This window comes from Alosa pseudoharengus, unplaced genomic scaffold, assembly GCF_046254945.1.
Source record: "Alosa pseudoharengus isolate Yale_2024_CS ecotype anadromous, Long Island Sound unplaced genomic scaffold, YU_APseudo_1.1 YU_APseudo_1.1_scf_8, whole genome shotgun sequence".
In the NCBI taxonomy this organism is placed as follows: Eukaryota; Metazoa; Chordata; class Actinopteri; order Clupeiformes; family Clupeidae; genus Alosa; species Alosa pseudoharengus.
In genome coordinates, this window is record NW_027468870.1 from 23,309,007 (window position 1) to 23,379,960 (window position 70,954).

General features: G+C 39.9%; 4 protein-coding genes across 7 annotated transcripts; 1 reads left to right on the plus strand and 3 right to left on the minus strand.

Moving 5' to 3' along the window:
• Positions 1-10,626: 10,626 nt before the first annotated feature.
• Positions 10,627-29,579, plus strand: erg (ETS transcription factor ERG). Of its 2 annotated transcripts, XM_076274476.1 has the most exons (10): positions 10,627-10,759; positions 13,416-13,633; positions 17,427-17,578; positions 22,384-22,587; positions 24,766-24,846; positions 25,110-25,184; positions 25,392-25,454; positions 26,816-26,872; positions 27,040-27,087; positions 27,608-29,579. In XM_076274476.1, exons 1-10 carry the CDS (start codon positions 10,742-10,744, stop codon positions 28,126-28,128), a joined length of 1,437 nt encoding a protein of 478 aa, XP_076130591.1. In that variant the 5' UTR covers positions 10,627-10,741; the 3' UTR covers positions 28,129-29,579. The 2 variants fall into 2 exon arrangements, with proteins under 2 accessions (XP_076130591.1, XP_076130592.1); XM_076274477.1 differs by lacking the exon at positions 24,766-24,846.
• Positions 29,580-30,213: 634 nt separating this feature from the next.
• On the minus strand, positions 30,214-31,533 carry LOC143112232 (ATP-sensitive inward rectifier potassium channel 15-like). The gene has a single exon (XM_076274480.1). The coding sequence runs from the start codon at positions 31,531-31,533 to the stop codon at positions 30,514-30,516; it is 1,020 nt and encodes a 339-aa protein (XP_076130595.1). The 3' UTR covers positions 30,214-30,513.
• Positions 31,534-33,870: 2,337 nt separating this feature from the next.
• Positions 33,871-36,262, minus strand: LOC143112230 (ATP-sensitive inward rectifier potassium channel 15-like). Of its 2 annotated transcripts, none has more exons than XM_076274478.1 (2): positions 35,247-36,262; positions 33,871-33,955 (listed from the first exon to the last, which is right to left on the minus strand). In XM_076274478.1, the coding sequence occupies exons 1-2, from the start codon at positions 36,260-36,262 to the stop codon at positions 33,871-33,873; spliced, it is 1,101 nt and encodes a 366-aa protein (XP_076130593.1). The 2 variants fall into 2 exon arrangements, 1 of the variants encoding a protein (XP_076130593.1); XR_012984695.1 differs by having other exon boundaries at positions 33,887-33,955; positions 34,095-36,262.
• Positions 36,263-38,625: 2,363 nt separating this feature from the next.
• On the minus strand, positions 38,626-42,456 carry LOC143112231 (ATP-sensitive inward rectifier potassium channel 15-like). Of its 2 annotated transcripts, none has more exons than XM_076274479.1 (3): positions 42,193-42,456; positions 40,002-41,018; positions 38,626-38,710 (listed from the first exon to the last, which is right to left on the minus strand). In XM_076274479.1, the coding sequence occupies exons 2-3, from the start codon at positions 41,015-41,017 to the stop codon at positions 38,626-38,628; spliced, it is 1,101 nt and encodes a 366-aa protein (XP_076130594.1). In that variant the 5' UTR covers position 41,018; positions 42,193-42,456. The 2 variants fall into 2 exon arrangements, 1 of the variants encoding a protein (XP_076130594.1); XR_012984696.1 differs by having other exon boundaries at positions 38,633-38,710; positions 38,850-41,018.
• Between the last annotated feature and the right edge of the window lie 28,498 nt (positions 42,457-70,954).

The following is a 70,954-nucleotide window of genomic DNA, read 5'->3' on the forward strand; positions in this document are numbered from 1 at the left end:
GACAGTCCTATAAAATGCAATGGCGTTCAAGTTGCACTATCAGTAGCAAAGTGGACATGGCAGTGCATCTGTCTGAGTACAGCCTCAGTGTAAATCTTGGAGGCTGTTGTTGTGTCATCATGTGAGAGGCCATTTGAAAATGACCATTTGTAGAGTAGAGAGGCTATGCAGACAAAAACCTTTGGCTCAGCTGTTGATGTATTTTTCTCATGAAAGGTAGTCGCTCATTCCAGGTTCTTCTGTCTTGTACATTTGTTGAGTTTTGGTGAGTTGCAGTGCAACAGTCACTGTAAACACACCCTAACACATTAGAATGCTAACAGCTACCGTATAAAACCCAAGGAATGGCGCTGTAGATGGCCATAAAAACCTGGACTGGCTGAATGAGTGGGAAGGAATGAAGTGGTAAACCCCATTCTTGGCCAGCTGAAACAGAGCAGAGGTCTGGCTGTCTAATTGAAACCGTATGTGTCTGTGCGTATATGTCTACACTTCTATGTATATGTCCTTGCCTCATGCCCCCCCATCTCTCTCTCTCTCTCTCTCTCTCTCTCTCTCTCTCTCTCTCTCTCTCTCTCTCTCTCTCTCTCTGCATGCTCATAGATGTACACATGCATGCAGGATGACATGTCCACATGTTTCCTCTATTGATAGCTTAAGCTATGTCTCAGTGCCTTGATTATTCTAGGCCAGAAGTCTTATTTTTGTTCTGTAAGCTGCAGTTTCTTAGCTCTGAGACTGCGAATTAAACCATCCCATAAATCTTCCATTATAGGTAGTAAAAACTAATTTTAGATTTCCTGCTCTCTGCAGTGTCTCGTCTGATTGGTACCACACTTTTAGAGAGGGCCTGTGCTGTTAAATGGCTTAACGCTGAGACATGCACATGAGGTTATAGGAAAGATCTGATTAACAGATTGCTATTGGCTCATTAAAGGTGTTTTATCACATGGTAAATTGGTCAGTAAATACAGATGGGACAAGGTGGTCAGCCAGTTTAGTGAAAGATTACCTTTCAGTGGTAAGGAATTGTGAGTCTGTGAAAAAAAACACTGTAGCTGATACTTCATAGTTTTTGTCTGCATAGCCTCTCAACTCTGACAAATGAAGTGCAGACTATGTTGTAATTTTGTAATTCCACCACATTATTATCCAGTGTTGTAGTTCAGTCTCATATTTTATGTGAGACTAGCGCAGGTATACGAGGAGACCACACATTTCCAAATGGCCTGTCACATGACTCAACATTCAAGTCTCCCAGATTTGCACTGAGGCTGTACTCAGACTGATGGTGGTCGCCCAGGTGCAGTTTTCCCTCACTGCTCAATACAAAAGCAAATAGCCTACATAACACAACGGCTTATCAACAGAATGCACACGTAGCCTCCAGTGCTTTGCTAAAATCTGATTTGGTGTGTGGATGCTAATAACTTACAGATGTTATTCCCACTAGCCTAGCCAGGCTATGTGCTGTATATTTTTGTGGCCGGGGATACCATCCTGTAGGAAAATGTAAAGGTTTCACGGCACAGTTTAACTAACTTTGGCAAAAAATAGCAGTAGTCTCTGAGGCTATTGTCTGCTTTATTGTTGCTGTTTGAACAATTTTTGCAGACCTTTTAGGTAGTAAGCGTTGAGTAAGTTTGACGTTTTATGCATTGGGTTCTATCCAATAACTTTAACATTCAGATGGTGAGTGATATTGTAATGAGCATTTTGAGAATTACCCAGGGTCAGTGAATGAGATAACTAGACAACTCTCTCCCTGCTGTCCTTCAGGGGGATTATCTAAATGGGTGTTTCTCATCACCTTTAGAATTTCTGGGGCAGCCGTGGCCTACTGGTTAGGGCTTCGGGCTTGTAACCGAAGGGTTGTCGGTTTGATCATCTGGTGTGTCCAGCCAGTAGAAACGGCTGAAGTGCCCTTGAGCAAGGCACCTAACCCCTCACTGCTCCCCGAGCGCCGCTGTAGCAAGGCAGCTCACTGCGCCGGGATTAGTGTGTGCTTCACCTCACTGTGTGTTCACTGTGTGCTCTGTGTGTTCACAAATTCACGGATGGGATAAATGCAGAGACCAAGTTCCTTGTATACGCCAGTGTACTTGGCCTAGAAACCTGATTTACATTTACATTCTGAAAGTAAACATCTCTGGGCATCATCATTTTGTACAGTGTCAGTTGCAACAGAACAGTGTAAAAAAAACATTATTTCTTAAAGCATAATGGTCTTTTAAAATGAATGAACAAGACACGAGCACATACTGTACATTCTTATTATGTTTTGTTATTTTATATCTACTACTGACACCATAATGTCTTCAATATACAGTACAATGCCTTGTTTATATTCCCATTTGAACCCCATTGTTGCCCCAGGGCTGCTTACATATGGGCTATGGCATATTTTTTTGTATTTGTACATGTTTGTCTCCTCCTTGTGTTGACTTTTTTGTCTAAGTGAGTGTTTTGTGATTGTGTGAAGTTTCGATAACGCCACACTGTTCCAGAGCCCCAATGCATTAGAAAGGACTGTGGAAGGGCTTAAGCCCTACTGAAATAGTTAAACTTGGCCTATTACAAATGCATTTTGGACCTTCAGTGTGCATATGCATTTACTCTTTATAGTGAATTCAAAACTTTGTGAAACTGTTGCTTATGAAAGTAGAAACAATACACAATGCATTGCTCACATCTATGTACAGTGCTGCCTATGATTACCATGATTGTACAAGTAGTTATGCTGAGCTGCTATTTGCCACAGGCCAACTGTCTCTATTGTGATGGGTCCCAGATGTGAATTGTGGGACAGGGTGCAGAGGAGATGTGCTTATCTCCAGGGAGACTGGTTAACCTTTCTAGACACACATGCAAAATAATTATTAGGCCTGGGCCATGCAAGTTTATTTATGGTGTGTACTGTGTAGCAAGCTACCAAATGCAAGACCTTTAAGGATACATAATCCAAAATCAAAAAAGAAATGATTGTGGTCGTTGTGTTAGATTAGTCTAGATTAGTTTGTCTGTATGAGTGAAAATTATGTATGCATAAAAGACACACACACACACACACACACACACACATACATACACACACACACACACACACACACACACACACACACACACACACACACACACACACACACACACACACACACACACACACACACACACACACACACATACAAATCAAATTAATTTGTTTAGAAATTGACAGTTTCTCTCTATCTGTCTATCTATCCCTGACAACTTTAGCGCAGTATATTTGACCATTTCTTCAGATGTCTGCCAGAGGATATGATTCAGTCTGGAACAGACCCAACAGGACACACCAAAGTAAGTGAAAACACAAAGGAACTTTGCCCTGTAGCCAGTCATGGACATCTGCATTGCAAATTATCCATTTCAAACATAGTTGCTACAGTTTACACAACGTCCTTACTGTGGTATTGTTTTGTACTCACCTTTTTCTAAAAACATAAATCCATGAAATATTGATTCTTCTTCAATTAACCACGGTGAATTCTGCTTAACTAGATGCATTAAAAGCACAATTTGTCTTGGTGATTTATACTTTTACTGTACCACTGAATCAATGTGATTACTGTACCAGGCTGAGTGAGTTTCTCTCAAATAGTGGCTCTCCCTCTGGGAAACTAAAGCATATTTACTGTTGCTGCCTCTGAAGTCAAATCACTGTCCAAAATGCAAAAGCCCCTGAAGACTTTGCTCTTCCTCTCTTTTGATTTGAAATGAAATGATGCATGTGCAATGAATAAAGGAAGGGAGAACAGTGAATTTGGACACTGGTCAGTCAGAAATGTGGTCTGAGGGAAGCCTTCCCATTCTTTCCTCCATATTATTGAATTTATGTTGATCTTACACTGTGCAGTATAAAGTGTTGTCTCTATATTTATTTCCAACATTTCTCTATGTTAGCAGCACATATCATTACAGTTTAGTCTCCTAAACTGTTTTGTGCCTACATAGAGAGTTGAATGATATATAATGGCTTTGATCTAAATCCTTATGTACTGGTCAGTGGCTGGTGACTCCAGGCCTTTGCACAATAAATTCCACAATTTCCTATATGCATTTCCTATATTTTTTTCTGAATATAGAACCCTATATTTTGGGGCTTTTTGCCTTTATTCAGATAGGACAGTGAATAGTGACAGGAGGCGAGTGGGAAGGAGAGATGGGGTGGGATTGGAAATGATAGTTGGTCCGATTTGAATCCAGGTCCCCGTGGGCACTGGCATGTGGTATGAATGCTGTAGTCGCTTACCCTGGAAAATCCAGAGTTCTCGCAAGAGCACAATTTGAATTGTCTCTGCGAGACACTCTGGCAATGAGTAATGATGCACCTTACTTTTGTCACTTGTATCAGGGGGAGCCAATCACATCGGTGTATCTAATATAGGCGGGCCAAAGGCGAGTTTAACAGATTGTAGTGTTATCCAATTGCGCCAAAGTCCGGAATCAGTCAGTAAACATTGGTTGTATAGTCTTATCCAATTGCGTGCAGTGAGATTTTCAAATGCACGCTTGGTGCTGCCCCTCGAGTGGGCCATTACATTATTCGTGGCCAGACCCTTAATCTCTCTAGATTACCAGGATCTGGAATCTCCAGGCTAGCAGCCGCTTGCACCCCAACTCCCCCCAAAAACTTTTTTTTGACGTATGAGTTTTTAATTGTGATCTTCCAGGCTATATGACCACATGAGCCACTACAGAGATTTATTTTTATGGTTTTACAGTTGACAGAATGCATGCCTCAGCCAGCAATCAAGAGTCAAGAGTTACCATCATAACTGTGTTGGCCTGAATCTATTGATTGTCTCTAGCCTTAGATAATCCTATAATAAAGCTTGATATTGGGAATTTGTTCTTTATTAGTGGTACACTCCCCAGACAGTATAACTTTTTGCCATTAGTTCGGATCTTACCACATTGCATTTTTTTTGTTTATGAACTGGTATTGTTTCTAAAGTTTTCCTAGATGGATTAGATTTTATGTTTTCTTTTCTCTTTCTTTTCATAATTTTTACTACTGAATAATATGTATTCCAGTTATGACACCTATTTAATGTTGTGTGGGTGTAGGATAACACCTGTTGTCAAAAGACCGTATTGGTGAACATGTTCCAGAATCCACAGTATCCAAAAGGATCATTTATATTATTATCATGGTAATCACATGTTGTTTTGTAGCTTTAATCCTCCCCATATAATTGATTTAGAAATTAAATGCATTGAAAAAAAAAACATGATTGTGCATTTGTCAGCCTTATTCATTGGCTTTAATTGCATTCAAGTGCCATTTCTGGACCCCCCCCCCCCATATCACTCACTAACAACATAGCAATGCTCCAACTCTGTGAATATATATACATGGCAAGTCACCGTTCTCAGCGTTGCTGCTTGCTTTTTGTGTTGTGGTCATCCTTTCTTTACAAGTTACAATAAGGTCCCCGTGGATACATCTGATTCTAGTCCTTTGAGGACTGTAGATCCTTCATAAATGAAAGCTTGATCCACGCCTGTGAGATGCAGCAGTTAAGCGTTATCCCTGTCCTCACGCTCCAAATTCCTACTGAAAGAACAGGCCAGACACTACACTTTGGGATCCAAGAAATCTGGCATTCAGGAATTTTATTTGCGCTGGGATCAGACTGTAGACCTTTCCTTCTCCTTTTTTCTTTCCCAGATTTTTAGTGGTGTGTTCTTTTCATTTGTCAGAGACTGGGGATAGATGGGTTGTGGGGGGACAAACTTGTGGTCTGGTCACATTCACTTGAGCTTTAAGCAGCCTCCACATGTGCAGAAAACCTGGGCAGATATTTTTGTCATTTGTAAGCCAGCAGATCCTGCTGGTAGCTGCCAAGCTGTGACAGAGGTGCTGACAGACTTGCTCATATGTGCTCAGCTCTAGCAGCACACAGGCCTGCCCAGATGTGCTCGGCGTGGCAGCAGGGGAGACATTAGGGCTTCACAGCACACCAAGGTAATCCCCCCTCGCCTCTCCTCTTCTCACCGCTCGGCCTCACACTTTCACACACACACACACACACACACACACCTCTTCATTCTCTGCCCACTTAAGTAGCTGACCCTCTGCATGTGGCACTTTTTTTTCTATCTGCGTGAAGAAAGGAATCTGTAATCACTGTGGTGTTTGTGTGTAAGAGAAGAACAGGCAAACATTTCTGCTTTAACACATTGTGAATGTAGTTGCTGTCACATGCTAATCCTCAAGTGACTCACCTTTCATTTGTCTTTTTTAACAGTCTCTCTCATCTACGTACAACAATGCATGTGTGTAATAATGCTATAGTCCTATAGTCAGTGTTGACATGTTATATTCAATATTGCCTATTGAAAAGGGACTATTATAACGTTTGATTACTTATGCTGTTGTGGTAACAGCAAAGTTGTGTACCAAGTTAGGCTCATCTGTGTCTTTGGGTAGAATGTATGACTAAGGGCTCTGACGAAGCTGAATAATCAGTGGTGACTTTTTATTTCCACTGTCATGATGACTTATGCTATCCTGCTCAGTACTCCTAGTCTGGTGCACTCTGCCTGTTTGTAATGGCTGTAGTCGCTTTCAACTAAAAACATTCAATGCTCAGTTTTTGGCTTGTTGTGGGACCACAGCTGAGGCCTGCTCTTGTAGACAGGCATAAGTTGTACTGAAAAGCACACTTGTTGCCCCCTTAGTTATTTATTTTAAAGTCACTGGGCAGACTTGAGGGGGATTTTTGTAGTGAAATACCGCTGGTGTGCCAGAGCTTGAAAAAGGTTTTGTGTTTTATCCACCAGACACTACTCAGCTTATTTTCCAGTCTGAAGTAGTTCTTCTGTATCATGCTTTCGTGGTGTAATTATTCAGAAACTGTATTTGCTCAGAAGTTATCTGAATACTACAAAGCGAATAATTATTTTTACATCTCTATGTCACTCTAGTAGAGGCTTGTGCTCGAGGAAGATCATTTGTTGTGGATGAAATTAAATGTAAAGATGAATGATTGTTTTGTCAAAAAAATATATGTCATTGTAAGGAAACAAGTAAAAGTCCATCCACGTGTGAATGAAAGAATTTGGTTTCATTGCTCCGCTGGCCACGGGCATTCTTTATGGCAGTGATTTCCTGTGGCGTGGCTGCACCACCACCCCCAGCTGTGAGGCATGACTCATTGCGCTCAGATACCAGTGGTCTGGATCTGACCTAGTGAAATGGAGATTTGGGTGATAGTGGAGTGGAAAGAGATGGCAGGTTCTCTGGTGCAGAGTAAAAAATGCACGCAGCACAGATACAGACCAAACACACACCAACTTAAGATTTATGGGATGCCACATCCCTACATGTACAGTCTCATAGAGTGCATGCCCCTCTCACTGCTGAGTAGGCAAGACCTTGTGGTCTACCACTTCCTGGTCTTGCAGTACATGTAGGGTTATATTCCCTCCCTAAGATCTGAATCTTTTTGCAGAGATGCTTAATTTGACATCATGACATTTCTCTGGTTAACTTTGTCATTGTCATGAATTTTATCATTTGTGAATTTTATAATTCACAAATATGTGGCATGAAGTCTTAGTAAATATTTTCTTCTAAATTATAGTACAACATGTATGAAAAAGCAATAGTGGCTCTCTGGCCATCACTATGATATCTGATGATGTAGCACTTCTAAGGAATCTGAAATAGAGAACATATGATTCTCCTGGGAGCCAACCAGCTACCATGCCTGAGGCAAGTGTTTTGTCAAGCAACAGATGGTCATGATGACCAAAAAGGAAAACATATTATTTTTAATATAACTGTCTGGCTATGATGATTAATTTAAGTCAGGTGAGGAGTAGGGCAGCTGAATTCTGAACCAACTGCAGGCTGCAGATCTGGGAATGGTCAATGCCAGCGTATAGAGCATTGCAATAGTCCAGTTGAGAGGTTATGAAAGCATGGATGACTCTCTCTAGATCACTCTGGGGCAGGTAGGCTTTGGTCTTAGCTATGGTTCTCAGGTGGAAAAAGCTTTTCCTGACTACTGTACTGACCTGCTGCTCAAACTTGAAGGCACTGTCAAAAATCACGCCCAGATTTCTGACAGAGGGCCTGATGTTAGAGGCGAGAGGGCCCAGGGAATCGGTGGAGAAGACTGGAGAAGTTTTGCCCAAAATAATTATTTCGGTTTTACTCTCATTGAGGTTGAGGAAGTTTGCACCCATCCATGCCTTGATGTCAGACAGACATTTATTTATTAAATAAATATTAATCATGCAATTAAATTCAGTAATCTTGCAGTAATCCCATGTATGATCTACTCTTGTCTAATACATGTCATAAATAATAACTTATTATATTAAATAATCCTCGCCATTCTTGTATTTTATTGTACTTTAGCATTCCTTAATTTTTTCTAGTTGACTCATTGAGGCCTTTATTTTATTAAGTTAACAACAGGTAGTAAACTAAACTAGTTTTTTAAGGACAGTCACTTCCTGTGTATTGGACACATTGTGTATAAACTGAATCACAGCGTTTTATGTTACATCTGTGGCATGTACGAAAACACTTTATTGTGGGTTGAGTGCCCACAAGATGGCCAATAGCTCAGTCAATCAAAATCAGATCAAGCTTTAATCCAAAAGAAGAATTAAGAAAAGAAAGGCATCCCATTTATAGCCCACCCATGAGTATTAACCTCATACTGTAGCTGATTTTCTTTTGCATATCAATGTATAAATCTTAGGTTAGGAAGTTCTTTGAGTCTTGTAGAGAACAGGCTTGGGACCGTTTTCTTAGCACTCTGACCATATACCCTGTGATGGGAAAACTATTGAGTCTATTAAACACACTGGTGCCTCAGGTTGATGTGGATAAGCACGGTGCTGTGTGGTTTACTAAGCCTAAGCCAGATGTCTTGAAGCCTGGACAGGTGCTTTCGTGGTTTCAAGTTTCCTGGTAAGCTGAATGATCAGGCTATTGTAGATCAGGCTATTGCCACCGATGGTATGTCTGCCCCTAAGATTGAGGTTAGGCCTGAAGTTCATCCAGTCTCTGCTGTGTTCAGTAGACACGTTTTGGGTTACTGTGAGGAACATAATTTTCAGCTGTGATAATCTTTTATTTTCCCTTGTTTACTGTGAAGTGTGTGAAGCACCCAGGTATTTATATCTGAGAAAGTTCTGCGTTCAGATGGTTTCTTCACCGTTTGTTTTGGGTGTAGGTGTGTGTCACAAGCTCTAGATGGAGCTATCAACAGGCAGAAACATAAGTCACCCACCCCCCATTATCCCTCGTTATGAGTAATTTCTACATTCAATGACCTGATTGCCAGGTATGGGGTGCCAGTGGCATGAATGTTGACTTAATGTATAAGCTCTTGATGTTTTTGTTTCCTCCATTAATTGTATTTGTGTTGAGGGTGTTCTCTGTAGAGGACAGCTGTGGGGAGGAAAAGTGGATGATAATTATAGCCTAGAGATTGTAAGGTGTGTTGCTGATCAGGACATTCCTGTGAGCAGGCCCAGCCCAGCTTCCCAGAACCCCATGGAGAAAGCGTTTCCACTTAGAGCCCACTGGACGCTTGTGTGCCACCAGCAGAGGCCAGCTCGAGCTCAGTGTGAGAGGGGAACAGGGGTCATTTCCTACAGACTTCCTGCAGAAGGCCATAAAAATTTCAACAGATGCAAGGGACAAAGTTGGAAAGATATAAGGAAGACAACATGTTGGGCATGAAACAAACATGATATTATCCTGAAGTAAAAAATCTATTTGATTTGTTGTGTCGACAGAGGTTATCTTGTGATCATTGGTTGTAATATGGTTTATGTGAACAACAATCAAATAATACAGACTTGTATTTACTTGTGAAACCCAAACAGAAAGTGTTTTATACAACTTAATACATAAATGACAGTTTGCCCTTAAGGCAGTAAATCCAATCCAACAGTATGGATAACATTTAAATTGTTTCAAGAACAAAATGTGAGATAGATAACTATCCATTTTGTTGAATTAACTGTTAACAGTAGTATCACAACATGGTCATTGCACTTAATTGTTAATTACTGTGTTAAATAAATGGGCTTTGTGTTGATTTCAATCTACAGTTGATAGTCAGGCCTGTTACCAAACCTGTTTGTTCCTCTGAAAACCCTTCTTTCTCAAACTGTAATAAGCATTATTCAGCTGACAATGGCCTGATGAGAGAAAGTGCTATTGAAAGCAGAGAGTGGTCTTGAAAGTGGAATTAGTTTCATAAAGAAAATTTCATTTTTTTAGATCTTGTGCAATCCTCAGGCGTCTCTGTCATTAAACATAGTGTTTAGAATCTCCATACTTGGATTTTAGGATATAGCCAACTTTTACTGATATACTTTTTCTCATTATCATTTTGCACCTTGTCACCTGGTCAGTGAGAATTGAGTATCCCTCCTGACTTGACCTTAGAGCAGAAATCTTCTAACGCTCATCATCAGGAACAACATTGTTTTACCTCCTCTTATCTCCTAGCTCCCAAATATCCTGTTTCTTAGAGTTGTGGTGGCCAGAACCAATAGAAACCTCTTCCTGCTATTGGCTGAATTCACTTCCCAACGTTAGCACAATCTCATCCGCTCCAAACAACGCTTAGTAGACCTCTAACTTGCTCACTATTCAGAAAAAAGACAAAAAAAAACAGAATAACAGTCACATATATAAAACAGGACTAAAAAGTCCTGATCAAGAATGGCAAGCACTATAAAGGTAAGTCACAAATTTTTAAAACTTTGCACACTGGTTAATTTAGATAGTTCTGTAGTTACTATCAACGATTTTTAAAAACATTATGCGGCAATCAGATTGAGAGGGAGCGGTAACACCCGTACCAGTAAAGCAAGATTTCCTTTTCGCTGTCTTGTAAATTTCCTTTTCCTTGTTCCAGCTGTTGAGATGGCTTTACAAATCTCAAATATCTCCATGATACTGGAGATTTGGTTTATTGGTTTGTGAATTGTCAAGTGGATATTGATAGGGTAGTCACATCTAATTTTTAACATTGTTCTGGATGGAGTAGTTTTATTTTGAGGGTTTATCAATGATTAACTGATCAATTAACCGTGGCAATAAAATAATTTTATACAATATACAAAACAACATCGAAGAAAAACTTACAAATATTAACCATTCATAAAATTATTATATATACCATACTCTTTGGTATCACAACTACAATACAGAAAATATTTTTTATGTGACTTTGTGGCTTAATCAATTTTGCATTTTGTCCATCAAGTTGTTCATAATGAGTACTTGAGCTTCTCATGAACAATAATTGTAAAACATGGAAGCTGTAATCATTTGTTTTGATGTTCAGTCTAAATAACACAATTGGAGATTCCGTCTGCTGTACAACATTTTTGTACAGCGGTATTATGGTTTGATCCTTGAGGGAAGAAGCTTTCTGAGCTAATGCGTATTAGTTATAGGCATTGTGTTAATAAAAAAATAGATATTTCAGCTATTTCAATATTGACTCAGGACCTCAGGCAGTCAGACATTTTAAGAAGTACTCTCTTTCCTTTTTACAGTACATGTTGAAATACATTATCTGTCATACAACATAGTAAAGCATTCATACTACTATTAATACAACAACAACAACAATACTACTACTACTACTACTACTACTAATAATAATAATAATACAGTAATAATGTGCCATTGATTTGCTGAAAGAAAAATGACAAGGCCTTCACTTATCTGGCATATTGCCATTAAATTAGACTGTTAGTAAATGCAACATAGCAAGTCATTAGTCCCAGAAGGGAGAGAGGAAAATGTCTACATTGCTGTAAGGACATTAGGGATGCAAGGATGTAGAGTTCAGATATACTTAAGATGAGTGATATATATATATATATATATATATATATATATATATATATATATATATATATATATATATAAATAAATATTTATATATATTTGTAAATTATGAGATAATAAAATGAGAGGTACTATATTGTACCTGCAGCATATCACACAATATTCAGCAAAATAAATAATTTTACAGAATGATCTGTACTTCTGTCAATGTTTTATGATAAGGAACATGGAACATAAATAGCTGTAAAACATCAAGAATCACCATATATATATATATATATACTGTATATATTGTATAACAAAGTAGGGAAGGCAATCTCTCCTGTCCAAATGGAAAAGAAACAAAGTGAAGGAATCAGGGAGTTGGCTGCAACAATAACACATACAACATTATGCTGCTGATGGTAGGGAAATGTAAGGGCAAGTGTACACTGTTGATGTTACTCAGAGGTTAATGCCCTTCATTCTTGTGATGTAAATGCCAGGGTGTGCTCCTCGTCTCTTCCACCTCCATTAGTGAGGGCCATGCTTTCGAAAGCCTTCACCATGTAGCCCACAATCAGAATGCCGATGGACAAGCACTTCCTTTTTTCCATTACCCACCTCCATCAGGAACTTTCAATGCAGGAAATGCCCTGAGAGCAGAGCTTCCTTTCTGCTGGCATACCGCTGAGCCAGTGTCAGCCATCGGCCTGTTCTCCATGAATGAACATCATGTATCATTGAATTCCATTGTCTGTCACAGCTGTATCAAAGTCAGGGGATACTGTACTTTAGGTGAAGCAGTGTAATTGTATGACATCACAAACTCATATGAATGGAAAGGTTTTCAGGGAATAAAAACTCTTTGTTATTGCTACTGCTTTGCTGAATCTGAAATTATTTGTAACATCATTCCCCAATCCCTTACCATCCAAGTTTTGAGATTCCACACAATATTGAGTCCATTATGTTGGATATGGGTGTCACTAGTTTTCAGCTTTGTGTATGGGTGTTACTAGTTTTCAGCTTTGTAGATTATTCCCTGATCAAAGCCAAGGGATTTAATCATTTTGGGGTTAGTATAGAACTTTTAGGTACACTTAAACCTTTTAGGCAGAAATGATATAATGATATCTTTTGCTGCTCTTTTAGGTGTAAGTTACTTTTATAACAGGGGCTAGATGTTTCCTATTCTTCTAATGATCCTTGTGACCTGTCATTAGTCAATGTAGTGGCAATGTTGATCCCTTTCTCATTGAAGACTGCATTGAAATGTATTACTTGTCTACCAAAGGGTAAAATGTTTCTGTGTTCTGATTAAATTACCAACACTGTTTTGAGTTGAGTTGTATGATTGATAGATATATAGATAGATAGATAGATAGATAGATAGATAGATAGATCAATATATGTAGATACATAGATAGATGACATTGTATGTAGGTTGTATATTATATTATAGATACTGTAGATAGATTACACAATAGATGTTTGTCCATTGATAATAGCATAAGGCCTTTTAAGTATATGAAAAATATATCTTTCATCTCAGGAAGCATTGTCAGTGGTGAGTGAGGATCAGTCATTGTTTGAGTGTGCCTACGGACAGTCACATCATCCCAAGACCAATATGACTGCATCTTCTGCCAGTGAGTATGGCCAGACCGCCAAGATTAGTCCCAGTGTCCACCCACAAGACTGGCTAACCCAACCACTGGCCAGAGGCAGCATCAAAATGGAATGCAACACCAGCCAAGTCAATGGCTCCAGGTAAGGTGTTCCTCACCCTGCTGTATTGATTGTGACTGTTCACCCTAAGCACAGCTTGCAGGGATACCTAACTGAACTGGAAGATTGTGTGTGTCAGTTTAACTTTGCTAGGTTGTGTGATGCAAAGGTCCAGAGCATATTTCACTTTTCTGTGCACTATTCAGTTTGTGATGAAATCATTCATTCACAGTGGTCTTGAAGTGTCACCACATTTAGAAAGGCTCTCCCTAAACACAGTGTTTTGGTGTGTCGATTCTGGACTGCAGTAAAACCATAGTTGACTCTGTGGATGAGGATCCACTCTTTTATATGAAGGGCTAATAAAAACACAATGATTTGTACTGTAGTTACAGGTAGATATACACTTATGAACACAGAGCCTAATATTAATGTTAATACATCCTCCATGCTGCACCTTTAATTACCCAAATTAGCTATCTGACTTTGAAAAGTGTTGGTGGTGGAAGTTAAAGAGAATATTGATTTTCATTCAAATAAATCGAAACAAATTCGAATTAAACAATGTATCGCCCAGCCCTATGTTTGAGGTTGTCAGAAGTGCTAGGAAAGAAGGTATTCTTGGAAGAGTTGTGTTTCAAGAGTTTGAAGATGGAGAGGGACGCCCCTGCTCTGATGGGACATGGCAGATCGTTCCACCATTGGGGGACCACAGATGAAAAAAGTCTGGATTGCCGTGGGGGCGGCAGTGCAGGCGACGTTCCTTGGAGGAGTGCAGCGGCCTTCATGAAAGCACTTAAGTGGGTGCAGACTCAGCAATCACTTTGCAAGCATTAGTGACTTGAATTTGATGCGGGTGGCCAAGTGGAGCTCACCGGACAGCGGGGTAACATGTGTCCTTTTTGGTTTACTGAAGACCAGACAGGCTGTAGCATTCTGGACAATCTGTAATGGTTTTACCGCACAAGCTGGAAGGCCCATGGGGAGTAAGTCAAGGCGTGAGATAACCATGGTCTGTACTAGGAGCTAAGTGGCGTGTTGGGTTAGGTACGGTGTGATTGGTCTATATTGAATAGTGCAAAGCGGCATAACCGGGTGACAGAGGAAACATGGACAGAGAAGGTTAGCTGGTCATCAATCATGACACTTAAGTTTCTTGCCACCTTGGTAGGTGCAAGAGAGAGGGTGTCAGTTTTGATGATAATGTGATGTATGGTTTGTTTGGTTAGGAAAACCAGTAGTTCAGTCTTAGAAAGGTTTAGCTGGAGGTGATGTTCTTTCATCCAAGTGGATATGCCAGAGAGACAGCCCAGGATCCACATCGAGACTGTGGCATCATCAGGCGGGAAGGATAGATAAAGTTGTGTATCATTTGCATAGCAGTGATATGAGAAGCCGTGTGTGGATTATTGGGTCCAATGAAGTAGTGTACACAACAAAGAGAAGGGGCCTCAGCACTGAGCCTTGGGGCACCCCTATGGCAAGGCAGTGAGATGCGGAATTGTGTCCTAGTCATGACACATTAAACGAACGCTCTGTGAGGTAGGATTCAAACCATGATTGAGAGTATGGATAGTAGGATGCGGTGGTTGACTGTGTCAAAAGCAGCTTATAGGTCAAGCAAGATGAGTTCAGCAAGGACTGGCACTAAACATTCCCTTTCATTGGGCTAAACTAGTTTTGCTCCCAACTAATTGTCTTACTAGTCATAGTGCCCTATCTTGGCGATCTGAAATGTCTGGTCAGAGATGCAAAGTTTACTTTCAATAATTTAATGGAGTGGTTTTATGAGCAAACTCTGGGTGCATTGTTCAAAAGGGTTGTTCTTATGTTTCTTAAACAGTCATGGGTGTGTTTTGGGCGTAGTATCCAATGATAATGACATCTGTAATTCTCTTTAAGAGCCAGAAGCGCAACATCAAACAGTCCGTCGGCATTTTGACAGTCAACGCATCTGAAGGAATCTGCTTACACAATTCCACTAGTAGGCTACTTGCTTTACTAAAACCTGTGTGTGAATAGCCTACATGCATTCTGCACTCGCCTATTATTTGAACTCATAGGCAAAAGGAAACTAACTTCACCATGGTCTCATAGTCAACGGCAGAACAGTTCTACACAATTATTTACTTTCACTATTGACAACAACACTAGCAACACTTAGTCTAATAATGTTCGAATGACTGAATAAAAATCCTAAGGATATTTATCCTGCAGAGGAGTTTTTTGGGACCGGTTGCTAAGGGCTGCTTATATCTTGTGACAGTGCATCTTCAGCTGTGCTTTATATGTGCCTTTCGCTATAGACCAGGTTTTTCTTGGTCAGTGACGTAATGATTTTTAGAGGGTGTAAGATAGCGATTTTTGGATTTCATGATAGGGCCCACAGTCTTTTATAGCTAGTTAGAAGTAGGCCTGGGTTGGTGTTCAAGGCAGTGTATTCATATATTTTATTTGAAGACATATTAAATGTTTCTCTGAGTTGTCAGCCACAGGCAACAAACGTATGATATTCACGTTTTGTCTGACTTGAACACACATATCTTATATCATATACTGTAGATATGAAGGGAGGTACTGCCTGCATTCAGAAAGCAAAATCTCACAAAAATAAATAAATACATATTTTGTGCCATTGGCCCAGACTCCCAAAGGTCCCTGGATCCCACTTTGAGACATGTTTAATCTCTGTTTTGTGGGCCAATGTTGTATTGTTTAATTTTGCTTGCTTCCTAGATTGATTGTCCTTGTCATCAAATTTGCATGTAGGACATTTACAACAAATGGAGAACCACCCTTTTTTAGGTCAGAATGTGACCAAACATGTAATGGGATTATAAACAAGGACTGCACTGCACCTTTATATCATGCTGAGATTTGTACTGATGTTATGGATTGAGTCATGAATGACAAACTTAGAACTGAAGCAAGCATAAACACAGTAGCAATTGTGAAGTCACTTTATTTTCCTTTCATGTAACATTTGGTCTGTACAGCAAGAGGACAGGATAAACAGCAGAGTTTGAAATATGTATTAGACATGTATAGCTGACATTTTGTTGGAAAAATGATATCTCCTAGCAAGAAGAGCACAGTAAAGCAAGAAAAGTAAGTGGCAAGTGCTGAAATAGTTAAAATAATAACTTTTTCTCTTTTAAATGTACAGAATATTACATTTTTGTAGAAATTATTTAAGGACATGGAAAGTCTTTACAACACCTATTTAGTTTCCATTAAACTTGTGACTCAAATTGGGTTACACCAAACCCAGGAAAACACTTCTTTACTAAACAGTCTACCAAGGCCATGGCAACAGTTGGTTGGCACATGACAATTCCAGAGTTCAAATTGCACATATCTTGGCTATGGCAGGTTGATATAAATTGATGTGACATTCCATCTTAAATCCACAACATCTGGTGGCTTCACCCACAGGGGACTCTCCAGCCATAATAATGGAAGCATAATAATCGGGTTTGGGGTAATTTATCGAGTGCAGAGGCCCCTGGCACTATTTTATCAAAATCTACTTGCCTCCATTTTTGTTTGCTTAAAAGGATGTATAGACATAAAGAGAATTAGTTTCATTTGTGATCAGTGGTTGAAAAAGTTTAGATCTTCTCTTTTATTTTTGCAATTTAATGTTACAGTATGTATGTATGAAATGTACTTCTTTATATATGTTTTATTTGTTGTTTTTAATCCATTTTTTCTATGTTTATTTCTTACTATGTTATCTACATAGTCTGTGTAATGTACTTAATTTACCACATATTTTAAGCGAATCTATTTTGAGTCTATTCTTTCTGAAATTATCCTTTCCTTGTGCATGCAGGAATTCTCCAAATGACTGCAGTGTGGGGAAAGGACCAAAGCACAGCAGTGGAAGTGATGGTGTGCCAGTGAACTATGGCAGCTACATAGAGGACAAGCACATCCCTCCCCCAAACATGACCACCAATGAGCGTCGTGTCATTGTGCCTGCAGGTATTGTCTGATAAGTCTGATGGCTCTGTACAGCCACATCAACTCCCACTATTGGTGGTTAGACAAGTCATTACTCCTAAAAAGTTTAGGACAAGTCATTACTCCTAAAAAGTTTAGGCCGAGTCATTACTCCTAAAAAGTTTAGGCCGAGTCATTACTCCTAAAAGGTTTAGGCCGAGTCATTAGTCCTAAAAAGTTTAGTCCAGGTCTTTACTACTCCTAAAAAGTTTAGTCCAGGTCTAAATATGGGGGAGGGTTTTGATAAGAGACCAGTAGCCTCCCTGCTCTGCCTGCATTCATCTGTCAAAAAGCTGTTTCCTGAGATCTGCTGCACAGAAGCGTGTTTGTTGCAAATATGTGCTCCTTGTCTAGACTATTTCCTATGGTTGAGTTCCAAAAGGGGTGGATAGTGTTTGGAATTGTATGTCATAGAGTCAGCCAGGGGGAGAAAGGTATTCTTATCATGAAACACCATGCACCAACCCAACACAAAAGACTGAGTATTACCTGTGATTTATTGACCAGAGACTTGTTGGCAAGGTTCTCGTACTCTAATGAACAATATATTTGTGTAAATATGCTGGCTTCTCTTAATATCTACAGATGCTCAATAAAACATAGGCAAACATACCATGTAAAACAATTTAGTTTTTTTAGCAGTTTGCATTTTAATTGTATTTAATGCTGATTAATTTAAGATGTGAAAATTGTACTTAGCTTTCTTTGAGAATAAGCAACAGTTTTTTGTCTTTAAGCTTCACTTCCTCTTTAACTGAAGCTGTCAAGGCCAATGATGGAGTATGTTAAGAACATCCTGTTTTCCCCTTTCATTTAGTGTTTGACAATGGTCGTCTTGCTCAATGGAATTTCATGATGTGATGAACTGTTGAAAACAGTGCAGTCATGGATGCCATCCCCGAGAGTTAACTACAGAACCTGTGCTCTTTACATATTGGAATGTATCTAATTAATTAATTCAATTTACATCTAGTCTAAATCTAATGGATTTATTTTATAACCCCAATTCTTAAAGGGACACCAGGCAAGCCTGATGCTTTTTCTCTACGAAACTCCCCCTCACTCGGTCTGAAGCTCTTTTCCTTTTCTTTGCGTCTTCCGTCAAGGGTTTTCGCTGCTTCTTCGCCAGCTCTGCCATTATACACACGGAGCGGTCAAGAGAGCCCCGTAATGAGTCATTTAACCATATACCGACTTACGAAGATGATTAATTAACACGAAAACGTTGCCTGGTGTCCCTGTAAATAGTAGGAACGGTGTGTAAAATGCAAAAAAAAGAAATAGAATGTGATAATCTATAAATCTCGTAAACCCATATTTAGCTGCAAAAAGGACATAGACAACATATCAAATGTTGAAGGAGAGAAATATATACAGTTGTGCTCATAAGTTTACACACCCATACTAAAGTTGACTTAAAAGAGGAATAAAAGTCAACTTTTGGAAATTGATCTTAATGCCTTAATTTAAAAAATGAGGAAAAATCCAACCTTTAAGGACACCAATTTTCTTGAATTGTGAATGAATAATGTATCGTAAATAAATAAATACAGGGGGCATAAGTATACACACCCCTATGTTAAATTCCCATAGACGCAGGCAGATTTTTATTTTTAAAGGCCAGTTATTTCATGGATCCAGGATACTATGCATCCTGATAAAGTTCCCTTGGCCTTTGGAATTAAAATAGCCCCACATTATCACATATCCTTCACCATACCTAGAGATTGGCATGGGGCACTATCTGATCATCTCTCAATGCAAATCAAACCAGCTATTAGGCTAACTGAAATAAAACCATGCCAATCAGGTCTTCCCTGAAAAAAATGTTGTCTGGATGGCAACATATGTTGCTCAAAACCTGTGTACATCATTCAGAAACTCTGCCTTGCCAGATGTGCAAGATGCCCATGCCATCTCACTAATGCACAGCCATACCATCATAGATGGGTTTTGAACTGAGCACTATAACAAGTTGGATAGTTGGAGAGTCCCTCTCCTCTTTAGCCAGAGAGGAGTCCATGATTTTTTTGATTGGTCTAACCACAGGACCGTTTTCCACGTAACCTCAGTCCATCTTAAATGAGCTTGGGCCCAGATAAGACGGCAGCATTTCTGTATCATGTCTAAATAAATTTTTTCTTTGTACGGTAGGGTTTACACTAGTATTTGTGAATGGGGCATCAAACTGCTCATAGACAATGGTTATCGGAAGTTTTTCTGAGCTCAAAAAGATGAAAGACAATGATGTTCTTTACAGAAACAGGTCTGGTTTTTAATGCAGTGCCATCTGAGGTCCAAAAGACCAAGGCCATCCAATATTGTTTTTCAGTCCTGTCCATTGTTTTCAAAGATTTCTCTGGATTCTCAAAATATTTTTTGATAATATTATGTACTGTAGATAATGAAATCCCCAAATACTTTACAATTTCATGGTACACTATGCAAGATTTTCACCTTAAAGGGACACCAGGCAAGCCTGATGCTTTTTCTCTATGAAACTGCTCGGTCTGAAGCTCTTTTCCTCTTTTCCGGCTCTGCCATTATACACACGTTTGCAACAATCTCTAGCGTTTCGTTAGCCTGCCTCTGTGCTGTAAACTGATCCTGCTTCGGTCGGCAGGTAGGATACACCGAACTTGCAAGTGGGATATTCTTCCTACAGGCAGTAGGGGCGGGCAAGAGAGCCTTCATTCGCCCCGTAATGAGTCATTTAACCATATACCGACTTACGAAGATGATTAATTAACACGAAAACGTTGCCTGGTGTCCCTTTAATAGAACCTTCACAAAGCCAATTTGATGATAAACGAACTTGTAATAGGGAATCGTTCACCTATAGCCATACGGCATAGCCATAGCAAGTCGCTAACGAGAGAACCAGCCATGCAACTTCAAGAATAGTCGACCCGAAGACTTCTCACGAGAATCGTGAAACATTACCTTGTCAGTAGATATAGGAGATAGTTTTCAAAGCATTTTCATTATGTACAGGGGGAACAAGCCACGAGTAGGCTATTTACAACGGCAGAGTAAAATATAAATATTGCAACTCTAGGCGAGCTCTACAGTTGCCAAAAATACCTGAAACTGCACACAGGCCCACACAGGTTTGCACCGCACACTTGCCCACACAGGTTTACACAGATTGATGAATACCTCCACATCTTTACTTCTGAGAAACTCAGATGGGATGCTCTTTTTATGACCAATCACGGTGGCAGTTAATTAGTTGTGAAATGTTCCTCCTGTTGTTGTCTTTATCTTTACACAACCTTTCCAGTCTTGTGTTGCTCCTGTCCCAACTTCTTTTGAGACGTGATGCTGGTATTAAATTATAGAAGTTCTTATAATTTCCAACAAATAATCAAATTTGTAATTTTTGACATTTGTCTATGTCCTTGGGGTGACGAGATTTGCAGATTAACACATTCTGTATTTATTTGCATTTTACACAATGTCCCAACTTTTTGGGAATTAGGGTTGTAATTTATGTAGTTAAATTTAACTCAACATTTGCACTCACAATGGAGGCAATATTTGTGAGCATTCTGATTGCAAGGCACAACCCTTTGAATAAATTATGTAACTCGAGGAGATGAGTTTACAAAAGTGTGCACTGTCTAATGTGTTAACCAACCAATATGTGTGAACTGACCTTTCCTAAACAAAAACATGCTTACTCTAGTCAAGGGGGTTCCAGTGTTTGACTCTGTTAAGCTACTTGAAACAACGCCAATTGTTAATGACGTTATTAGTTGGTAAAATGGAATTGAGTTGGGTGTGATGCAAAATTCCACAAACCTGCTATGGCATGCAAAAATAGAAACCTACTCCTTGCCAATTTAGTCTACATGTTGCCAATTGTTTGAGATTGTTATTAGGGGACAGACCAGAGCTTGTAGGTGCTTCCAAGGCTACATCCCACTCAAGGCACACCCAGATCTTTACTGTATACTTCCAATTGGGGGAATCCCTGCCATTGCTTTTTAGGGCATGTCGGCCCCTTTGATTCCTCAATTTGTCTGAAGGTGCAAATCTAAAAAACTATTTAGCCTTGAATCCTGGGGTACTTTTCTGCTAGTAACTAATAATAATAATGTTAATAATAATAATAATGTTAATAATAATACATTCTATTTAAAGAGCAGATAGTCAGTCACTTTGCATGCAGTTAGAAAGTTAGAAAGAAAAACATAACGTTAATCAACATTATATTATACAGTTTAAGCAGTTCGGAAGAGATGAGTTGTTAGGGATGATTTGAATGTGGTCAGGTTGGTGCACTCAAATGAGTTTGTGGAGGAAGTCCCAAAGGGAAGGGGCAGCAGTGGAAAACTGATGTGATGAAGCACTTATGTGATGAATGAGTGACACATATGGCATGTTGTGAGATGGGCAACCGAGGACAAGAATGAACTGTAACATGTAAAGTACTCTGAGACAAAATGCTTTTTAAATTTGTCATGCATTTAAAAAAAGAAATACAAAAAAAATGTGGTAATGAAGATTTGACGGGCGTGCCAGTTTTCTGTTTTCTCCATTTGTAGCCCAAATCCATAGGTAAAATCAATATGCTTGCACTTCCATTTAGGTTGTTTGTGCAACATTAGTGCCTCCAAACAATAGAAACGGATGTGTATAGACACCTCCCACAAATGTCCCAACCTAATCATTATTTATTAATAATTGTAAGCAAGCCAAACTTCATCTAACCTCTATTTAACACTTGAATGAATTATGTGGAGTTGCACTGTTATTTATCACTGATTGTTACCTCTGCACAGACCCCACCTTGTGGACAACAGAGCATGTACGTCAGTGGCTTGAATGGGCAGTGAAAGAGTACACCCTGCTGGAGGTAGACATATCCCTGTTCCAAAACATTGATGGCAAGGAGCTTTGCAAGATGACTAAGGAGGACTTCCAGAGGCTGACCCCAACCTACAGTGCAGAAATCCTGTTGTCACATCTTCACTACCTCAGAGAGAGTAAGTGAAAGAACAGCCTTTGTGGAGCCTTGAAATAAGTCCTACAATTAGCTGTTCAACTGGGCAGGTTACAATATTGTTACCAACACCAAATACTAAATTAATGCGGCTAATACAGCATTTGCACATAGAGACTTTACAGATGATTTGTTGAAGTTCTTTGAAATTGTTTTTGAACAATTACTTAACATCATTTTTACCAAACCCAACCCCTAACCATAAATTCACAAGTTCACGTTCCAAATTGGCAAAAACAGAAGCAGGCAAAGGTGTTTTGCTAGGTTATGAAGTGCTTCTTAGGGATCATGCAGAAGTGTACTGTGTTCTGCTATTCATAACCAAGGCAGATGGAGGGTGTGAGGGAAGGTGGTGGGTTGAAAGCAGGCAACCAAACTAAATGCTGCAGCTTGAACAGTTAGGCTGGCAATAAGAGTCTGACGCCGTGGGTATGGCAAATTTTATCATGCTCTTCTCGAACTTCCATTTAGAATGCAATTTGTCGGCTGTCTTCCAGTGTGAGCAGTCGAACATAGGTCTACACTGTGAGCACATTAATCGTGATCCGAATGAAATGTTTAGTGTAAGTAACATGCAGTGTTTGACTAGCTTAAACAGGGGAATTGGCATCTTGGTGTCTTTGGAACAGCATCTCCTAATCAGACACCTTTTGTGATATTTAACACAATTATCCCATTCTCTGCTCCAGTAGACAATTTACTTTTCTTTGCTGGATTGATAAACAGTCTTCACCGTTGTCAATGGCTAAGTGGCAGACTTTTCAAAAAAAAAATTTTTCCAAAGAAAAAGGCATTTGTTTGATGAGTGGTATTTTCTATGTAGCTATTGGATTTATAATAGACTAAATATTTGAGATAAAAAAAGTTGATACATGGAAGGTTCATGCTCCCTTGAATGAAGTATTTAGAATATATTTTTTTAAATCAGTATTGTATTTTGATACATAGCGTGAGTAATGTATTTTGTAGTTTATTTTGATACATTCAAAATTAGGGTATTTGGTATTGGATTTTAAAATACATATTGATGTATTTTGCCCATCTCTACACACACATACACACACACACACACACGCACACACACACACACACACACACACACACACACACACACAGACACAGAGAGAGAGAAAGACTAAGTAGCCTTGGCATATTTCTGAATTTTATTCTGCACCTGCATATCAGGCTTTGCATGAGTGTTGAAGTCATTTTGGTTGGTTTCTCACTTTTCTGCATGTTGCCAATGCCTTTTTCTTCGTTTGGTGTCTGTATTGTCTTTCATGCTTCTCTACTCCAGATCAAATCACACATCAGTTCAAAGATTTAATTGAAGTCAACTTGACATACCATAGACAGAGGTGAGGAGAGAGAAAATAAATGTCTGTTTTATCTACTCACACTGTTATGTTTTCAATCTAAATTAAACAAAATAAACATATAAGCTCCATTAAAATATCGGTTAACATATAGACACAAAAGCCATTATGCTAAACGTTGTGTTTAATGGTTGACATGCCATTATAGCTTGTTTACCTTGATGAAAATCTAGGGAATTATAGATATCTAGATATCTATTCAATTATTTGTCTGGTTCTGATCTTTAAACTTTGCAGTTATTTTATTTTTATTGTAGTGAAAAGTACAGTATTTCATGGAGCACTCCTGTTCAGAAACCCATATATTAATTGAGTTTTACTCATGGTCGATGAGAAGATTGTGCATAGATAGACAGAAAAGGGAAAATGTCAAAAACTAGTCTATTATCCCTAACTCTCATTTATTCTTTGGCAGACAATGTATGGCACATTCCCATAAAGTGTATTCACATATGCTAGTTCTACATTTATTCAAGTAAAGGGAAAACTTTTAAAAGCTGCATGTGTCAAAGACAACCACAGGCAGCAGTGGCCAAGTCTTTATTTAATTTGGCTCCATATCCACGTCTCCTCGTCTGCTTTGCTGTTCTCTCTGCTCCTCTCTCCTCCTTTGCCTGTCCCCTTGTGGTCGCCTATGCACAGGCCATGCAGGACTTAGTGCAGCCCATTGGCTGGTGTAGGCCATTGGCGGTCGTATGAGTAGTTCCTTGCACATCACAGAATGTTGTGAGCTTTCTTTTGGTCATTCTTCTATTTAATGTCAAAAAGAATGTTTTGTTTCTCAGCTCCACTTCCTCACTTGACTTCAGATGATGTTGACAAAGCCTTACAAAACTCCCCGCGACTAATGCATGCCCGTAACACAGGTAAGACTCTGCATCTCTCCTATGCTTTGCTTAAAACTCTACTTTTTAACCTATACAGTGCACATTGCATATAGACTACATACACTCTTATGCTCTATTATACACAGTTTTGCAGACTAAAGCTGTGTAAAGTACATGTATATCATCAAAAAGTCATAATGGTAATATATTAGATTGTAATCGTGAAGATGATTTGTGGATTTGGTAAATAGTACATCCAAGTGAAGGTACTGCATCCAGACTCCTCATGTCTATTTTCCCAGGAGGTGCAAGCTTCATTTTTCCAAATTCTCAAGTTTATTCTGCCGACAGCACCCCAAGGCTTCCTGCAAGGCCAGGTTTGTGGAAACTTACTGATTACATCACAGTGGAAGTCTTTGGAGGATGCTTAAGCTCAAATCATCCAGAAAACAGTGTGAAAAAAAAATGACAATCAAATTAATGTGGGGCCCTATAATGAGTTAAAAATATTCCTTCTACCATTACAGCCCCTCTATGGGTGACTGAAGAAACTGCATGTAGTAGCTTGATCTTTTCTCTCACAGACTTGGCATATGAAGTGGCGAGACGATCAGTTTGGCCATCCCAACCAGCATCTACCTCCAAAAGTAAGGCTAGTTTCCACATGGACCAACAGCTATGTTTCAGTCCAGGCTCAGTCCAGGGGGCAGCCGTGTCCAGGGGGCAGCCGTGGCCTACTGGTTAGCACCTCGGACCTGTAACCGGAGGGTTGCCGGTTCGAACCCCGACCAGTAGGCACGGCTGAAGTGCCCTTGAGCAAGGCACCTACTGTAACCCCTCACTGCTCCCCGAGCGCTGCTGTTGATGCAGGCAGCTCACTGCGCCGGGATGCTTCACCTCACTGTTTGTACACTGTGTGCTGTGTGTGTTTCACTAATTCACAGATTGGGATAAATGCAGAGACCAAATTTCCCTCACGGGATCAAAAGAGTATATATACTTATACATCATACTAAACATGCCAGTAAGGAGAAAAAATGATTTAAAGAGAATTATGTTGGATTTGAGTGGTCTTGACCACTCCATTGTGTTAACGAGGACACACTTCCATTGACTTGGATTGAGGTATTAAGTAGCATTACAACAGAATATGTTTTGAATGGGGTCTGGAGCTAGCTGTTTAGCTTGCAAACTTTGATGGACATCCGGGTAGCACAGAGCATAGTGCTAGGCACATTCTGTTTCTATGTCATTTTAGAATATGTGCGTGTGTGTGTGTGTGTGTGTGTGTGTGTGTGTGTGTGTGTGTGTGTTTGTATTTACAAAATGCAGTACACTACCTTCAAAACATAAACAACAAGACTAGCAATAACACTTTTCGTTTTGATTACATAATTGATAGCATACCTTTCAATATATGGCAGCTATGATGCCTGCTAATTGACTTGGCCAAACATGTTTACTGTAACCATTAACTGTAAGCTTTTTTGTTGAATCCACAGTTAAAGTATTTTTCTATAATGATAATTCACTGGTTTTATTCATGAAAATATGTCTTCCAAGTTTGTTCGGCATTAGAAGCTTAATGGTTAATTATGCAAAATTGTCAGATGGTGTTTCCAAACTTCTGCAGGGTTGTTTGTAGATGCAAGTGCATGCTTTACTCTCTTAGAAAGATACAAAGTATACAAAGGTTCTACCCTAATCCCTTCAGTAATTAATATTCTGTATCATGCTCCATGAGCAATTGGTTTGTTTTATTATTGATGCCAAATCTAACTCAGTCTGTTATCTATTGTGTATATGTGTTTTCTATTACATTTCTATATATGTTTTCTGTTATATTTCTATGTGTTTTCTATTAAATTTCTATATGTGTTTTCTGTTATATTTCTATATGTGTTTTCTATTATATGTGTTTTCTGTTATATTTCTATATGTGTTTTCTATTATATGTTTTTTCTATTATATTTCAATATGTGTTTTCTATTATATTTCATCCTTCAAGGCCCTCAAACCCCATCAGCCATTGTGACAAAAGCTGAGGAACAGAGACCTCAATTAGGTTTGTCTTTCATTACAGTAAAGCTTATTATTATACTTCTAATATTAATAATATTTACTATACAGTCATACCTTTGATGAGGATTAAAATGACTTGCCTTTATACTGTATGATGTCTGTTAAGAATATGATAATATGAATGCATTCAGTTGTTTATGTTTTTTGCAGATCCTTATCAAATCTTAGGACCTACAAGCAGCAGACTTGCAAACCCAGGTGAGGTCATATCGGCTAGTTAGATCATTTTTGGCTGTGATACTGATTTAATGTGCAATAAGGATTAAAACGTTGGGCCCTTTTTTTGTACAGTCTGGGCCAAATGCCTTTTTTAATGATAAATGATAAATGATAATGCATAAATTATTTGATAAAAGTTGTACACAAAGAAAATGTTTTCCTTTGAGGCACATACATTTTTTAGCAAAACCCCAATCCCTGACAGTTTGATATACCCAGTTTAACCAGTGTATTTTTAGTCTGATCTCTCACTTTGTCCTTCCATTTTTCTGAGTTTTAACTGATTTGTCTGTGCAAACCTCCCATAAATGCATACATGAGGCTTGGTGCAGTGTGTGCTGGGTATGTACTTTTGTATGATGTATGTATAATGTATGATTTTTGTTAAACCCTATTGTTATTTATTTGGAGTCCTTCACAGACCATAAAAAACAATGCAATCATGTTTTGATTTATTGGTTCATTGAATTCTAATGGTTTCCCGTTTTCTCACTTTAAGGCTCTGGGCAAATACAACTCTGGCAGTTTTTGCTGGAGCTGCTTTCCGATAGTTCTAACTCAAATTGCATCACTTGGGAGGGCACCAATGGAGAATTCAAAATGACAGATCCAGATGAGGTGGCACGACGATGGGGGGAGCGCAAGAGTAAACCCAACATGAACTATGACAAGCTAAGTCGTGCCCTGCGCTATTATTATGATAAGAACATTATGACCAAGGTGCATGGCAAGCGCTACGCCTACAAGTTTGACTTCCATGGCATTGCTCAAGCTCTGCAGCCTCACCCTCCAGAATCTTCCATGTACAAATATCCTTCAGACTTGTCCTACATGAGCACTTATCATGCACACCAGCAGAAGATGAACTTTGTTTCCCCCCACCCTCAAGCACTGCCCGTTACCTCATCAGGCTTCTTTGCCGCCCCTAATCCATACTGGAACTCTCCTACTGGGGCCATCTACCCCAGCACTCGACATCCAGCTACACATATGCCTTCCCATCTGGGCACTTACTACTAGCAGGTGCAGGGCACCACACTGAAGGATGTCATCAAAAACAAAGAGCCTCGATCTGGGTAATGTCGTCAGGCGTGTGCATAATTTGTAAGGAAACAAAATGGAATGAAATGGAAATGAAGGGAAATTACACAGTACAAGAAAGCTAAAAAAAAGTGAGACTAAGTTAGGGTGGACTGTTGTTAATGCTTAGGACATTGGAAGAAGGGACATGAAATATTTTACCAAGAAATTCCATTTGAGAAAATATTACTTGTGGACAACAAGGAATGTGAAATATGAAAGTTGGTGGATGTTGATGTGAATGTTGGATGCTTGCCAGTTTTACATTGCATTTAACGCTGCATTGTTCATAAATATGGCAGTTAGCAAAGAGGTTGAATCATAGCTGCATGAACAGTTACACAGTATTATATACATGTAGTATTACACTACCTTATTTAAGTTATTTGGAAATGCAGTAAAGTGAAGTTTGTTATAGAAAGAAATTAGTGCCCTTTTTATATATGGAGTGGGATTGAGACGACTGTAGTTTCAGTGTCAGTAAACTGTGAAACAATCACTTGCAGGATATGTCAGGAGGTTACTGTCAGGAAGTCAAGACAATGAAAATGGTGAAATTCAGTCAGAAAGTTTGAAAACATGTGAATTTAAGTGTTATTCATTTGAACTGCCAAATATTTTATCAGTATTATTTTATGTTGCAATTCATAAGGCATTATTGAAAGTAAAGGTGGTTTACGTGATTGTCCATCTCATTGGGTATGCCTTGAAATGTTACATTCAGTGTTGTGATAAAGAACTGGAATTTGGAGGCTTTATGTAATGCTATACATGACCTCAAATCTCTCTCTCTCTCTCGGGTGGGGAGGGGTGAGTTTGATGTTTTTGGTCAGTGCCTTACTAGACATAACTCAACATACAGCCAAAGAAAATTACAAAAGTACCAACTTTGTATTTTTATTATTATTATTATTGTTATTATTATTCTGAGTCGCGAACGCTGTGCGTTTGTTAGTGTTAAGTATGCAATTAAGTGTTATAATCCTTATGATAGATATATAACTTATGCATTTAACTTTATGAGTTGATCTCAACCAGCAAAGGACAGTCAATTTTGTAATAGATTTTGAGAAGATATTGAAACTAACCAAAGTTGGCTTACTTGTCCTGGCCTTTGAACTCTGAACTTGAAGTTCTGTGTATGCAGGTGTTTACAACACAAATCTTCGTATATATATACTAATATAAAAGAAGAGACCTGGCATGTTATTTCTGACCTGCTCAGCATTACAGTTTATTTTATGTTTTAGAAAACACAAATGCTATGTTAAAGCATAATATACCTAGTAACTTAAAATGTTGGACAGAATTTACAAAGGGAAGAAACCATATTCATGGATAAATTATATGATTTTTATATTGCCATTCCAATAAACAATATGTAAAGCCAATGTCCTTCCCTCCTTGTCATTTGTTATCCCTCCTGTCAGTTGTGTTGTACACAAACATGACCTAAATCTAGGCCTTGACAATCTAGTGTGTACTGTCTAACAATGGTCAACACTTTTTGTTGCCATAACAAAACAACAAAAGAGCCGGGAAACTGAAGGTTATGGTGGAACTGTTTGTAACTTGTCTGTGCAATAGGCCTACATGAAGATTATTAGTTTGCAGTTAGTTAGTTTCAAGAAATGTATTTGTCAAGTGTGTCACTGTACAGTACACCTGCAGTTATATAGGGGTTGAGGCAGCTCCCAACTATGCAAAGGAAAGAATACATATTTAATATGTGTATAATAATACAACACATATTGAGCTTTTCTGTCAATTTAAGTCAGAATATTAAATATACAGTAATTCTGTGTTCAAGTTTGTGTTAGCTGTTCATAACATCCAGTTCACCCATATTTCTTGTTGACATTAGTTTCTCTGTGGTCACACTCATGTTTTGTAAATCTGGGTGTGACCATTTTTTTTTATTATATTGTTGTGTACTATTATCATGATCAGTCTCTACAATAGCATTAATAGAAATATAAACGGATCAACAGCATCAGACTAATAAGGTTCAAACAGACAGAAAGCCTACTTGCAGGCCATAGGTTTTTATTAACTGATAAGATATTTACAGGAATTGGCTAGAAGGAAAGACCAGATAAAAATAGATATCAGGGGCCAACACACAATTGATTTCAGAGGGGTAATGAGTGTTTATGCAACCTATGTAACATTCCAGTTCTATATTTTAAAAATATCGGGGTCCAATATCTACATTTTATGTCTAGCTGACATTGTGGCGCTCATGGGATTTTTAAAATGCGTCCCTTTTAATGTTCTGAAAAAGGTACTGACTACTTTCAATTAAAAAAATGGTTAAAATTGTATTTACTCTCTACGATACTCCTCTTCAAGCTGAAGCTTCTCTGTGTGATTGCTGAGCAGGGTGGAGTCATTGCAGGGCGTCATTTTGTCAAAGAAATTAAAGTCAGCAACATAGCGCCCCCTTGGAGTGGTGAAGAGCACTGGCTTAAATGCATAACCCCACATGATCTCCTGGGGCACATAAGATGTACGGCTCTGGCAAGTGGCAGCAGTTGATTCCATTGTTGCATTGAGTGTCACCAGCAACTCAAAGTCTCTTGTCTGAAGGTTCTCTGCAGTGAGACCTGCCAAAGGACTGGTCTCATCCAGGACATGGTAAAATGTTAGAGGAAGGCTGAGGAAGGGACACTCTCCACTAGAGTCCAACTGGAAGTCCACATTGCTTTGCTGGATTTGGGTCTTCTCCCCTTCATGTGTTACATAGGGGAAGAGAAGCTTACCTGTCAGATTACATTGGATCAGCAGGCTCTTCCTCAAGTTGGCCACCCTGACCATCAGACACAGCTTGCCCTCGTATTTGCAGACTACAGCTGACTGGCTGAACTTGATAGTCTCTGCTCTCTTTTTCGGGCGTGCCAGCTTAGCTAACAGTGCCCCTGTGACAAAGATCTCTGCCAGGCCAGTGATAACCAGCTGGGCCACCAAAGTGAAGATAGCAAGTGGGCATTCCTCTGAAATGTAACGGAAGCCATAGCCAATGGTGGTCTGAGATTCAAGAGAAAATAGGTAAGCCCCTGTAAGTGTTTCTACATTCATCACACAGGGGGTGTGATTGGAAGGCAGCTCACTATCAAAGTCTCCATTTGTCATTCCAATTAGATAAAAGAGAACACCAAAGATGAACCAGGTCATCACAAACGTTGAGGCAAAAAGAGTAAGCTTGTAGCGCCACTTCATGTCCACCACTGTTGTCCATATGTCGTGCAGATACAGCTTCACCATGCCCTCAACATTCTCAATCTTCACATTGTTGTGTCCGTCCTTCGAAACAACCCTTCGCACCTGGACTTTTTTGGCAGTCATCCTGCAATGTCACATATTCATTGATTTAAATCTGTATTTATTTATCTCATCACAAAACAGAGGGGGAGATAAGGAAATCTAAGGAGTAATTAGGGTGCTATTATAATTTCGTGAAGAATTTCCAGGAAATAATTTCCCCTTGGGGATCAATAAAGTATCTATCTATCTATCTATCTATCTATCTATCTAAAGGAAATTAAACAGCATTATACATCGTTCCTGGAAAATGAGACATTTAGGACATATGTCCCTCTTCAGTACATCAGGTGAGGTGCATCTGACTGACTGACTGGTGGAATGCCCATTGTATTCACCTCTACCTAATGCTATAGCAGTGCTACTCTATTGAAAACTAAGACATTTGCAGATATACAGCTAACAGACAGTGTCTGACAATGTTGGAGTTGTTCAGTTCAATTAATTTATACTCCAGCTTGTGTGTATCTGTATGCTGGCGTGTGTGTGTGTGTGTGTGTGTGTGTGTGTGTGTGTGTGTGTGTGTTCAACTACAGGTATACCTGTCCAGTGGCGTAACAAACCAATGGTGTGCCCAGGTGCGAGAGCGCTACGCGGGCCCCATACCGACGAACTTTGGCCCAGGATGAATTAGCTCTGATACATGCAATACACATTAAGGGTGACTTCAATTGTTTATGCAAAGGGCCTGAGGCACCGAAGTAGTTTAGTAGTTACAGATTACAATTTCAAATAAAAAACACACGACTACATATCCATTACATGTGAAAACATTTAAAAATTATTTTATTAACAGCCTGCAGGCCAGGGTAATCTAATATTACTGCATTAACATCAACTCGCATGGAATTATGGGAACACTCAATGCGCCTCTTTAACCCTCTGCTGAAACTGCAAGCGTAGATTGCTTGCTTATAAACTCGCACTGCGCAGAAACAAAACTTAATGTAGCCTAACTTATTTAACCGTCCAGAAACCAAATAAAATCATTCATATGCATACAATCCCCAATATGCGTGAATTAGGCCATTAGAAGAAGGCCATCTTACGAGCCTTTCGTTGTGCAAAATCGTCAACGATGTTCCCAATATTTAATGCTCTGGCTCTCGTATTTTCAATGGACAGGATAGCTAACCCACGGAGCCTCTCCTGCCCCATGCTGCTCCTTACGTATAGGTCTTAATAAGTTTGTTTGGAAAAAGATCGCTGTTGCCACAGTCACAGGCAATGTCAGAAACAACATGAGTACACACTTCCCCGAATGTGGATGTTACACTGTCATAATCTACCACCAGCATTTTGGCAAGTTGAAAAATAGATGACTTCTGTGAAATCTCTGCTTTAAAGCAAGACCTGAATGAGAGGAGTTGTGTTGGGAATGTCGGTGCAATGTCCCTGCTATAATGGTCTGACAAACGTCTTGCCTTTTCAAGCAGTTCATCATCACCTGCGAGTTGAGTTGCTCTAACATTCTAAAGTTCAAAAAAAAAAAAAAAAAGGAGGCAGGGCGGGGGTAGCGACGGGCCCCGGGAGGTCACGGGCCCTGGTGTGACTGCACTTGCTGCACCTACTATAGTTACGCCACTGTACCTGTCCCAAATGATAGCAGTATACGAAAGAAAAAAGTATATTAAGTAAGAGAAATATCAAGGGGATTGAACTAGATATCACTGTTAAATATTCAATGTATACAATGTTCTATGTTGCTTTAAACATGCTTTATGCTATACATATTTTGTTTAGCTCACTCAGCCTCAGATACACATTGCTAAATAGCTGAATAAGTAACCAGAAAAATTTTACATTTCTTATTTATTTATAAAAAAATACCCTTTTTTCTTCCTAGGATTTGTGTTCATTTTGAATAGCAACTAGTTTCAGAAAGTAAATTGAATTCAGAGAATCACTACAGTCTGTAGCCTGTAGTCACTACTGCCTTTACTTTATGCTCATTCTTGCTACTAGTTAAACCCCCCTGATATTTCTCTAACTTCATATTCTATTTTCTTTAGTATACTGCTATAATTTGGGACAGGTATATGTAGTTACACACACACACACACACACACACACAGTACCAGCAAACATACACAAGCCGGTGTCCCAGACAGATTTTGAGTAATAAAGTTTGTTAGATAGACAGACAGACATACACAAACACACCAGTATACATACAAACACAAGCCGGTGTCCCAGACAGATTTTGAGTAATAAATACACTCCAAGTAATCCTTATCAGTTTTATTTCTCTTCAGCAATCTAACCATTAATATCCAAACTAGGTATAGGTACTTACTTTTTGCTTTTCTTCACAGTTGTCCGTCTGAAAGTTGTCTTGTGTGAGCTGAAATGTAGCACTGTTCACAGACCAATTTCACAATGCCCTGTCTCCTTTATTGTAGTGACAATATGTCCGCTGAACTTCAGCACTGTTTTTTTAGGGCAGCTAATACACACGGGTGAAACAAGAGAAACAATCAGTGAAAGGGTTCTCTCTACCTGGACATCAGGTTTCCTATAAATCCCTCCTTCTTTCCCCTTCATAATCTGAAGGGCAGCAAGGGCATTGTTGTAGGTACTCTCACCTTGCTTTATGCTGTTGTCCCATTCCAGGTGATTGTTTTCACTGGATACACACCCTGATTAACTGTTCCCTTTCAAAACATTTAGTTTTTCAAGGGTGACACATCATTGCAATACAATTCCCGTTTGAAGATTATACGCAGCCAAGGCCTATCTATATTTGAATACTGGTATAAAGGTTGGTTTAATGTTAACACATTCAAGTTTTTGAATTTGTAATTATAAATTGTATTTTATTCCAGTACATTTTAACTGGACAGTTTTACATACATTTGTATGTGCTTCAGCCTATTTTATGTCATAATATTGAGTCTACAAACTTTGTATGTGTGAAACATGTACATGCTCTGTTTAATCATTTGAGCACTATGCTGTTGTAGTGTAATTTGATGACATGGTATGTCAAAAAGAAACCCTCTTCTGGTTCCTGTTATTTAGCCTCTTATATACAATCACTGTAAATGTATGTTTAGACATGATACAACCAAAATGTAATATTACTGTTTCATTCTGCATCTATCTATCTATCTATCTATCTATATATATATATATATATATATATATATATTCCACAACTACAAATATTCAGGTTTCCCCAAGACATCAGGATTTTCAGGTGGTTGACTTGATTATGCATTATATTGTTTTATCTTGTTTTTACCTTATGGGACAATCCATTCCAAAGAAAGGGGCAAAAACCAGGCATGGAAAGTTACAAGCCTGCAGTGCAAGTTAATCAATAATGTTGGCTGAGAAGCTTGTGACTTATAAAGTTTATGGTTATCAAGTGACACATTCCTTTCTTTAAAGTGCAACACAGCTGATAATAAATGAACAGGCAGGTTTTCCCATATACCCATCTGTGCATACTGCCATATATGGAATATGAATCCTGCTGAAGTCTATAAATACACCACTCATAGAGGACCCTACTTGATTTGTTTACATCTAGGGAAATCAAACTTATTTGAATCCACAGACTTTATATCAAGGCCTGTCCTACCCCACTAATAATGGTTGTATTGTCTAAGAGCACAGGTTTACAGGACGACTGCAAAAATGTTTGAATGAACTTATCCAGGTCTGTATTCCACCAGTGGGATATTTCAGACATGTCATCAACATGCATTTTAAACCCCAAAAATTGTATTTACTCTCTACGATACTCCTCTTCAAGCTGAAGCTTCACTGTGTGATTGCTGAGCAGGGTGGAGTCATTGCAGGGTGTCATTTTGTCAAAGAAATTAAAGTCAGCAACATAGCGCCCCCTTGGAGTGGTGAAGAGCACTGGCTTAAATGCATAACCCCACATGATCTCCTGGGGCACATAAGATGTACGGCTCTGGCAAGTGGCAGCAGTTGATTCCATTGTTGCATTGAGTGTCACCAGCAACTCAAAGTCTCTTGTCTGAAGGTTCTCTGCAGTGAGACCTGCCAAAGGACTGGTCTCATCCAGGACATGGTAAAATGTTAGAGGAAGGCTGAGGAAGGGACACTCTCCACTAGAGTCCAACTGGAAGTCCACATTGCTTTGCTGGATTTGGGTCTTCTCCCCTTCATGTGTTACATAGGGGAAGAGAAGCTTACCTGTCAGATTACATTGGATCAGCAGGCTCTTCCTCAAGTTGGCCACCCTGACCATCAGACACAGCTTGCCCTCGTATTTGCAGACTACAGCTGACTGGCTGAACTTGATAGTCTCTGCTCTCTTTTTCGGGCGTGCCAGCTTAGCTAACAGTGCCCCTGTGACAAAGATCTCTGCCAGGCCAGTGATAACCAGCTGGGCCACCAAAGTGAAGATAGCAAGTGGGCATTCCTCTGAAATGTAACGGAAGCCATAGCCAATGGTGGTCTGAGATTCAAGAGAAAATAGGTAAGCCCCTGTAAGTGTTTCTACATTCATCACACAGGGGGTGTGATTGGAAGGCAGCTCACTATCAAAGTCTCCATTTGTCATTCCAATTAGATAAAAGAGAACACCAAAGATGAACCAGGTCATCACAAACGTTGAGGCAAAAAGAGTAAGCTTGTAGCGCCACTTCATGTCCACCACTGTTGTCCATATGTCGTGCAGATACAGCTTCACCATGCCCTCAACATTCTCAATCTTCACATTGTTGTGTCCGTCCTTCGAAACAACCCTTCGCACCTGGACTTTTTTGGCAGTCATCCTGCAATGTCACATATTCATTGATTTAAATCTGTATTTATTTATCTCATCACAAAACAGAGGGGGAGATAAGGAAATCTAAGGAGTAATTAGGGTGCTATTATAATTTCGTGAAGAATTTCCAGGAAATAATTTCCCCTTGGGGATCAATAAAGTATCTATCTATCTATCTATCTATCTATCTATCTAAAGGAAATTAAACAGCATTATACATCGTTCCTGGAAAATGAGACATTTAGGACATATGTCCCTCTTCAGTACATCAGGTGAGGTGCATCTGACTGACTGACTGGTGGAATGCCCATTGTATTCACCTCTACCTAATGCTATAGCAGTGCTACTCTATTGAAAACTAAGACATTTGCAGATATACAGCTAACAGACAGTGTCTGACAATGTTGGAGTTGTTCAGTTCAATTAATTTATACTCCAGCTTGTGTGTATCTGTATGCTGGCGTGTGTGTGTGTGTGTGTGTGTGTGTGTGTGTGTGTGTGTGTGTGTGTGTGTGTGTGTGTGTGTGTGTGTGTTCAACTACAGGTATACCTGTCCAGTGGCGTAACAAACCAATGGTGTGCCCAGGTGCGAGAGCGCTACGCGGGCCCCATACCGACGAACTTTGGCCCAGGATGAATTAGCTCTGATACATGCAATACACATTAAGGGTGACTTCAATTGTTTATGCAAAGGGCCTGAGGCACCGAAGTAGTTTAGTAGTTACAGATTACAATTTCAAATAAAAAACACACGACTACATATCCATTACATGTGAAAACATTTAAAAATTATTTTATTAACAGCCTGCAGGCCAGGGTAATCTAATATTACTGCATTAACATCAACTCGCATGGAATTATGGGAACACTCAATGCGCCTCTTTAACCCTCTGCTGAAACTGCAAGCGTAGATTGCTTGCTTATAAACTCGCACTGCGCAGAAACAAAACTTAATGTAGCCTAACTTATTTAACCGTCCAGAAACCAAATAAAATCATTCATATGCATACAATCCCCAATATGCGTGAATTAGGCCATTAGAAGAAGGCCATCTTACGAGCCTTTCGTTGTGCAAAATCGTCAACGATGTTCCCAATATTTAATGCTCTGGCTCTCGTATTTTCAATGGACAGGATAGCTAACCCACGGAGCCTCTCCTGCCCCATGCTGCTCCTTACGTATAGGTCTTAATAAGTTTGTTTGGAAAAAGATCGCTGTTGCCACAGTCACAGGCAATGTCAGAAACAACATGAGTACACACTTCCCCGAATGTGGATGTTACACTGTCATAATCTACCACCAGCATTTTGGCAAGTTGAAAAATAGATGACTTCTGTGAAATCTCTGCTTTAAAGCAAGACCTGAATGAGAGGAGTTGTGTTGGGAATGTCGGTGCAATGTCCCTGCTATAATGGTCTGACAAACGTCTTGCCTTTTCAAGCAGTTCATCATCACCTGCGAGTTGAGTTGCTCTAACATTCTAAAGTTCAAAAAAAAAAAAAAAAAGGAGGCAGGGCGGGGGTAGCGACGGGCCCCGGGAGGTCACGGGCCCTGGTGTGACTGCACTTGCTGCACCTACTATAGTTACGCCACTGTACCTGTCCCAAATGATAGCAGTATACGAAAGAAAAAAGTATATTAAGTAAGAGAAATATCAAGGGGATTGAACTAGATATCACTGTTAAATATTCAATGTATACAATGTTCTATGTTGCTTTAAACATGCTTTATGCTATACATATTTTGTTTAGCTCACTCAGCCTCAGATACACATTGCTAAATAGCTGAATAAGTAACCAGAAAAATTTTACATTTCTTATTTATTTATAAAAAAATACCCTTTTTTCTTCCTAGGATTTGTGTTCATTTTGAATAGCAACTAGTTTCAGAAAGTAAATTGAATTCAGAGAATCACTACAGTCTGTAGCCTGTAGTCACTACTGCCTTTACTTTATGCTCATTCTTGCTACTAGTTAAACCCCCCTGATATTTCTCTAACTTCATATTCTATTTTCTTTAGTATACTGCTATAATTTGGGACAGGTATATGTAGTTACACACACACACACACACACACACACAGTACCAGCAAACATACACAAGCCGGTGTCCCAGACAGATTTTGAGTAATAAAGTTTGTTAGATAGACAGACAGACATACACAAACACACCAGTATACATACAAACACAAGCCGGTGTCCCAGACAGATTTTGAGTAATAAATACACTCCAAGTAATCCTTATCAGTTTTATTTCTCTTCAGCAATCTAACCATTAATATCCAAACTAGGTATAGGTACTTACTTTTTGCTTTTCTTCACAGTTGTCCGTCTGAAAGTTGTCTTGTGTGAGCTGAAATGTAGCACTGTTCACAGACCAATTTCACAATGCCCTGTCTCCTTTATTGTAGTGACAATATGTCCGCTGAACTTCAGCACTGTTTTTTTAGGGCAGCTAATACACACGGGTGAAACAAGAGAAACAATCAGTGAAAGGGTTCTCTCTACCTGGACATCAGGTTTCCTATAAATCCCTCCTTCTTTCCCCTTCATAATCTGAAGGGCAGCAAGGGCATTGTTGTAGGTACTCTCACCTTGCTTTATGCTGTTGTCCCATTCCAGGTGATTGTTTTCACTGGATACACACCCTGATTAACTGTTCCCTTTCAAAACATTTAGTTTTTCAAGGGTGACACATCATTGCAATACAATTCCCGTTTGAAGATTATACGCAGCCAAGGCCTATCTATATTTGAATACTGGTATAAAGGTTGGTTTAATGTTAACACATTCAAGTTTTTGAATTTGTAATTATAAATTGTATTTTATTCCAGTACATTTTAACTGGACAGTTTTACATACATTTGTATGTGCTTCAGCCTATTTTATGTCATAATATTGAGTCTACAAACTTTGTATGTGTGAAACATGTACATGCTCTGTTTAATCATTTGAGCACTATGCTGTTGTAGTGTAATTTGATGACATGGTATGTCAAAAAGAAACCCTCTTCTGGTTCCTGTTATTTAGCCTCTTATATACAATCACTGTAAATGTATGTTTAGACATGATACAACCAAAATGTAATATTACTGTTTCATTCTGCATCTATCTATCTATCTATCTATCTATATATATATATATATATATATATATATATTCCACAACTACAAATATTCAGGTTTCCCCAAGACATCAGGATTTTCAGGTGGTTGACTTGATTATGCATTATATTGTTTTATCTTGTTTTTACCTTATGGGACAATCCATTCCAAAGAAAGGGGCAAAAACCAGGCATGGAAAGTTACAAGCCTGCAGTGCAAGTTAATCAATAATGTTGGCTGAGAAGCTTGTGACTTATAAAGTTTATGGTTATCAAGTGACACATTCCTTTCTTTAAAGTGCAACACAGCTGATAATAAATGAACAGGCAGGTTTTCCCATATACCCATCTGTGCATACTGCCATATATGGAATATGAATCCTGCTGAAGTCTATAAATACACCACTCATAGAGGACCCTACTTGATTTGTTTACATCTAGGGAAATCAAACTTATTTGAATCCACAGACTTTATATCAAGGCCTGTCCTACCCCACTAATAATGGTTGTATTGTCTAAGAGCACAGGTTTACAGGACGACTGCAAAAATGTTTGAATGAACTTATCCAGGTCTGTATTCCACCAGTGGGATATTTCAGACATGTCATCAACATGCATTTTAAACCCCAAAAATTGTATTTACTCTCTACGATACTCCTCTTCAAGCTGAAGCTTCACTGTGTGATTGCTGAGCAGGGTGGAGTCATTGCAGGGTGTCATTTTGTCAAAGAAATTAAAGTCAGCAACATAGCGCCCCCTTGGAGTGGTGAAGAGCACTGGCTTAAATGCATAACCCCACATGATCTCCTGGGGCACATAAGATGTACGGCTCTGGCAAGTGGCAGCAGTTGATTCCATTGTTGCATTGAGTGTCACCAGCAACTCAAAGTCTCTTGTCTGAAGGTTCTCTGCAGTGAGACCTGCCAAGGGACTGGTCTCATCCAGGACATGGTTAAATGTTAGAGGAAGGCTGAGGAAGGGACACTCTCCACTAGAGTCCAACTGGAAGTCCACATTGCTTTGCTGGATTTGGGTCTTCTCCCCTTCATGTGTTACATAGGGGAAGAGAAGCTTACCTGTCAGATTACATTGGATCAGCAGGCTCTTCCTCAAGTTGGCCACCCTGACCATCAGACACAGCTTGCCCTCGTATTTGCAGACTACAGCTGACTGGCTGAACTTGATAGTCTCTGCTCTCTTTTTCGGACGTGCCAGCTTAGCTAACAGTGCCCCTGTGACAAAGATCTCTGCCAGGCCAGTGATAACCAGCTGGGCCACCAAAGTGAAGATAGCAAGTGGGCATTCCTCTGAAATGTAACGGAAGCCATAGCCAATGGTGGCCTGAGATTCAAGAGAAAATAGGTAAGCCCCTGTAAGTGTTTCTACATTCATCACACAGGGGGTGTGATTGGAAGGCAGCTCACTATCAAAGTCTCCATTTGTCATTCCAATTAGATAAAAGAGAACACCAAAGATGAACCAGGTCATCACAAACGTTGAGGCAAAAAGAGTAAGCTTGTAGCGCCACTTCATGTCCACCACTGTTGTCCATATGTCGTGCAGATACAGCTTCACCATGCCCTCAACATTCTCAATCTTCACATTGTTGTGTCCGTCCTTCGAAACAACCCTTCGCACCTGGACTTTTTTGGCAGTCATCCTGCAATGTCACATATTCATTGATTTAAATCTGTATTTATTTATCTCATCACAAAACAGAGGGGGAGTTAAGGAAATCTAAGGAGTAATTGGGGTGCTATTATAATTTCGTGAAGAATTTCCAGGACAGTTATTTGAAAAACAGAACATTGAAATTACATATTTAAAGATGAATTTAAAAAAAAAATAATTTCCCCTTGGGGATCAATAAAGTATCTATCTATCTATCTATCTATCTATCTATCTATCTAAAGGAAATTAAACAGCATTATACATCGTTCCTGGAAAATGAGACATTTAGGACATATGTCCCTCTTCAGTACATCAGGTGAGGTGCATCTGACTGACTGACTGGTGGAATGCCCATTGTATTCACCTCTACCTAATGCTATAGCAGTGCTACTATATTGAAAACTAAGACATTTGCAGATATAGACAGTTAATCTGGTCATTTTAAGAAAAAAAAAATGTTGGAGTTGTTCAGTTCAATTCATTTTTACTCCAGCTTGTGTGTATCTGTATGCTGGCATGTGTGTGTGTGTTCAACTACAGGTATACCTGTCCCAAATGATAGCAGTATACTAAAGAAAAAAGTATATGAAGTTAGAGAAATATCAAGGGGATTGAACTAGATATCACTGTTCAATATTCAATGTATACAATGTTCTATGTTGCTTTAAACATGCTTTATGCTATACATATTTTGTTTAGCTCACTCAGCCTCAGATACACATGGCTAAATAGCTGAAGTAACCAGAAAAATGTTACATTTCTTATGTATTTATAAAAAAAATACCCTTTTTTCTTCCTAGGATTTGTGTTAATTTTGAATAGCAACTAGTTTCAGAAAGTAAATTGAATTCAGAGAATCACTACAGTCTGTAGCCTGTAGTCACTACTGCCTTTACTTTATGCTCATTCCTGCTACTAGTTAAACCCCCCTGATATTTCTCTAACTTCATATTCTATTTTCTTTTGAATACTGCTATAATTTGGGACAGGTATATGTAGTCACACACACACACACACACACACACACACAGTACCAGCAAACATACACAAGCCGGTGTCCCAGACAGATTTTGAGTAATAAATACACTCCAAGTAATCCTTATCAGTTTTATTTCTCTTCAGCAATCTAACCATTAATATCCAAACTAGGTATAGGTACTTACTTTTTGCTTTTCTTCACAGTTGTCCGTCTGAAAGTTGTCTTGTGTGAGCTGAAATTTAGCACTGTTCACAGACCAATTTCACAATGCCCTGTCTCCTTTATTGTAGTGACAATATGTCCGCTGAACTTCAGCACTGTTTTTTTTAGGGCAGCTAATACACACGGGTGAAACAAGAGAAACAATCAGTGAAAGGGTTCTCCTGGACATCAGGTTTCCTATAAATCCCTCCTTCTTTCCCCTTCATAATCTGAAGGGCAGCGAAGGGCATTGTTGTAGGTACTCTCACCTTGCTTTATGCTGTTGTCCCGTTCCAGGTGATTGTTTTCACTGGATACACACCCTGATTAACTGTTCCCTTTCAAAACATTTAGTTTTTCAAGGGTGACAATTCATTGCAATACAATTCCCGTTTGAAGATTATACGCAGCCAAGGCCTATCTATATTTGAATACTGGTTTAAAGGTTGGTTTAATGTTAGCACATTCAGGTTTTTGAATTGGTAATTATAAATTGTATTTTATTCCAGTACATTTTAACTGGACATTTTACATACATTTGTATGTGCTTCAGCCTATTTTATGTCATAATATTGAGTCTACAAACTTTGTATGTGTGAAACATTTACATGCTCTGTTTAATCATTTGAGCACTATGCTGTTGTAGTGTAATTTGATGACATGGTATGTCAAAAGGAAACCCTCTCCTGGTTCCTGTTATTTAGCCTCTTATATACAATCACTGTAAATGTATGTTTAGACATGATACAACCAAAATGTAATATTACTGTTTCATTCTGCATATATATATATATATATATATATATATATATATATACACACTGCTCAAAAAAATTAAAGGAACACTGACAACACATCAGATACATCATGCTGGATATCTATGCTGATATGGACTGGTTAATGTGTTACCAAATGAAAGGAGGGTGTTGGATGGACCAAAACATAATGTCCGAGAGGTGTTCTATTGCATTTAAGTCAGGGAAGTGTGGGGGACAGTCAATGGTATGAATTAATTTATCCTCCAGGAATTGCCTGCACAATCTTGCCACATGTGGCCATCGTTGTGCACCAAGAGAAACCCAAGGCCCACTGCACCAGTACAGGGTCAGAATATTTCATCCCGATATTTTAGAGCAGTGAGGGTACCGTTGTCCTGCCCACAGAGGTCTGTCCGTCCCTCCAAGGATATGCCTCCCCAGACCATCACTGAGCCACCACCAATCCGGTCATGCTGAATGATGTTGCAGGCAGCATCATGTTCTCCACGACATCTCCAGACCCTTTCATGTCTGTCACATGTGCTCAGGGTGAACCTGCTCTCATCTGTGAAAAGCACAGGGCGCTAGTGGCAGACCTGCCAATTTTGTATTCTATGGCAAATGTCAAATGAGCTCCACGGTGCTGGGCAGTGGGCACAGGTCCCTCTAGAGGCCATCGGGCCCTCAGGCCACCTTCATGAAGTCTGTTTCTGACAGTGTGGCCAGAGACATTTACACCAGTGACCTGCTGGAGGTCATTCTGTAGGGCTCTAGCAGGGCTCCTACTGTTCCTCCTTGCATAAAGGAGAAGATACTGGTCCTGATTGATACTGGAGTTGGACTACCTGTGCAACCTCTGTAGGCTCCAGATACTGGCTTATGCTACCAGTAGTAACACTGACACTATCCAAATGCAACACTAGTGAAAAATCAGTCAAGAAGGATAAAGATGGAAAAATTACCAGTTGCCACCACCTGTAAAACCATTCCTGTTTTGGGGGTCGTCTCATAGTTGGCCCTCTAGTACACCTGTAGTAAATTTCGTTGACATCAAAGCAGGTGAACCTGATTCACAACCACCTCTGTTGCATAACTGGCCAGATCAATATCCCACAAGTGTGACTGACTTGATGCTATAACTCCTATGACCAAGTGTTCCCTTTATTTTTTTGAGCAGTGTATATATATATATATATTCCACAACTACAAATATTCAGGTTTCCCCAAGACATCAGGATTTTCAGGTGGTTGACTTGATTATGCATTATGTAAGGGATAATGTATAGAACGCCGGTCATTACTGTGAAAATAAGTCCCGACAGGGCGAACCGGACCCCGACGCGCAGTGGAGGGGTCTTGTTCCGCCCTGAAGGGACTTATTTTCACAGTAATCACCGGCGTTCTATACATTATCCCGCTTATTATACGGCTACTTGCCAAAACGAAATAATAAACTCCCCACGATATCATTTTAGCCTACATAACCTAGCCTATTTGTTACCGTTCATTGTGGCATTTGCTGAGAAACAAATAATTCGCAACAACACACGCTGCTGAACTCATAGACTGTATATATAGAACAGTCTATGGCTGAACTTGAATCAAACATTCTTTAGAACACAGCTGACCAACCGTCTGCTTTCACGTTTGAATGAAGTTCCAGTCCTTGCGTAGTGATATGAAAGACGTATCAGAAGCACAAAAACCGTTGCCATTGACAGCGGTAATTATATATTTGCAGCGGTAATTACATGAATATATCTTACCGCTAGAACTTTGGGAAATCCCATTCAAGTCAATGGAGCGTTCTACTAGCATTGTGAAGAGCCGTATAATAAATTGTTTTATCTAGTTTTTACCTGATGGAACAATCCATTCCAAAGAAAGGGGCAAAAACCAGGCATGGAAAGTTACAAGCCTGCAGTGCAAGTTAATCAATAATGTTGGCTGAGAAGCTTGTGACTTATAAAGTTTATGGTTATCAAGTGACACATTCCTTTCTTTAAAGTGCAACACAGCTGATAATAAATGAACAGGCAGGTTTTCCCATTTACCCATCTGTGCATACTGCCATATGTGGAATATGAATCCTGCTGAAGTCTAAAAAGACACCACTCATAGAGGACCCTACTCGATTTGTTTACATCTAGGGAAATCAAACTTATTTGAGTCCACAGACTTTATATCAAGGCCTGTCCTACCCCACTAATAATGGTTGTATTGTCTTAGAGCACAGGTTTACAGTACGACTGCAAAAATGTTTGAATGAACTTATCCAGGTCTGTATTCCATCCGTGGGATATTTCAGACATGTCATCAACATGCATTTAAAACCCCATGAGTTTTTATTACCGTATAGACAGTACTACGTGACATCTAGCGATCAAGATCCATGTAAAAATCGGCCAGACATTCTTACAAAGATATTGCTGAATGAAGCCCATTGTCTTTTGAAAAATAACTTCTAGCAGTTACTAGAACTTTTGAAAAAGTTAAAATGGTGTTCCTTCTCCCTATAATTTACTGATTTGAATCCACACAGTGCACTTTACATGTTTGTAAGGCTGTTGCAGGAACCATACAATGAGAACAAGTGGTGATAGCAAGTAATTTGTAGCCATTTTTAACAGCTAGTGGAACATAATGGAGGTTGACTTTAAAAGAGGGTTTGTTATATGATTTTTACTGATTAGCATGTTTCAGAGCCAGCGCCATCTCGCCAGAGATTCTAGAGAGCACTGCTCTATTATCTAGCAATCTTGTTTTGGAATACTCCAGTTAACTGGATTTCTAAAAGCCTGGAAAAGGGCTTATCCTGGGTTCTGAAGTTGGAATATGATACATGTGCAAACACACAATCAGAAAAACCTGAAAATAACTGGGATACCCAATAATACCAGAATGTCCATGTATACATAGTCATTGAGATAAGCTCCAAAACCAAGGTTGTGGTAACCAATGCAGAGTAATATAATGACTGAATTCTGATCTCAGTGGACTCTGTCCAGCACTGGCTGGAAGAGGGGGAAACGCCTACTCCATCTGCTGGCCGAGTTCAATCCGACACCAAACATGAGTACAACTGGGCAGCAAACACAGCAGACCCATCAAGTCTGTCCACTCTTCTTGCGTTTCTTTCTCTGTATGATTCCCTAGCATTCGGTGCTGGAAGAAGCTTCATCTGCTCTCCAGGTTCAACAGAGCCCAGATGCAAATCTTTCCACTCCTAGCTCAGCCTCAGGCCAGTGTATAGAGGTTCTTTGCTGCATCACTCACAGGAAATAAATGGCTAGCCTACGGGTACAAGCTTCAAAATCATTATTGTCACTGTCATACTGTAGGCTATATTAAACCACTGGTAAAGATACAAGTATAGATTCATGAGTACAATATAATGATATCTATTTGCACATGCACACCTCAAAGATTTACAAACAACATCCTCTTACTGCAACCATTTAAGATTAGAAAGAGTCAGACATCCTCCTCCATACTCTGAATATCCCATCATGCCCTCATCTGTTTCTTGCCTGTCCCACTCCTCCTCCCCCTGCCTGGTACTGGACTGCCCAGCCTGTGCTCTTTCTCCCCTCTCTTCGACCTTCTTCTCTTACTCCTTCTCCTCCTCTTCCTCCTCCAGCCCTCTCTCCCTCAATTGTTGTAGCAGCCAGTATCCAGCAACATCCAAACACACAGGCATAAGTAGGCCTATACTCACTGCATGAATTTGATAGGCTTTCCTACTAACACAAGGGAAGCTTATTTTTAGTCAAAATTGAGATATACTTTCCTCCCAGGCAAGTGTCCTATAGTCATCCTGGCAATACTGCAAGTGATAATTTGCAAATGTAGCCTATAATAATCTACACAGAATCAGAGTAGCCTATAATATAGGCTTAGATTATTATAGGCTACATTTGCAAATGCAGCTAACTTATTTAAGTTTGCCATTAAACCGTTGATCAAATCACAGCACTGGCTATTACCACCGTTAATGTGGGCAATTATCATACCTCTCTCGTCCTCCTCACTGTTCTCGTCTCGTCCTCTCCCTCTGCCTCTGTTCAGGAAGAATTTTCTGATGTCCATCTCTGAATAGTTTATCAGAAGGCTGTGTTTAGTTTTACAGTAGGACAGCTTCACAAACAGTATAGGCTACTTTTACAGGACACTCTCTACAGTATACGTATAAATCATTATTAATTGTCCTCATTATTAATTGTCCGCATGTGTGCATGCAGCCTACACATGGTGTGAGTGTGTGTGTGTGTGAGGGAGAGAGCACAAGCTGGTAAACTGTTGCTAAATTTAGGCTACAATGACGCTAAGCATTGAAAACAGATGCTAATTAGGCTATGTGGGCAACATTCTCTAACAGCGATCAACTTGTCATTTTTTCTGTCAAACAAGTTGTGAATTTGTTGTAACATTAAAACAGGGGACGACTTACTCTGCGCTCAAAGTGATGTGACGAGCTCCAGCAGTTTCCACTGTGTATGCGTGTGTATACAACGAAACACTCTGAAGAATCATGTGAACGATTTTCATTGGTTGTTGCGTTCAATCTTACCCAGCTACAGAGGTGCTATTTCCTGATTAGCTATTATGGCACACATACAGACAAACGATATCAACAACCCAAACTAAAGGAAAAACATGACTGGCTATGATACTAGAACTCAAACAAAACAACACGGGGAAAACAGTGGTCAGAACCCCTTGCCCACGATTCGGAGGCCTTAAAAAGTGTAAAACTTAATAACCGGTCATCACAAAAGGTGAGCCGAGGTAGGAGGGGAACAGGCTCTTAGTATACTCTAGTGAAACAAACTAACGTTAACAAACAGTAATGATCTTTACTATGTCGGATCTCGCTGCAGCATGAGTTATTACAAACAAGGGAGACACCATTACCTTGCACAGCTGGTGGTGAACGTTAACGCTACTGGCTGCCACCCAGGGTTTGTCTGAAGTGATTCACTAAAAAAACAACAAGCACGCATGACTTAAGAACACTAGCCAAGGGTAATATGGTACCTTCGTAGTCGATAACCACATGCAGCATAACAAAAGCCTTTACAGTACATACCGCTCAACGACCGATGTACCGCTAGCAGTTCCAGCCTTCCGACGCCGGCAACACGTTACAAACAAATGACGCCGTAAGACCGTGTTTTAAACAGGAAGACATTTGTTGCTCATTATCAGTCCCACCCCCAGATGCATACAATCCGCCTGGCAGCTGTGAAAAGTTCACCCAGCTACACTCACCCCGGCCACTAAAGTTCACCGTCCCGGTGAACAGTTACTGAAATGTCAGCTGAGTTGGAGAATAAGGAACCTACTGGTCTAACAACAGGCTGATTGGGAATGGCTGATCGTGGTAAGCTGTAGGGGTTTGAATGCTGACCAGCAGTACTACGACTAGAACCCCTTTGAAGGGGCATGGGCAGGTATGATGGAGCGTTGACCCCGGGTGCTGGGAGAGAAGGGGATTTGTCATAGTCTAAGGGTTTTGGGGATTGAGACCTAATCTGAGTAAGAGGTAAAGTTGGCAGTATTATGGGAGAAGTGAGTGGGCCTGCACCGCTGGAAGATGGTGAACCACTCTGCTGACACTCAACTTCAGGTAATGATGGTCTCGGGGCATATTGCCCATCCTTTACGATAGTGGGTGGAGCAGTTGCTCTCTCAGAGTCCTCTTCCTCCAGTCCAGGCAGGGCTGGCTCTAAGCCACGTGAGGCTGGGTGCGGAGCTGTATGGACTGTGGCAGGTGGACTACAGGGTGCTCCAGCTGTGTGTGGGGGGGGGGGCTCTGGGAGATGGATAATCTCCAAATGTCCTCGTCCTCGGTGTCATCTGGGCTAAGCGCCCCAGTTCCACACAACTCTGAACGTGGGGCTGCATGGGCCGCAAGGGTTGGTATGCGGGGTAACTCCCCAATGGGCTGGGACACAGGACGAACATCATCTTGTCTGACCCTCACACCTCGGGGAGCTGGTTTTATCTCAGTCCGGTGCACAACTTTACAGGGGCCATCTTCACCCAATCACCCATCTTCCCAACTTGGTTGAGGCATTCCATCACCTCATGGGGATCGCTGTCGGCTGCACCCAGCAGCTGGTCCACAGGAAGGCAGGGTTTTTGCCCAAACATCATCTCGTACGGTGAGAAGCCTGTAGATTGGTGTTCCGTGGTGTTGTATGCAAAAAGGAGCTTTGGGAGGAGTTGTGGGCATTTTCATTTTTGCTCTACCGGCAGTGTTCTGAGGAGATCGTGAAGGGTGCGGTTGAACCGCTCATATTGGCCATTCCCTTCTGGGTGGTAGGGGGTAGTTCTACTTTTCCGAACGCCATACAGTGTGCAAAGTTGGTGTAGCAGCTCTCCTGCGAAGCACCGTCCTTGATCTGAATGAATGCGTTGGGGCACCCCGTAAGTATAAAACCTTTAGCACAGACTTGGCTTTTTGGTCCATTGTTGGGTAAGCCTGTGTAAATTTTGAGAAAACGTCTGTGACCACCAACACGTTCTCATGGCTACTACTCGCACGCTCAAGGATGGTAAAGTCAATGGCTATTATTTCCAAGGGCCGGGTGGCAAGTAAGTTCCCCCGAAGCGTCCGGACCTTGGGCTGGTTTGCCTTCGGCACCACACACCGATCACATTCCTCACATTATTTCTTGACGTCATGACTCATTCCTGGCCAGTAGCACCGTTGGCGGACCAGGCTTGTCGTCCTATCTACTCCCTGGTGCCCATGGTTGTTATGTCATTTAGAGACGAATGACCATCGCAGGAAGTGCATCATAACAAAGGGACGCCAGACCCTCTTGTAACAGCTGTACTCGGTGATACTGCAGACTCGTAAAATGAGTTAGAAAATAAGGCAGAAAAATGACGATTATTTAATAAATAAATGTGAATTACGAATAATAATAAAAAGCTTCTACCTAATGTGACTATTTTTTCCATGAACTGTAAAAGAAAACACGTTTTTTCCCGCTGTATTCTCCATAAAGAGTAAAGTAAATTATGTACTTATTTCCGGAATTGACGTCACTTCCTGGACTCGTCTGAGGCGTGTCTGTGGTCTCTAAATAGGCTTGTTCGACTTCATGCAGATCTGTGCAGATCTGACTTGATGTGATGCATGCTGGGTTGAACACAATGCAGCCGGGGAGGGACTTACCACCGTGTCACCATGTCACATGACCTTAAAATATCGCGGGAGTCTTAGCCTGCAGACAGATCTTGCAGTTGCCTTCCACGGTCTGCACGAGCTGAAACACGCCCTCATGACGTCAGTTCAAAGATGTGATAGGGCCATTTGGGAGGAATCTCCTCATGACGATTTTGACGGGTGTCTCATGCTGCTTCCTTATGTTGGAATATGCGAAAATTAACAGAAATCGAAGGGATACCTTCTTATATGCCCCATGCATTTCTATGGAGGATTTTTTAAGTGCTGTGTCTCCTCATTAGAAAGTCTTTGATTTAACCCCTACTGGATTATCTGGTCAACCCTTAGTCCATGACGTGTTTCCGGTTGGAAAAAATCCCAATCTCTCCGGCTGAATCCCAATCTCTCAACTAGGCCCTAAACTCTGAACCCTTACACACTTAACTGCATAGCTGGCAACTCTCACGCATTGGCTGTGAGACACACGCATTTGATTACTTTCACACACTCACACGCCACACCCCCGATTTCTCACGCTGAAGTGTCAACATACATAGCCTCATAGAAATGACCCCCAGGTTGACACTTCAGCGTGAAAAATACTCAATAATACTCCTATTTTCCCATACCTGAAGCCGGGGAAATGCGAGGGGAATGCGCCTGGGTTGGCTTCTGAAGTAGCATCGCAAATGAGAGAAAATTTAGAAAATTCCACAGACAGGGGGTGCTCTTGAACCCTCTCACCGTCTCTGAAAGCATAACCGTGGCTCAACAGGTAGATCTATAGATAGGCTAAACTCATTTTTCAGGCATCTGACCGACCGTGTTGACACTTCAGCGTGAGAAATCGGGGGTGTGGCATGTGAGTGTGTGAAAGTAATCAAATGTACGATGTTCATTTTAGGACATCCTCAGACTCAGGTGTCAGACTCAGAAAAACATCTGTCATCTTCAGACAAAACTGCATCAGCGTCAGAAAAACCTCTGTCATCTTCAGACAAAACTGCCTCAGCGTCAGAAAAACCAGACTCAGGTGTCAGACTCAGAAAAACATCTGTCATCTTCAGACAAAACTGCCTCAGCTTCAGAAAAACCTCTGTCATCTTCAGACAAAACTGCCTCAGCTTCAGAAAAACCTCTGTCATCCTCAGATAAAACTGCTTCAAACCAAACGGCCTCAGAAAAACATCTCTAAGGAGTCAGGTCTCAGAAAAAACGCTGTCAGAAAAAGTGGAGTCAGGTCTCAGAAAAAATGCTGTCAGAAAAAGTGGAGTCAGATCTCAGAAAAAACACTGTCAGAAAAAGTGGAGTCAGGTCTCAGAAAATCAGGTCTCAGAAAAAACGCTATCAGAAAAAACTGAGTCAGACGAAAAAGTCTTAAATGAAAAGTTATTGCGGGGAAAGAAGAAGACGACGGATACAGAGCGGTGAGTTTAATATTATGCTTAATACATTTATTCTATCACTGGCATGTTATATTTGGTGCTTGGTTAGATGTAGAAATTATAAGTAAAGGTAGAAAGTGATTAAATAGTATACACATTGTAGGAAATCGATGTATGTAACTTAGCTAACCTCACTTCGCTAGTAACATTAGCAGCTGCTGTAAGGCACATACCGGAGTAAGCTACGTACTACATACAGCAAAATAATTTGTTTTTCGTAGGACTACGGTACATTCAATGAGCTAGGAAAAAGTGGGTTAAACATTTTTCCACCACGAAAGTCCAGAACGACACCTGGACCATTATTTCTTACTTTTGCTAACCGTTTCTCAGTTGTAGCCTACACTACCTACCAGTAAGAAACCTGCATCATTATCATCACATCATTATTCCCAAACCCCCATAAAGACAAATGTGCTATGCCATGATGTAATACCATATAATACCATTATAAAATGTTAGCAGTTGTCATTGTCATTGCACAACAATAATAGACAGACATAAAGATAGACAGGTACTTGAAATGTAATTCCCAGGGGACAATAACTGCAGTGAATTAATTATGACCGCCGCTAGCGAAGCGGTCATATAGGGATTGTCAAAGTTTTTTTTTTTTTTTTTTTCCCCCGTCATCTACTTCCTGAAATTTTGGTCAACGATACCCGGGGCACCGAAACACCGGGGCACATGAAATTTGGTGGGTATGTAGCCCCACTAGACTTTTACGGAAAAATTTAGTTTGGTCCCCGGGGGCCTCTCCCCCTCCGCGCTGGGCCCCCCGAAACCCAAAAAATGCAGTTTTTCCTAAATAACTACCTGAACCGTGGCACCGAGGATGAAGACATTTTTATGGTATGTTGGTCTCAAGGGCCCACATCAACCTAGCCCATAATCACTCATTTGTGATTTGCACCCCCCCGGTAAAAAATGAAAATGCAATATCATTCTGCTTTAATCGCCCCTTTCTTCAGTAAAGACGTTCAGAACTGCACCAAATTTTATGTGTATGATTAACCTGACATTCTCTGGGGGTATGCCAAGTTTCGTAGAATTCCATCCATGGGGGGGTCTAAAAAATTAAGTTATGTGTACATTTAGTGACTGTACACTCATTGGCCTGTAGATGGTGGTGCACACATATACACATGCACACACACACAGGCACCCACATACTATCGGTATTAGAACGGCCGATACATAATTACAAATTCAGTAGGATTAAAAGAAAGCCAAAATAAATATTCATCATCATCATCATGGCTGCATTTCCAGTATTGCCGATAAGTAGTCGTTTGTCCACTAGATGGCGCATCGTTGCAGTGAGACGTAATTTTGTTGGAAGTCTAAAGTGGGTTGGAAAGACACTACGCTTCCTACAAGGACAAGACTGTAGGCTACAGTAGTTTACCGCAGAGAACGTCTAAGGGTAGGATGATTTTTGCATGACATGTAATTCCCATTTCCTCTTGAAGCCGAAATAAATCTGAGAATGTTTATCGGACATGCTTGTTTTTTACTGCAGGTAGGCTACGTTAATCCTATCAATAGCAGAACGTAGGTAAAATAATGTTACCGTTAGCATGGTTGAGTGATGGAGGCCAATTTGATTATTGATGTATTTGTAGAAAACCATAAATGCGTTTATAGGCTACCAAGCAAATCGATAACAGCACTAATTGTATCTTTCCACTGTCATCTCATTTGCTTATGACCATAACCTAGGCTACTAACAGGAGCTAAGTGAGTTAGCCACAATACGTTCGCTACGTGATGGTTTTTTACTGTAATGGAAAATATATAGGCTACCTAAAGAGATAACCTGTCTATGATGCATCCTAAACACCAGGCTAGGACATTTCTGCTCAAGGTCTCAAAAAGCATCTGAGTCAACATTCATTCCCAAACACCCATATAGGCTACTTCAATCCTCTATTTTCAAAGGTGATTCAAGTAAGGAAGAGCATGGCTCAAAGTAAAGTAACTGAAACTACATAAATTCGTCAAAGTGAATAATTTGTGTCAACTCGCCGCAATGTAGATTTATTAACGCACCCGTGATGATCTACATCTCCATTTAAACCAGATGTTTTAGAGCGCACGTTGAGATGTATTCAGGGCAAGGCTGTACCTACACATATTTGTTGCACGTGCTACAAAAATCATTCTTTGCGATGGATGATTTAGTACCAACGTTACACCGGTCAGATACAGTTTTGCCTATGGCTATTCCGTGAGACTGAGGCGCTTTTTGTTTGTTCGAAGTGCGTGTTTAGGGTGTGAGAGGGGAGTCGATGTGCTTTGATTCCAGCTTGGTAGTTGTAGTCTATGCGATTAAAAAACACGTGTGTGTGAAGTATCAAAACAATGATAACGCTTTCATTATGGCTGCTTTAGCCACAGACCTTGAGCTACTGTACAGTGGGTTGGGTTCCATTTAGAAGTGTCCACTTCATTCGCCCTTTCCGTGATTCACACAGCTACGTGAAATGTATTACTACTGATATGCAAAACTATTAACTTTTCGCCAAGAGGTGGCAGCTTGATACTGTAAGGTGTAAGCCATTGGTTCCAAAGGAGATTTTATTTGGGTCGCCAGCATAGCCTAGTGACAATTTGTGTTGTGTAATAGGCCTAGCATAGGGCCTACCTTATATAGCATATAGTTTGTTAACAGTCACGGTTTTGTCATAACTCCCTTTATGCATTTTTGCATTTAGAATAGCTCTAAAACCGGGGGGCAAACAGGGGGCGCAGGGGGGGCGCCAGTGCGTGGATATCTCAATCGCAAAATTAAACAATATTTCTATCGGGCGCCTACCATGGACTAGGCTGGGTGAAAATCAAAAGATTGCGTCAAAAGATTGAGCTTAACCATGGACCTCATAGTTGCAAAATGCAAGGGAACATGAATCAGAATATTATTTGCACAAACAATAACGGACAGTAGCTCTTCAACTTTGCCTGTTAAAATGTGTATGAACAGTCTCGCAACGTTTCATGAAGGCCCTTTTGGACATGTCAGTTATTTGCACCACTGGGTAAAACGGCATTTTATTTTAGACTACTGGTATTTAATTTGTGCATTGACAATAAAGCTGAATATCATTTGAACTAGATGACTAAACTTATGCATATGTAGAAGAAGAAACATTCACAAAAATCCATGACATGACCTCTCTTCTTGATAGCTGTTGAAAACTGCATGGAACTGACAGGGATTGTTTTGTTTAATAATAAATAAATAAATAAATACATTATGCTGCTACCTTCTGCTTTTCCCAAATACAGTGTAGCCTACAGGTGTACCTTTCATCAATCCAGTTGCAATGGATGGACTGTGATGAAATGCCCTACTTGTGATTGTTTAGAGATTTTAAAGGTTTTATAACAATGCTACAGATTTTTTGGCCCAGAAACAAATCTATTCACCTTTGCAGCGCCAGTAGGCTACTTTGTGTGCGGAATGTGTGCAAACACACATTCCAAACAAGCATACACAAAAATTTCAAGAGTGGGGGATGGAGTAGAAGATGGAGACAAATTCATTAATATGATTTATTTTCGCAGAATGGATGTGCAGGACTGAGCGGCGGTCATATTTTGTACCCATTGCGGTACATCTAGTTTGATATGATATTATCTTAACTTATTTAGAGAAATGTGCCTTTTTGTTACTAGGCTACCTACTATTTCATGTAATGGTATTATCATAATGGTATTATATGGTATTACATCATGGCATAGCACATTTGTCTTTATGGGAGTTTGGGAATAATGATGATAATGATGCAGGTTTCTTACAGGTAGGTAGTGTACAACTGGGAAACGGTTAGCTCATTGAAAGTACCGTAGTCCTACGAAAAACAAATTATTTTGCTGTATGTAGTACGTAGCATACTCCGGTAGGTGCCTTACAGCAGCTGCTAATGTTACTAGCGAAGTGAGGTTAGCTAAGTTACATACATCGATTTCACAATGTGTATACCATTGGATCACTTTCTACCTTTACCTATAATTTCTACATCTAACCAAGCACCAAATATAACATGCCAGTGATAGAATAAATGTATTAAGCATAATATTAAACTCACTGTTCTGTATCCGTCGTCTTCTTCTTTCCCCGCAATAACTTTTCATTTGAGACTTTTTCGTCTGACTGTTCTTTCTGACAGCGTTTTTTCTGAGACCTGACTCCACTTTTTCTGACAGCGTTTTTTCTGAGACCTGATTTTCTGAGACCTGACTCCACTTTTTCTTAGTGTTTTTTCTGAGATCTGACTCCACTTACTCTGACAGCGTTTTTTCTGAGACCTGACTCCTTAGAGATGTTTTTCTGAGGCCGTTTGGTTTGAAGCAGTTTTATCTGAGGATGACAGAGGTTTTTCTTACTGATGCAGTTTTGTCTGAAGATGACAGAGGTTTTTCTGACGCTGATGCAGTTTTGTCTAAAGATGACAGAGGTTTTTCTGACGCTGAGGCAGTTTTGTCTGAAGATGACAGATGTTTTTCTGAGTCTGACACCTGAGTCTGAGGATGTCCTAAAATGAACACCGTACAAATGCGTGTGTCTCACGGCCAATGCCTGAGAGTTGGCAGCTATGGTCGTTTGCTAACTTGCGTCGCAACCTTGGTAGTTCGCTCCATCATTCTTGGATTTGGTGTTTCTAGAAAGGGTAGTTCGAACTCTCAATCGCAAACAAGGACGCAAAGTTTGGTTGTTTGAACTACTGCCCCTAGGCAGTCGCACTTGTGTCGTTCCTTGGTAGTTCCTGTTGGTGTCCGGAGCGCCTAACCAAAAATCACAACCGCCTAACCAAAAATTGCGAAGTGGATGTTTATCTCGTGACTCAAAGATTGATCTATCCTGTAGCTTAATTTTGATTAAGACACTGACTCCCCTACTTGGCTCATTCTTGCTATTTATGTTAATTCAAGTATTGCCTTGCTTTTAGTATTATAATCTTCCCAGACCCTTGTAACAGTAGTGATAAATGGTGTGTATAGTGGCTAAAGCAGATGGCTTATTATCCCAACGTTGTAGGTTCGATTTTCTTATGATGTGAGATTTGCTTCTCGCAACCTGCAGGTGAACTACAGTAGTGTGACACGTAGATTAAATTGTTTTTGACTGATGTCTTGTACCTATGGTCTCTCGATGTAGAGTAACATAAATATGTATGGTCAAAACCTATTGTTGTGTCTCGTAGGCCTACTCTTACTCAGAGATGAAAAGAAGAGAGGATGCGAACTCCGGCCGAGCGCGTAGTTCACTGACGCGCTGCCGTTAAGCCACGAGCCAATTAATAACATTTGCGATACCCAGATATTCGTCCAGGCTATATATTTTTTTCAACATAGATATTTAACACAAATAATGGCACATATTGGTCGGCTTCAGTAAAATGTTTTATTTACTTGCAATTAATAGGTTTAGGTTTTTGCAGATGATAATGACAATGCCAGCATTAATCACTTTAAATGAGAAAATTATCATCGAACCGACGTGCAATTTAGGCTAATCATATTTGCATTTAGCACACAGTGCACACCCATTACTTTCGGTTTAATATCTCACTAACCCTTCACATAACACGTGGCAAACCCAATATAATAAACAGCAAACCGTACCGAATACGAGGATATAAAGCATACTCAGTGTTTCCTGAGTAAAAATTGAAGTTGAAATTGCAACACATTTCTACATAGCCTCATTGGGGCGAAATTATAATGTAGCCTATTCTAATGTAAACTATTTGTCAGTAGGCCTACATACATTTTTGTAAATTGCTCAGCCATAGATTATCCCACTATCATGGCTCTTATATTGTCAGGTTCCAGCCAATCCCACTTACACAGATACATGAATATATTTATATTGGCATGCTTCCTAGTGACGTTAATGCAAAAATATGAAGAAAATCAAATAACGAGACACAAATATTGATATAAAGCCTGACATAAGCCATATGCAAACATTCACATCATGCAGATATGGGTACATCCTGAAAAAGGAATAGCATGTAGGCTATGGCCATTACAATGACCAATATATTATCTTAAATTAACTAGCTGAATAACACAGGTGACCACTTCTGCATAATTTCATGGAGTGCTGAAATGTACACACATTTTTGAACATTTCTGAACTGTGAAATGTAGCATATGTTTTTGTGGTTGTGAACTTATTGCAACATCACCATAACTATTCCACCTGTGTATGCATGGTTATAATTTGTAAGTGCAAAATAGCTTAGGCTACAGCACACATATTTCCATGAAAATAAGCACGTCTGACCTCCGAATTTATTTTGGTGCATTTAAAAGTTAAAATATACAAACATTTCTTAAATTCTTACAAAACACCCACCCACTTTTTAAAATTGTCAGTTTTGTTACACACATTCTCCCATTCCGCTTCTGTCACACACACAGTGACAAGCGCCAAATCCCCCGCAGAAAGAGATCAGTCGTCCCCCTCACTTTTGATAAGGTTAAAAGCCTTATAGGTACGCCAAATAAATAATAACCTATAGGTTTACACTAGGCTATGTAAAACTCCCCATTAACAGCGTCACGTCACTAACCACAGCTAAGACTGCACAATCTCGTATTCACTCTGTTGGATATCTGAAGCCAGTTTGTCTACTTAGATACTGTAAATCCTCCAATTATGGCCGGGGTCTTAAGACAAAGTACAGGCCTTTAGGGGCAGGATTGTATTCGAGACAGCCCTTTATTTCTTATGCGGGTTTTATTTTGAGACATGCGTTTCTTGGAGCGGCATACTGGTAGGCCTTCAAAAGCATGACATTTTTGGTTTAGTTTGATATTTAATTTACTTTTGGACTGTTTGATTATATTGTTAAATGTTGGGACTGATGGGCACTGAAATCTGGGGAGGTATTTGATGATCACTATTACCTTCCATGTAGTTGAGTGTCGGGATTTCAAACAAACCATCCGCTTTCATGCGTTTTATTGAACGTCCACGGTGCTGTAATGGAAACCTTCTTGCGTAGCCAAGTAGCCTATATTGAGTTATTTTTAAATTATGCATGATTTACTTTTTATTAATTTCGTAGGCTGGCTTTATTTTGTTATATAGAAGTATCTAAATAACCTGTTAAAATGTACCAGAATTCAGGAAATTGCATCTAGTCCAAACATTTTTCTGGGGGGAGGACCCCCATACCCCCCCCCCCCCCCCCTGAAATGTCCCACCGACTTTCACAATGCCTCAGACGCCCATGGTCCTAGTAGTAGGTTAGATCCCTTTGATACCAATGTTAATTTAACTCTGGGACCCTGGTCCCAGGGATGGATTACTGCACGGCCCTTCTGGGCCCAGACCCAGGGGCCCAAGGTGTCAGGGGGCCCTGAAACCCAAGCCTTTGCATGTAATCATTGCCTCAATATTAACACATCAGGATGTAGGCTATGAATCTGATTGAATTTAGTATTAGCCATCCCCAAAATGCACCAGAATACAGGAAATCACATCAAACAAATTAAAAAAAATCTGGGGGAGGACCCCCAAACCCCCCTTCCACATATGCGACAATTAGTGGGGAGACCTTAATACACGTGGGCCCAGGGGCCCGAAAGTTCATAATCCATCCATGCCCGTCAGCCTACACCTGAGAACCACTGATGTACGTTTTTTTTACTGTAGGGTATAATGCTGAATGAGCCAAACAAAAATTTCCACAGCAACATTTTGGTTGGCCCCACCAAATCTCACTCCAAGGTTTTTTGAAAAGTTGGCAGCCCTGTAACTGACATCAGTCTTAAGTGATCAAATTTGCAAGGGTGTAAGGGTTCAAAACACGAGTAACAGGAATGGGACAGCACTTGCGACCTATCATTAAATTGACAACACAAAAAACGTGTTCCAACACGTTTCTGTTTTATGGCAGTTGTTTACTGATGTTTTTTTCAAACTTCCAGCCTCCCTTTGGGTAGGCCTAACTCCGTGTTTCGTGTCACAATGCTATTATAGGTAATTCCCCTGAGTAAAGTGTTCATAGATGCCAACGGGTGCGAGCGAGCCCAAGCACTTCACAATTTCACAGTGGGACAGCCCTAACGAACCCTCACAAAGTTTGCGGGAGCACGCATCAAAGTGTGTGAGTGACTAAAATGAGAGATTGGGATTAGCTGATTGGGAGATTGGGATTAGCCGATAACAAATCCAGTGGTGTGCTTTAGCGTACTTTAGGTTGACATTCATGGTATACATGGCTCAACTCCGAGACTTGGGACTCCGAGACAATTTGATGAATGGACTGGCATCTAACAGAAACTGAAAAAAGTTGCCTATAGATAAAAAGTTCAACAAAATTACAGGCTACTCACAAGTGGAACTGGGTAGAATCATAGAAAAGACCATATGTACATAAATAATGTGACTCTGTAGCCTAAGGAAGAGTTAAAAAAGATGCCTTGCCTTGTCTTAGATTTAAAAAAGAAAGTGTGGCTTCAAGGAAGCACCATGGGAAAAACATGTAATTTTTGTCATTGGAGATTCCAGCCAATGAGAGTGATGTTTTGACATAAGGGCAGGTTCTAGCATGTGCAGACAAAACAAAACCAGGCTGCACAGACTAGTTTAAGTTTTCTTGCTCCCAGAAGGTTTAAGTACCATGCGATATGGTGATGTTTCGAGGCGCTGATGCAAGAAGGTCAAAAGATTGCTAACCAACATGCATTGTGTTCAGTCCAGAATTGATTTAAGCCAGCACTGTCAGCACTGCATGAATTGAAATGCACCCAATGTCACAAACTTAATTAACAAATCCTGATGGGGCTTTATTTACCAATTATAGACGAAGGCACCTTATGTGCACCATGTTACCTTAAAGATGAACATGCTGAGTTACAATCTGTCTCGCCTACTTGACCTTATATTACATTACATGCAGAAGCAAAGTGCTAGTCCATCTTAAAAATTACAGTTACATGGCTACAGTTTATTTCGAGTGAAACGTTGATGAATTGAATGTACAGTATTACTCTGCATGTTTTGCCATTAAATATTGTTTATCTGGAGTTATATCTGATGGGTAAAGTATTTTTTTAATAAACATCATGCATTTCTATCTCATTCCATGAAGTTCTCTCTATTCCAATGGACCACCAGCAGATGGCACCTCTGAATAAGACTTAATTAAAATCAGCTCAATTACCTAAATCATACTTAATAGAATGTCTCTTTGATATTTTAGAGCTAATGTTTTAGGGACTTTCAGGTTAACAATTTAGTATTCATCCCAAATATTTGTGAATTGGTGGTACTGGTATGTTAGAAAGGCAGAGGGGTAGCTATGTCTTTCAGCCAGATGGTCAGTTATGATTGTCCCAGTATTTCCATGTTGGGGTCCTATTTCCTCATAATTTTTCTGTTCCTCTGTGGATCTTTTTTCCATTACACCAGACACACTCCTGCTGATCTGCTATTTGCAGATTAAATGACACAGTCCCATGGCACTGTGCATGTGTGTGAAAGTGTGAGTTTGCATCATTGTATACATATGCCTGTTTGTGGTGTGTGTGTGTGTGTGTGTGTTTGTGTGTGCTTATATGCATTTGTCTTCATCGGAAAAGAGATCAGATGTGACAGCGACGACACAAGTTTGTGCCTGTCTCCTGCCTGCTCCCAGATGACATTAGCTGAGCCCACTGTGCTCAGTTTATTTTAGCACCACACTTCAGCCGGACTGATCAGCCATGATGGCACTCCCACAGGGATGCTGTATTATAGGCCACAGGCAGACCTTTTCAGCTAACATCAATATTAACTCTGAGATTCTATGTATAGTCAGAGGTCAACAGGCAATACTCAAGAAATGTAATAAAGGGAAACTTCTCTAAATAGCACAAAATCCACATTGATTGGAAGAGAGCATGGATGAATGAAAAGAAATAATAATAATAAATTAATTTCCTTCTATTTGTATTTCACATGATGCACCATCATGAGAAAACTGGAACTAAAAAAAGTCTCCTGAGATGCTGGTTTATTTGCATATCTTGTCTTGGTGATTCTGCATGGTTCCCAAGTGCTACCCCACTAGCCTAATGCGTCAGAGATTCTGCTATGTTCTGATTTTGCATGGCTGGTTCAGCTTCCTCCCGATTATTAGGTCACAGATCTGTCAGACCCAGCCTGATTTTTGCCTCTTCTAATGCAAGGAAACTAGCCAGCAAAGGACAGGCAGTAAATGGACAGATTACAGAGATGGGTTAAATCTCTGTCCCATTTCTCTGCACTCACTTACGTGCAATAGGACCAAGGTATTAGGGTTCTCATAATTGGCCAATAACTGCACAATGTAGGTTTGGATAAGGTCACAACCAGCACACAGTGCTCTGTCTCTTAGGTCAAAGCAATTAGTATGGTCAAACTATGTTTGTATCCATGCCAATTCCATATGTTGCTGTTGGGGATACATTAACGGTGATTTAAAGCAACAATTTCCCACTTTCTGAGGGTTTTTTTTTTTATCAGGAAACTAGTTTTGGTATCATCTTTAAATTTTGATGGTATATGGTCATGTGAAGGACAAATAAACGTGTAATTCCCACCAGCAATCCAGGATTAATTTCCGTGTTCTGGAACACACTTAATTAGATTGGTAGCTTGGCAGTTTAGTTTTAGTTTAAACTGTTTATTTATTCAAAACATATATTTATACTATGTTATTCAAGCATCATTTGTATTGAGAACTTAATATAAAGGTTCAGTTTACTTTCCAAAAGTGATGCATTAATAATTCACCCTTATGTCCTTGAAACATTGGCAAGTCTCTCTATAGAAGGTTATGGTTCATTGAATATTTTCTTAGTGCTTTCCATTTTGAGCAGCTGTTGAGGGATATTTTTACTCCAGAGATAATAGGAGGTTCTTTTTGTCTGAATGCAATCAGGAGCTTTTTCCAGGGCTTGTCTTTGTTTGAGCAGGTTGCCAGCTTCACTGCATATGCATAAGTCTACAGTACCAAGCTGGTTTCATTTCAAATGGTGTCAATAAAGCTACATCATTTCTCTATAACGGTGTCATTAATGTTTGGATCTCACTCACTGTAACACTATCAACACTTATTTTCTAATTCTAGGATGGTATACAACACAAGCATTCAACATGATAGTACCTCTCACCTTGGTCACAAAGATGAAGGCCTTAGGACTGAACACCACCCTGTGTCACTGGATATTTGACTTTCTCACCAACCGTTCACAAGTGGTTAGAGTGGGGGGTCTGACATCTGACACATTAACCATCAGCACTGGTGCTCCCCAAGGCTGTGTTTTGAGTTCACTGCTGTACAACATCTACACACATGACTGCAAAGCCAACAGTAGTCATACCTCCATCATCAAGTTTGCAGATGACACAGTGATCTTGGGCCTGATTAGTAACAACAATGAACAGCTCTACTTGGATCAGGTTGATGAGGTGGCACAGTGGTGTCAATCTAACAGCTTGACACTGAATGTCAATAAAACCAAGGAAATGGTAGTGGATTACAGAAGGCAGGACTGTTAACACTGTTAACACTCAATATGTTCTGAAGAAGTCCAGACAACGACTCTACTTCCTTCATCAGCTAAGGAAATTCAAAGTTTCTACATCCATCATGAAGGCCTTCTACACTTCAGCGGTTGAGAGTGTTCTAACTGGTAGCATCATCACCTGGTATGGGAACTCCACAGTTAGAGATTGTAGTACTCTGCAGAGAGTAGTGCGCTCAGCTGAACGTACTATAAGAACTCAACTCCCTGCTCTGCAAGATATCTATTCCAAAAGAGTACTCCTAAGAGCCCAAAAGATTCTGAAGGACTCTTCTCATCCTAACAATGGATTATTTCTACCGCTGCAATCAAGAAGACGCCTATGTAGTCACAAAGCCAGAACTGAGAGACTCAGGAGAAGTTTTTATCCCCAGGCCATCCGAACTCTGAACTCACACTATACTGACTTTGCACACATTCACTCCTCAGCACTCTTAAACATTTCATTCACTCCTCAGCACTCATGACCCCCCCCCCCCCCACACACACACACACACACCTACATGACTATTAGCACTTTTACATCCCTCTCCCTACAGTATGCTACAGACCTTTTATTTATTTTTCTTATTTCATCACACGTCAAAACACACACACACACACATATCTGACTTTCTCCAACTTTTGCACATCTCCATAGAACTTTTTATTTATTATTTTTGATTTCTCCTCCATCTATCTACCCATGTCCTTGATTGCCTATAACCTTTCTGCCCTCTCCCCACATACACAGCACACTATCCCATCTCTCTTGTCATCCCCCCAACACACACACCAAGACCCCTGGCAGTTGGGTTAGCCCCTTGAGCCGTGGATATGCCCAAGGTTTCTTCCTTAGTAAGGGAGTTTTTCCTTGCCCGTTACTCTTGGGTGCTCCTTGTTGGTGCCCCCCCAATCCCAATCCTCCCCCACCTTTCTTATGCAGCCCTTGCCACTTAATCTACTAAACCCCTCTTCTACTTCTCCCCCCCCCCCATAAATGCACAAATAGGCTGACACCAGACATAATTTCACTGCATTTCTTACATCCAGTAACTATATGCATGTGACAATAAACTTCCTTGTATCCTTGTATACCTTACCAAAAATCCCCATGAAACCTATTACCCTCAGATGGTACCGACCAACCTCTCTGGCTCAAGCAACCTTAAAACTGGATAAAGTCAGGTTAAAAAGTATTCTTTTTGGTTTTCCATTTTGGTGACATATTAGAGTATGTACACACTAAAAGTGGTGGGGACGTGATACATTTACAGTAAAGTTATCTTATGTTTTAATGTTGGGCAATTCCACGCAAAACTGTCACATCCATAACGCCAACTAAATACCATGGCATTGTGCTGGCGTTATGGATGTGACAGTTTTGCACGGAATTGCCCTGTTATAATAGCTAACTTTCCTCATTTCACTACCATGACACACTGTATCAGCGCAGGGCTGCTGCATCAACTCACTGTTGGTGTTTCAAGATCTGATGTAATCAATGAGATCCTATGAGAGTGAAGGTGCTATGAAATAACATGTTCATGGTAGAAATCAAGTATGGCACATTTCACAGCATAAGACACAGGTCATGTCCTAAATTGTATTAGTTAGAACATCTTAATAACTTGGTTATTTTAATGTTTTTGCTTAGCTGGTGGTTCTCCAGATATGCTTTGTCATCATTTGCCTTCCCTCTTGTGAACTTTATTTTCAAGTCTATTGTGTTATGCTAACACAATGTTTAAATAGAAACAGACTAATTTGTGTAATTCCAGTCTGATATGGTTTGGTAAATTTAGCAGTCCATTTCCAGTCTAGTCCTTTTTTTCAATGGAACAACGGGAGATGTCCATAGGGAATCTATCTATACATGGAAGAGGATTATTACTACTCAGAAACAAATGTCTACCATCGCAATACTACTGAAAATCTATTCATATCATGGAAGAGTAAAATGACAGGATGATAAAATTAGGCTGATGTGCACTGACAGGTGATGCAGCAGGATGTAATGGATTTGGATATGAGAGGAATAAGAATAGAGAGAATATAATTGCTATTACAAAATAGACCTTCAGACTTCCATTTAATGTAAAAATGTAAATAAAAACAAAAGGATATGATTAGCAGACATCTCAGTATTTTTTGATGAGTGTCAGATGAAATCTAAAATGTTTAAAACGCCAAGAAAGTATTGCTGTCTTCAAAGAGTAGACCTACATTTCTATGTTCTATGATAGAGCAGCTGAGGCTCTATAAGTTACACAAACGACAACATTCAGGGTAAAGTTAAAATTGACACTGCATTTGAGTTGATTATTTTAAGAAAGTAGACATTTGATTGGCATAAAGCTGTAAAAAAAAGCAGGCCTCCAAATGGGCTTGCAAATATTGCATACTGTAAAGTAACCTACAGTATAGATTAATCTGTCATGTATCTATAGGCTACTTTCATGTCAGTTAACATCCAGCACATTGCATTTTGTGAGTGTTTAGAGTTTCATTCAATCGTGGTGTGACCCGTTGCTAAAGTCAGTATGGCCTTTTATTGCCCACGCCTGCAATGATGCCACCATCAAAAACCAAAACCATTTATTGTCGAAATGTAAACTAAGTGTAGGCCAACATTTTATTGTTAATCAAATGAAATCAGGCTACTTCCTGCACTGTAAAAAATGAAAATTCAGGGCTGTCCAATGTATCAAACCATATTATGTTACAATTACTAGGAGTGCTGGAAAGCATGCAGTGAGCCAGTGGAGGTCAGTTGCCGGGGCTTTGCTGGACAGTCGTTCCTCCGAACACTCAAACTCTTGGAGTTAAAGGACAACTGTGCAGGCGAGCCATAAAGGCCTTAAAATAGGAAGAACATTTATTTATTTATGATACATTATTCATTCACTAAGAAAATTGGTTTCCTTTCCTTCAAGATGATTTTATATTCCTCTTTTCAGTCAACTTTAGCATGGGTGCCAATACTTTTGGCCATCACTGTATACGACAATAAGTGGGGGGCCCTTAATACATCTGGGCCCAGGGGCCCGAAAGTTCATAATCCGCCCATGAACCTGAAGCACATAAGTACTGAACCAGTAAGGCAAATGAACACATGGGATGCCTTGGTGTCACCATTTCATTGTGTTCCCATGAGCCTTTGCAAGAACACTGAGATATTTATGCAGCTAACAGTGTTGCCAAAAGTTTTCACATGAGTTTCTTACCCGTATAACACAATGACGTTGAAATGACATAAATACTTCATATAAACTTAACTTAATCAATTTCACTGAAATTACTTGATCAAATTGGGTTATCACAGCATGAATCAATTTTGTAAACCTAGACATTTCATTCATGTGCAACCGATGTACATGATAAAATCAAGTAATTCCAGCTATTATTTTTTTTCAGTGTACAGTACAGTACATGTACTTAAGACAGACATACCTACTAATTAGCTCAACTATCTGGATGGAGAATTGTGCCAATTAGAATAAACTGATTTAGAGAATGGATGGAACAATAAAGGGGGAGGAAAATGGAGAGGAACAGCACCTAGCTCCGATTGGGTGTGGTTTCAGCACAAGCAATCGATCTGCCCACAGCATTTGGGACCAGAGTAAAGAATTGGAAAGCGGAATTGTTTCTGTTTTAACAATGACTCGCTTCTGACTTAAATGATCAAGGGGAATTTTGTATGTGTGCAGAATAGCCCAGTTGGTCTGTGCTGCTGGTCCTGTGAATAAAATATGTGATCAAAATCAAAAGAAAACAAGCACACAATTTATTTAAAATGAAAACATAATTTAGTGAAAAATGTGGTGTATATCCCACTCCATGTGTACTTGTCTTGATATTATGCCTTATTTGTATATTTGTATTTTTGTATGTTATGTTGGTATGTGCCTATATGTAGGCCTATATTGTTGTCTCTATTGTACAGTATGTGTCTGTATTACTATTTGTCTACTTAATTTATACCACTACATGTCTATTTGTTGAATGTATAGAGTTAACACCTACCGAAGTCAAATTCCTTGTGTAGGCCAATAAAACTAATTCTGATTCTGAAATGAGCACATATTTTAGTAAAATGAGTGTACATTTTAATAAAATTCTCGCAACGACACCTCTCGGGCTTCATAATCACCTTGGTCAACCCCCGCATAGCAGAGAATAAAAATGCCTTGCGAGGATATGCTCTACTTTTCCATAACCTCTGAAACACCTTGTTATAGCCTATAGGCCTACACTTACATTATACGTCAGTCTTTTGCTCTATCCTTAAATTTGAATGATGCTAACTGCTTGTAATGTAGACGTTAATTTAGGACTAGGCCTGCCTACCTTTTTTTATTTCTTTGACTGTCTTTTTTTTTTACTTCTCGATCCGTTCAGATTCTCTCTCTCCCTCCCTCTCTGGGTCGCTCACGCACACGCTTTTCCTCACCAGTCCTCCCACCCTCTCTCTCCTCAACAAAGGAGGACATGGCAGGATGGCATTAGATGGATTTTTCCATGAAACGAAAGGGGAATTATGAAATCTCGATACTGTCGTCGTTTTGTGCAAATTCTTCATGACCTGGAAATTCGGAACAAATTTGAATGGATGATCATGAATGAATAAACACAGTCTCATTATTAGGTATGTAAAACTCTATAGCCTAGTCGTTTTCACGTTCGTTTGGTTTCAAGACCAAGGCTCATGGTGTTTGTGTAATGGGAAGACTGATTAAGTGACAATTTGTAGCCTTAATGAAGAAGTATTACATAATATTGCCATGGCAGACTTACAGTTTGTCTATGATAGTATACTTAGACCCCATGTAGTCCGTTAAGTTTTGACTATTTGAGAATTTCAAACATCCCTCTTGGTCTAAAGTGATTGAAATGAATAGGCCTAGTGTAAGACTACATTAGCCTAAGTCGTCGTTTTATTGACTATGCTACGAATGACATGTTGCCTTTCTGGTAAATAGCCTAATCAACAGCTTAGCTCCGTTGCGTTTAGATAGCCTACTTTGTGACTTGAATGGTGGGACGGCTCCCATCCATACCGGGTCTAAAGGTCTGTGTTTCTTGAGGTAACGAACACGTAATTTCTGTGATAGTGATTGTTTGGTAATTCTAATAGAACTATAGTCTACGATCCGATTCACGACGCAGCAAATAGCCCATTCCTTATGTGCAACATTGTCTCTCCTTGGATTCCTTATGCCTACTACCATATAAGTCATTCATCTAGTTTACACCCAAATACATTGACTGATAAACGCCATATGTGCCGGTTTTGTAATCCAGGGTATAGGCTAGCTTACGATGTGATATCTATTCTGCTCTGGGGAAGAGCTCCCACCATCTCCATGGCGACCGTGAGATCTCCCATCAAAAACCATGAAGTGTGAGTGTAGCTTTCTCAGTGGAAGAGAGTCGGTTCGATTTCGGGAACAGGCGCAAGAAAGAGTGACGCACACAGTGAAACCTGCTAGCATAGCCTACGATATCTGCTCTAGGACAAAAAAAGACAAAAGTTCTTATTTAAGGGTGAGTGTAGCCTACATAGCATTTAATGAAGCCTGTTGATCTAAATCACAAACTGACTTAAAACAAAATGCACGGTAACTTTGGTAGAGTGCCTACTCCAGGTCCGATTAGCCAACCAGGTGTGCAGACAGTGCACGACGCGTGTATTTGTCCAGCTGGTTCCATCAGCAGGAAGTAGCCTATAGGCTATCCTAGTTTACACAGATGTGACATTTGTGTATTTTGTTGGTATAATTGTGTCAGCTTAGGTTAGTGGACCAGGGTTATGGCAGGTGTGGGCGTGTGGCCTATTTCGGTAACTGAGACGGATTTTTCCGTCATTTATTTCTTTCTGATAGAAAACGCTGTAGGAGCCTACTTTAGGCTACCAGCCTACTTTAGGCTGAAGGGTTAACTCAAGGCTACCTCACGTGAAGCAGGCCAAATCTACCAGGAAATCATAGGCCTATCAGGCTGTCAGCTGGTCAACCAAAAACTTAATGACTGTTCGTGCAATGGGCAGACAATTGCCTGTAGGCCTACGGAATATGTTCTCTAGCCTGGCATATTTCTCAGATAAAATGTTTATTTGCTGTTGTGTGTGATGGATGTCACAAGCTCAAGAAATAGCCAGCTCCAAGCGATTGTTTTAAATCCTACCACAAGTTTCTACAGGCCAAGGATTGTAGCCTAGCCTATAGCTTAACACATGCGTTGGCCTAAGCACGATAAAGCCAGACACTGCAAAAGGAAGCGTTTGTCAGGAGTCAGGACCATGGACAGCGATTATGGGTTCGGTTTAAGGTCGTTGGTGTAGTGCTATCGCAGAACTATATTTTTGGCATATAGATTTAATATTATTCGTAATGAGAACATATCCAACAAACATAGCAGCCTAGGCCAAGCCTAAGGTCTGATTCCCTTCGTTTCGTTACACTCGTTACACTTGCACAAATAACGAAAGGTCTAATATATAGGTATTTTGTCACAGAGGAGGAAAACCACCTATGAGCACGGGCCCTGTTTTCCCACATGTAAGCCCACTAGGCTGCCATCAGAAAATGTAGGATTGAGGACATGAATTTAAGATCCCACTATAAAGGTATTTATATCCGGTAGCCTACTCTTCTCACTCAGGTTATTATTTTACTGGAACTATGCAGGGCATATTTTAAGCTGTAAGAAATCTGAAAATAAATCAATAAATGGAGATTCGGTTACTATGCTGGTACTTTAGTCAGCACATTGTACATCTGCCACTGAGCACTTGATGGATTGAGCTATGTGTTGCTATGGAGATTATTACTTCCTGACTAAATACCCACGAGAAACCAGATTTTCCCCCCAGCTTCACACACACACACACACACACACACACACACACACACACACAAACACAACCACCAATACCCCTGAACGTGTTAAGAATACTTCTACAAACAAAGTTGCAAAATAGTAATAATAATAATAATAATAAGCTTTATATGTATAGCACCTTTCATACACAGAATGCAGCTCAAAGTGCTTTACATTTGAAAAATGTAAGACATTAATAGAAAAGAAAATAATAATAATAATAATAATAATAATACATTTTTAAGCTATAACACAGCAAGTTGTTGCAGTAGTATATACTGTAGGCTCGGCTAACAGATGCTTAGGTCCCGTTGATGTGGACTCTAAGCGGTTATCCTTAGTATGTTCTTAGTATTTGTTGTGATTATATGAATTTATATACAGACGTTTAATGATAATGCTTAACCCTTAACCCCATACAAGCACACCATATGGAAACAGTGGCAAGGAAAAACTCCTATTCCTGGAAGAAACCTTGAGCAAAACCCGGGGGAGCCCATCTGCTTCTGGCTGGCTGCAGCTCTAATAGCAGCAGTCAAATGTAGAATAATCTGAAAAAGAAGTCTACATGATAAGATAAAGCATTATGATGAAATCAATTGTTCTGTGGATAGCCACAGGAAAGGTGATACATTACTTAAGCATTAGATTGACCTGAAAATTTGGTTAGGCTTCTGATTAGGTGTAAAATAAATCCTTGACAAAGATCGAGATTCTGGCTTATATCCATATTGACTGTCCAGAGAAGGCTAGGCTATATGAAACAACTAGCCTATTGAAGGATAAAATAGTCAAGAGAAATTTTTAATGGACATGGCAGCATGTATACTTATTACAGCTATGGTCTCTTTGTCTTAATCAGGCCAGTCTTCCTACAATTTAGTGACTGATGCCTCAATAAGGGATTTTGTGAAGGGTCATTTTTCC

Bases quoted from the DNA above. Each gene is read 5' to 3' on its own strand.
- erg (XM_076274476.1), top strand. The intron at 13,634-17,426 runs GTAAGGTGTTCC...TTGTGCATGCAG, and splicing joins AGCCAAGTCAATGGCTCCAG to GAATTCTCCAAATGACTGCA. The intron at 25,185-25,391 runs GTTTGTGGAAAC...TTTCTCTCACAG, and splicing joins AAGGCTTCCTGCAAGGCCAG to ACTTGGCATATGAAGTGGCG.
- LOC143112232 (XM_076274480.1), bottom strand. From the start codon at position 31,533: ATGACTGCCAAAAAAGTCCAGGTGCGAAGGGTTGTTTCGAAGGACGGA.
- LOC143112230 (XM_076274478.1), bottom strand. From the start codon at position 36,262: ATGACTGCCAAAAAAGTCCAGGTGCGAAGGGTTGTTTCGAAGGACGGA. The intron at 33,956-35,246 runs GTAAATACAATT...CGTGTGTATTAG, and splicing joins GAAGAGGAGTATCGTAGAGA to CTGCCCTAAAAAAACAGTGC.
- LOC143112231 (XM_076274479.1), bottom strand. From the start codon at position 41,017: ATGACTGCCAAAAAAGTCCAGGTGCGAAGGGTTGTTTCGAAGGACGGA. The intron at 38,711-40,001 runs GTAAATACAATT...CGTGTGTATTAG, and splicing joins GAAGAGGAGTATCGTAGAGA to CTGCCCTAAAAAAACAGTGC.